Raw genomic sequence first — 72,089 nt, forward strand, 5'->3', positions numbered from 1 at the left:
ATGTATGTAATTAGACTCTCAAAGGTTGTCTTAAATTTATTACTTGGTTTTAATAGAATGATAGATTAACTTAATTTTATTACTTAAAAAAGCTACAAAATTCCCTCTACTTGAATGTATAAAATAATTTTACTATTAAATTTCTAGTTATTATTAAATTAGGGATAAATTATACTTAGTTATTATTAAATTAATATTTTTTTATAGATATTACTTGTGTTTATGAATATTGAAAATTATTTTTGGTTTAATTTATTAAACATAAATATTATAATTTTTGAAAACTATCTTTCAAATTTAGTTTTGATAATAAGTTAATCTTGAAAAGTAAAATTTTTTTATCTAACCACAAATTAAAAAAAAAATATATCTTTTATAAATTAATCGTGAAAAGAAAAAACTTTATCTATCTAATCAAGTGTTATTGATTAGTATCACTTTTTAAATTGATCATAGTTACACTCCTATCTCTTTTAATTTTTTCTATATGAAATGGAAAAATATTTCAGTCATTCTTTCTCAAATATCAAACCAATTATCTTCTATGTCTACATCCACTCCCATTTAATGGTAGATTAGTGAATCTAAGTATATATTATTTGCTTATATATCACTGATTATATCACTAATTATATTGCTCATAAAATTTATTGCCACATGAAATGTGTTTTTTAATTTTTTTCCTTCTGTAAATATATAAAGTATGTATTCCAACTTTTGAAAACAATAAAATGTAAACACCAAGACCTATTCATTCAAATCACTCCACCTCATCGATCATTTGATTCAAAACTTTTATTTTCTTAATAAGTAGCCATAAATTTTTATTTTTGTGATCAAATTAAAAGTTTTTTTGTAGCGACCCTCAATTTTAAAAAAATATAAATATAAATAAGTTATAATTTATTTTATAAAATTAGAATTTTTTATTTTTAAAAAATTATTTTTATTATCAGTAATTAAACTAATTTTATAATAATTTGAATTTAATCAAATCCATATCATTATCATTATCATTATCATTATCATTACATACAATTGTTATGAGTATTATATGTATTATAAATTTATATAGTTTTAAACCCTAATATTATGTATTTATTATTGTTATTATATTCACTACGTTATTATTATTATTATTACTATTATTACGTTTATTATTATTATTATTATTATTATTATTATTATTATTATTATTATTATTATTATTACATGATCATCATTGCTATTGCTAGTACTATTATTACTATTATTAATTATAAAAGATGGAAATCAAAGACGGTTTACATTTTGGATTAAGTTACCTATATATATTATCACTATTATTATGCATATATACATACATATAAATATATAATAATAATAATAAAGAAAGCTAAGGCGGCTTATATATAAGCCTTCATAAGTCATACGTATACATATATATATATATATATATAGATGAATATCGTAAGAAAGAAAAAAAAGAGAAAATAGCGTAACGAAGAGAAAAAAAAAAAGAAAAGAACGTAAATCCCTTCGAACTTCTGGCTTTGATTTCTTACAATATGTAACTCCAATAAAAAATCTAATCCAGTAAGAGTATTTGTAACCTCCTTCTCTACACGTTGGCACTATTTTTGATTAGTGGAAGTTGACAATAACGTAGTTCTTCTTTCCTTTTGGGTTTGGCCAACGAGAGTTTTAGGAGGCATAGACGATTCTGGACATTTTCTTCTTCGATAGCTCAGTCAGAAAGTTTCTCCGGAGCTTCGAATATTTTGATTCCGTACGAAGGTATGGTTTTGGTTTCTCATAGTTAATGTTTAATGTCACGTGAAAACTCAGGCTAGAAGACCTTAAGATAGGAATGAACTGAGTGAATAATTGATGGATTGTGTATATGGTATAAAATGTGAGGTTTAGCTGTTGTCAATAATTTGCTGTTGAAGTTGGTCGATTTAGAAAAAGATTTAATATTGGTATTTGTTTGATTATGAAATAATTTGTTACTGGAAATGATTTGAGTGACTGAGAGGTGTTTGGTTTGATAGTTGGGACCCTTGAAGGGTGGCAGAAATTTGAGTCTTAGAGGAGATATTGCCAAAATTTCTTTAAGAATTAGAGTTTGATTTGAGGTAATATTTTAAAAGGGAAAGAGATTATTATGTGGCTTGTATATTTGAGACTATTTGTTGACCCTCTGTTGCAAGATGTGACCGGGCACTTTAACTCCCCGGATTCCCCCATGGGCATGCATATAAATATGAATATTGAATATTATTGAGCTTGGAGTTTAACTCCATGGAATACTATACTATTGAGCTTGGAGTGTGACTCCATGGAATTATATTTGAGCTTGGAGTTTGACTCCATGGAATATTATTGAGCTTGGGGATGCGCGCACAGAGGGACTGTCCAATGGTTAACTACCAGGACTTGTCGGGTTGGCTGTATAACCGACAGATGAGACTCATCAGCCATAGGACAGGCATACATCATATGCATTTGTTTGTTTGCTTGAGTGTGCATTGTTTTGATTTGCTTAACTGTTTAATTCTGCTTATCCGCTACTTGTTCTACTTGTTGTAAATGCTTCTCTATCTGTGTTTTCCTTGTTTGAACTGTATGTGTATGTTTTCTTAGAAATTCCTCTTGACGAAGGTGTGAGGAGAGAGGGTTGTTCCACCAATGTCTCGGAGGATTGGAGGAGTCAGAAAGTGAAGTATTAAGTTAAAGTTAGATTCAGAACTAGAATACCTTAGATAGCTTACCTAACTTTTGGTTTAGTTTATTTTTCTTAAGAATGATTCTGAGTGTCGGAGTTATAGGAATGCCTCTGGCTTTCCCGAGACCTTTTATATTAACTATGCGGGCACCTTTACCATATTGAGAACCTCCGGTTCTCATTCCGTACTATGTTGTTGTTTTTCAGATGCAGGTCGAAAGGTATCTCATTAGGCGTCTGGACACCTAAAGCGAAGTGGTTACTGGGTTATTTTGGTGTGTAGTGATGTATATATGCGTACTTAGCTTTCTTTCCGCATAACTCATACTTTTTGATCCTCCTAGAGGTTTATGGAGAGGCAGGGTTTTGTTTATGTACATTTTGGGTTTTGGATATGTATATGTATATGTAAATATTCTCCGTCCAGCCTTGACTTCGCGGACTGAGTAAGGAGCTTGTTATTTTGTACCTTTGGCTTTCTATTCATACTTTTATTATCTTACGTTTGATAGTTATAGTTTGACTCACACGCAAGTTGTTCCATTTCCGGAGCGTAGCGCTTTTCATTTTGCGGTTTTGTTTTACCCATTTTTCAAGGCTCCTAGTCTATTATCTTCTTTCTACTACTATAAGTGCATGTTTGGGCGCCATTATTTTGTTAAAAAAAGATATTTTTTCAATGAAAAAAGATCTTTTTTTATTTTTTAACGTGTTTGGCAAATTTCTAGTAGTAAAAGTAAAAGCACTAGTAAAATCAAAAAAAGATCTTTTTTGAGAAGGTGTAATTTACATCTTTTTTTAAAAGATCTTTTTTCCTTAAAAAAAAGATGTTTTTCATGTAATAAATAAACAAAAAAGTACTTTTATATTGTTATACCCAAACATAATTGATAGATAAAAAGACCTTTTTATATGAGATATCCAAACATAAAATTACTTTTACTTCTTTATAAGATCTTTTAAAAAAAGATAACTCGAAAAAAGATCTTTTCTTATAAGCTCACCCAAACAAGCCCTAAGTATGTATTTTATTTTTTTTAGAAGTTGTAATACCTCGCCACCTCTATTTTACGACTTAAGCGTAAGACTCTGTGTGGTAGGGTTTTACATTTTTCCTTAACAATAATACGCCAATTCTGACTTGGATAAAATTAGTTAGTCAAAATCAAATTAGTTCTAATAAAGTTAAGAAGCCTCAGCCCAAAAAGTACAAATTTTATGATCTAATATTGAAATTAAGGCAAGACAATGAAGATCTACAGTACGCAAAATGTCAACAAATAAAAAAAGTCAGACTCGGACACTCGGTTAAGGTTAAGATGTGTGTATCTACAATTTCAACTTGTAACGAACTGATCCGTTAATTATGCCAAGATAACGAAGATGTGATTCTTTGAAAATCATAAACAAGAGTATCTAAATATTTTCATTCAAATAATGTTATCAAATTATTTCTCCCAAAAATTTAAGTTAATAAAAAAGAGTATCTAAATTATATTTTTAATATGTTTATTATAAAAAAAATTGCTTAAACTTTTGGTATAGACTTTTTTTTTTGTCTTTTCATTGCTAAAAGTTTTTTTTTTAGAATTTAATATTAATCAAATTCTAAACTTTTTAATTATAAATACGTTTATATCATATCATAAAATTATTTATTTCAAAAATAAGTATCCTTTCAATTCCTTGCCATACGAAACTCAAGCATATGGGGGTAGTAATTAAGAAGATTTTAATGTATAAGGATACGGTCATACATAATATAATTTAGGGTTTTGTTAATTTGTATCTTAAGGATAGAAATTAGATTTATCACAAAAAAAATATTTTATAAAAATTATTACAAAAATTTATTTTTTTATATTTTTAATATATTGAATACATAAAAAATATATTATAACAAAATAAAAAATATTAAAAAAAATTATTATTATATTTTTAAAATGTGCTCTTAATTAGGGCACAGATGAGTTAAATCATATTATAAAATTTAATTTAATCAGCTATTAGAAGATTACATGTGGTATCATATGTTAACTTATTGAAAAAGATTCAATACAATATTTATAGAGATAGAACATTGAGATAAAAATATAGAAATATAAAATTGTATTTGATAAAAAAGATATGAATAGAAATAATGTGTTTAGAGTATTAAATTAGTATATTTTTTATTTTTTTATTATTTTTGTTAATTTTTTATAATTATATTTTTCATCTTAAATTTTTTGAATGAAAAAAATAAGAATAAATTAGATTTTCATAATTTATTCTAATTTATCACCAAATAAAATACAAAAAAATAAAATTTTATGCCTTTATTTTTTATGTCTTGTTCTCAAAAGCAAACTAGCTAATATTCATTCCTTTTATTTCTACTTAGAATAATTCTTTTATATTTTTTGACAGCTAAATTCAAATTCGAATCTTAAGCATAAACAAAATTCAAGATTTTCTGTTTTTCTAATTCAAAGCTATGCAAAATGTTAGATGTAACAAGTTTGAAAAAAAAAAATGAAAACCTGACAGCTGTTATTTTCATTGTCAACCCTAACATTCTATTGGTGGCCAAATTTTGACAGGCAAAGATTCTCTTAAAGATATCGACCATTCATAAATAATCATTCACACACAAGGCATAATTTTGGGCTACTCAAACACCCTTTGCAATATAGCTTGCTATTTTACTATTATTATATAGTGGTTACTCTTACAAACATGTATTGTATTTTCGTAAAGATATAATAGTTAAACTGTGGATATATATTATATTAATTAATTTAATTAAATAACTAAAAGAATAAATACTCAAATTAGTTTTAAAAAATTTTAGATTAAATATTTTAGTTTTTTACAAAATTTTATGTATTAAAATCCTCGAGAATAATTTTCGTCGGATAGATTAATTTTTTCGTCGTTTTTAATCAAATTTATAATATATACATGTTGTATAAATAAGTCTCTAACAAATTTTATTATAAGTCAATTAAATTTCAAAAATATCATTATATATAAGATAAATAAGTCTTATTTAATTTTTAAATTATCTGTCTCTATCTTACAAGAATAATAATTCTTAAGAACCTATGAAAAATAAAAATTTATTAGAGACTAATTTGATTTAAAACTGTTTGAAAACTAATATGAATGTTTATTCTATATAAAACTATTTAACGATTCTTAAAGTTATCTTTACATAAAAAATATTTTAAAAAATAGTTACCTTATTATATACAATTAATAAATTAATCTTACTAATTAATGTGTGCATGCCCCTTAGAAATTTCCAATTACTCAAAAGCAATTTGAACACTATTATAAAAAAATGTAGTGCAGGAAGGGCCAGGATTCGGCTGCCAAAAATATTAGGTTAAATCAATTCATGTCCCTTGTACAACAGTGTTATATACGCCATCTTATTTATTTACTATTACTATATTATTCTTTTTTCAGTGAAAAGTGACTTTAATTTGTATTGCTCATCTTATATATTATATCTTAATTAATTAATTATTGCATGGTGGAGAGTATACAATTCCTTGAATCACCGTCCAATAGCTATCTTTATTAATTAATGTCTACTGTGTAATTTAAAAGTTTAGGAATTATTTTAGAACACTCATATGTTTATTATTATATATATACAAAGTGAGATTTGATGGTTTTAAATAATTGAATTTTTTATAAAGGTTTTCTTTTATTAATAATAATAAATCTTACTTGTAAGTTGGCATGGTATCCAACTAACAAAAAGTAAGTACAACAATTATTATTCTTTGAATAAATTACATTTTAATAATTTTGTCAAAATTTATTGTTTAATATATACGTTATTTATATCTTAGAATTGAATATCATCACATCATATATATTTCAGCCATAAAAAAATGTCATACTAATCCTATATAGTTTGTGAAAGATCAAAGCATAAATACATGTTTTAATTCCCAATCATTAACATAAATGTGAATACTCATATTATTTTTTTTTCGTATTTTTTTTCTTGTATTACTTTTTTTCTTTGCGTATTTTTTTGGTCATCATTCTTTTATTGTTATTATTATTACTGTATTTTTTTTCTTTTTTTTTCTTTTCGTTTTAGTAATTTTGTAACATTGATTTTTTTATTTTTAGTTTTATTTTTCTTAAGAGAATAAAATAAGAAGAATTATAAGAAAATAAAATAAGAAAAAGAAGATGAAAAAAAAAATAAGAAGCAGTAGAAAATGAAGAGAAAAAAGAAGAAGAGTTTTAAATTATCAGAATTTATCAGAACAAATAACACCAAAATATTTTACTAATAATATATAAATTTATTAATTTTTACACTAAAATTTTGCTACAAAAGGACAAAAATACTTCTTTAATGCTGTATTTTTTCTTTTTCTTTTATTTTTTTGTTACTCTTATTTCTTCTTTTAGAAGTATTACTTAACATATTAGATAATAAATTATTTTTTAATAAGGAGGATTAGAAATATGAATATTATATTAAATTAGGATAGAGCTCGTCGAAACGAGAATTTTGACACCAATTTCAAAAAAAACGGTCCAAGATTGGACCGAACAGGCCGAACCGGTTAAATCGGACCCAAATCGGACTATCGGTCCAACCGTGCCTTCTCCTTCATTTTCTGCCGCACAAAGCTGAAAGCTTCTCCAGGGAGGAGAGAAACGAAACACCCCGTAATTTTACGGTAAATTTCTAACTCTCGTAACTTCTCCGTCCGAGCTCCAATCGCCGCACCGTTTGTGGCCACGCATTCACTGTGTCGAGCTCTACGTTTCTACCAGAATAATTTCATAAATAACTCGTTATTTCACACTCAACATTTATTTCCCCCAATTTTTGAGTTTTGAGAAGGAATGTTGAATTTCTTTGATTTTCGATGTTTTAGGATCCAATTAGCTTGAGAAAAACGTTCACTCTTACTTATGTGAAGTTTAGGAAAGGTGAGGATATGATAATTCTATATTAATTTCATTGGATTTGAGCTTTGAGTATTAAATTGGGTATATATGTGTTATAAATGTGTATTAGGTTGTGAATAAATAATTGGAGCTTGAAATTGTGAATACTGGAACTTGGAGGAAGCTGATTAGTTGAGTTTTGAGAGGCTGCATTGGTTTTGAATAAATAGCTTTGGTCGTTACGTGAAAATCGGCTAAGGTATGGTTTAGGTTTCTTGCATTTAATATATAATGTTCTGTGAAAACTTAGGCTAGATGACCATATGATAAGTTGGAATGCATGTGTATGTTTAATGTTTAGTAATTTGTCGATGAATATATTTGGTTGAAGTTTACTGGATAATTAGTTATTAATTTTGGATGGTGAATGTTGTTATGTTAATTTGGAGAGAATTATGGTTGAATGTTATTGTTGATGAACATGGTTGGTTTGGTACTTGTTGATTAACTAATGATTTGGTAAATTATTGATTTGAGGTATAACTATTGTAGAGGTTGTTGTGATAATGAGGTATTTTGTATTAGAAGTCTAGGATTAGTGAACTATGATCCTTAGTTAAATTTTGGTTGTTGGGTTTGAATATTGTATGAGTATAATTGTTGATCTAAGGTACATTTATTATGGTGACTGTTATGATGATGAGGAAGAGTATGTTGAATTGAAAAGAAAGCAGGTTTGGACCCGAAAAGGGTGGCAAAGTCCGAGTATTAGAGGAGATGCTGGCAAAACTTTATAAAAATTAGAAATTTTGTTTATATGATTATTTAAAAAGATTTAGATTCAGAGGTTATATGGTTTGATTTAGAGTCATTAAGAAAATGAGCATGTTTGAAGTTTGATTCATTTAGAAAAGAATGAATTACGTTTTGAATTGGAACTATTAATGGACAGAATGGGAGGTGTGATAATGAAGGATAAGGATTGAATATGATTGACGTATAATAATGAATGAGATGCGATTGAGAATGATGTGGATGTTGATGAATTATAATTGAATTATTTATATGACTTATGAATTTGAATAATCTGAGATACAAGATTCCCTGGATCAAGTGCCGTAGCTTGCCACCACGTGTACCAGGTTGAAAACTCGATACTCTGTTGACCCTACGACGTAAGTGTGACCGGGCACTATATAAATTCCCGGGAATATTACCCCATTGAGCAATATTGATTATTTGAGAAAAAGCTATGCATAGACTCTTGGGGATGCACGTCGGGGGACAGTCTAAGGACAATTCAGACTTGTCGGGTTGGCTGGATAACCGACAGATGAGCCTCATCAGGCATAGGATAGACATGCATTATATGCATATTACTTAAATTACTTGCTTGTGCTTTAATTGGGTGTGCTTATGTATACTTGCCATGCTAAATGTGTATTTATTACCTGTAATAACTGTAACCTTCTTGTGTTTGCCTTATCTGTCTATTTATATGTGAAAATGCATGAAGGAGTTGGAGGTGGATGAATGGTAGTATGTGACTTAGATTTAAGGTTAAGTTAAGTTATGATTAAATATTTTTAGAAAATCACCTTTTATGGCTCTTGTTTAATACTTTAAGCTCTATAATCTGAGTGTCGGCGTTCTAGGATTGCCTCTGGCGTTCTAGGATTGCCTCTGGCATTCCCAGGACCTTATATATTATGTGTGTGACACCTTTACCATACTGAAAACCTCCAGTTCTCATTCCATACTATGTTGTTATTTTTCAGATGCAGGTCGAGAGACATCTCGTTAGGCGTCAGGACTCTTGAAGCGGAGTGGTTACTGGGTTATTTTGTCATGCTATGATGTATATATATGTACTTAGCTTTCTTTCTGCATAACTTGTTCTTTTTGACCCTCTTAGAGGTTTATAGAGAGGCATGATTATGCATATGCACTTTTGGGTTTTGGATATGCATGTATCTATGTGTAAATATTCTCCGGACGGTCTTGACTTCGCAAGCTGAGTTAGGAGCTTGTTATTTTGTATTTTTGGCACTCTATTCCTACTTCTGTTATCTTATGTTCAAAGTTATGGTTTTCTTAGCACGCAAGTTAACTCGTTCCTTGAGCGTTGCGCTTTTATTTTGCGATTTTATTTCCTCTATTCTTCAAGGCTCCTAGCATATTATAATTCTTCTGCTATTATATGTACTCATTTTATTTTAGAGGTCGTAATACCACACCACCTCTGTTTTACGACTTAAGCGTAAAGCTTAGTGTGGTAGGGTGTTACCGTGGTAGTGATGATAACGATAATAAAAGAGAAAGATAAAAAAAGAGAAGAAGAAGACAACGATAATGACAATAACGATAGCGATGTTGATATTGACGATGGTGATGAAAATGGAGAAGAATAAGGAGTAAAAAGAATGAGAAAAAGATATAGACCACATTGCACATGGTGGTTGAACAGGATATATGACTATATGATCCTTTTTTTTCTTTGTTCTATTTCTGATTTTATTTGATAAGAGACAAAATGAAATTGTCTCTTACATAATCAATCTAAGAGAAGTCAAAACATCTCAATTCACTAAAAGAAAAGGGTAAAGTACTAAATTGGTCCCCTATGTTTAGGCGCAATTCTGTTTTAGTCTCTAAGGTTTAAAGTGTCCTTTTTGAATTAAAAAAAAAAGTTTCATTTAGCTTCAATGTAGTCCCACCGTGAAGTCAAAGTTAAATAATTAACAAAATGTCCTACATGATAGCAGTACAAAAACATAGTCGATAATATGAAGAATAAGTACAAGCTCTAGAGGCACAAAATCAACCGTGGATGCATCAATACATTTATTCATTTTTTTTTACAATTTGAATGAAATATTTTCTATATAATTAAGGAGAATCATAAATAAATGTATTGATACATTTACGGTTGATTTTGTACCTCTGAAACTTATACTTATTCTCCATATTATCGACCTTGTTTATGTATTATTGTCATGTAGGACATTTCGTTAATTATTTAACTTTGACCTCATGGTGGGACTACATTGAAACTAAATGAAACTTTTTTGGATTCAAATAGGACACTTTAAACCTTAAGGACCAAAACAGGATTACGCCCAAACGTAGGGGACCAATTTAATACTTTACCCTAGCATGTTTGCTCTGTTCTTGTTTAATCATGAAAAGACAAAACAAAATTATCTCCTGTATTACCAACATTGCAGATTCAATATACAACCCTGAGATTCATCAAGTTTGAAGTAAAAGAACACAAATTTAAAAGAATAGGCGATAGATTCAACCCCTCATTCTCTAGGTTATAGAGAACTTTCAATACTTTTATATTATTATACCCAAATATAATTGTTAGATAAAAAATATTTTTATATTAGATATCTAAATATAAAATTATTTTTATTATTTAAAAAAATTTAAAAAAATTAGTAAAAATTCACCTAAATAGATCCCAATATTGTTGATGTTGAAAATTTTTTACATACTCGGACTAAATGAATACGCTTGCTCTATATCATTTGTTTTACTATTTTGATGTTAGTTTCTATTTTATATAAAAATTAATTAATTCATTAGCATAAGAGTTCCAATTTACTAGCTATTAAAATACCTAAAATTTTCTGGCTCACATTGATTACTAAAGCGCAATTGGTTCTCTGATTTTTTTTTTCAATATACTTTTTTTTTGAGTAATTATTTAATTCAGTCTTTAAGAATTTTAAAAATTGATATTTTAATATCCAAAAAAATTAATTATAGATTAGTTTTTATAATTTTTTTTCGTCAGACATATCAGTTTTCAGACTATTTTTCGACATGATTCATCAATAGAAATTATTGAGTTAACACGTTAACTCACACATGTAGCAGTTAAGTATCCACGTATACGAAGAGGACAACGTTAAATACTATATTACCGATTACTTTTTGCTTGATAGATCTTTCATGTGTTTATATACTTGTTGCCATTACTAGAAGAGAAGATATAGACCTGAAATATATGTACACTCACTGCTAAAGATTGGAGCAGCACTAACTATATATCAACACTGCATTCAACCAGTTAATTTGTAAAAATATTGGGAAAAGATAATATACATGAATCTAATTCCACCAAAGTTGAAGAGATCAATAGGCAGACAGTAAAGAAAAGGAGAAAGGACCCATTTGAGTTAGAAGCTAGTAAAACTAATAGCACCAAAATAAAGAAAATATTTAGGGTCACTTGTAGCAAGTGTGGAGAGATTGACCACAACTATAAGACCTGCAAAGGACCTCCAGCAACACTAATTGAAAAACCAACTAATCCAAATAGAAAAATAACATCGAAAGCTAATTCTAGTTCTGAAACTTCAAACCACAACGTAGATGAGATCACTGTCTCTCAATCAGCTCCACAAACACTGGTAAAATCAAACCCAACCAAAATTGTGTTTTTTAAACTTTCATAGTGACTAAATTGTCTTTTTTAAACTTTTATAGGGACTATATTGAGCTTTCTAATAAGTTATGGAGATTGCATTGGTATTTTTTTTTATTGAACTGCAATTTGAACTACTGTTTAATCTCTTGTAGAATGTGAATGTGAATGTTAATGCTCATCAGGTTCTTTCAGAAACAGCAAATTCGGATCTAATACCTAATGTGGTAAGTTAAAAAAAGCAGTAAATATATTGTTCTTCTAATACAAAAGTTTATATAATCTAATAAGTTGTTATTTGTTATATGCAGATAACTATGAGACCAAGGTCTCACCAATTTTTAAGCACCAATTTCATCTAGTGCTAGAGTTAAGCAACCTATTATCAGGTCACATCAACCACTCCCCATTCAGTTGAGCATTCCACTAACGATTTCACCATTTACAACAATTGGAGGAGTCTCAGTTGAAACAATGGCAGCTGCCAGTAAAAGTACTGCATTAAGGATGTTCCAGTTTATTCCAAATCCTCGTTTCAAGCATTCGAGGAAAAGCTTACTAATATTGTATGCTGAAGACATAACATTAGGCTTTTTAGTGTCTTAGTTTAAACTGTGTTTTGGTGTCTTAATGCTCTACTTTGCTATTATCATATTAGTTTTGGATGAGAGATTGTTGTGTAAAAAACTCTCAATTTGGTTGTCATTAGGTTTTATGCTGTTGTATGCATGAAGAGTTTGTGTTTTGACACTTCCTAATATCTTATTAGTTTGCTACTATAACATGAATAATTTTTTGGTTTAATTACTCTGTTAGTCCTTATAGTTTTTTGAAATTTTTAATTAGGTTCATATACTTTTTTTTTCATTTTAATTGAGTCCTTGCACTATTTTTTTTTAATTGAGTCCCTATGCTTTTTTTTTTCCTTTTATTTGGGTCTCTGCACCAATTTTTTTTTAGTTGGGTCCCTATAAAATTAAACCAATTACTGATAAGAGAGATCTAATTGAAAAAAAATTTTGGTGCAGAAACCCAATTAAAAGGAAAAAAAGTATAGGGACCTAATTAAAAATTTTATATAGAGACCAATAGAATAATTAAACCTAATTTTTTTGAAGACTTGTATGCTTAAGTTCTAAAATATATAATCTACTGTGATTTACTTATTAGTATTAAAAATAATGGTGTGTTATATTGTTTTTATTTATTTTTCTCATAATGTTTGTGATTGTATATTTAGCCCAACCAACACTGTTTTTTTCGTCCTTAGTCTCACTTGAATACCAAATCATTGCTCTTGATTCTAATAGCATCAACCAATTACTTGCTCTTGATTTTAATAAGCATACATATTGCAAAAACCCCCTTTAACTTACTACCATTTATTCCAAAAAAATTACAAATACATTTGCAATTTCATCAAAATATTATTTAAATATTGAACTAAAAGTAAACTTATATATAATATATGTCTAACTCTAAATTTCTTACAAGGCAATAATTATCAGTTATGGTCAAAACTAATAATGTCAGAACCATAAAAACAGACACTACATTAAAATATTTTTTTTTAAAGTCAATCTTTGGAGCTACATCTTGATGAACCTTTAATATATTAATTTTATTCTGTAAATCTATCAATTTCTGTTCTAAACCATCATCATCAGTCTCGCAAATGGATGGCACATTATCAACCAATTCTGCACTAGACATGGCCTCCATAGCACCATCATTAAAACTGATGTCAAAAATCTAGTCAACTCATGTAAAGAACTTGCAAAGAGAAAAATTTGTTCTGTCCATCCCACGGACAGATTATTCAACACAATTTTTTTTCTGATTTTAATTAATTAGAATGGCAACAATTATTTACCTTATACAGTGGGTATCCAAAAAATAATTTGATCGAATTTTTGTAAGTTCTTAAAATGGAGACTATTATATACAAACTGTATGAGCATTTTGGGTGTTACTCCTTTGTAATATCAATGTTCCTCAACTTGCTTACGTCACCATGTACAAGACCAGTATCACTGAAGTCACCGTGTCTCCTTCCACGGTAATTCGAAGAAGACAAACTTTCTCTACTTAGCATCATCAAAATTGAACTTGGATATGTCAATTCTGCATATGACGAACTAGGGTTTCATGAGGACGATCTTTAATGATGAAGAACGAGAAAGGAGGAGTATTAATATGATGCCATTTTTTCAAAAAAAATTTCAGTGACTATTTTGTCCTCCTCGCATACGTGAACACTTAACTGTCATGTGTGCAAGTTAATGTGCCAACTTAGTAATTTCTGTTGATGAGCCACACCAAAAAATAGCATGGGAATTGATATGTCTGACGGAAGAAAACTATGGGGACTGATATGTATATTAATTTTTTTTGGGGGCTAAAATGTCTACTTTTAAAATTTTTGGGGACTGAATTGGGTAATTACTCGATTTTTTTCACGGTATCTTTCAACCAGACAAGTTAAAGACTAATTCATCGCCTATTTAAACTTTATTTAAGGGTCTACCGTTGACCAATAGATTACTGCATACATAAGACGAGATTTAAACCATCCAACACTTGCTTAAGTGAATGAATAAGTTGACCACTCCACTAACTCAAATTAGTTATTTCTCTCCAATATCGTTGCTGGGTAATCATTTAAACTTTTTTATTATGTTTAGATGTTTTTTTTTTTTGATAATTTACTATATATGTTTAGATTTGTAAAAGAAAAACACAAATTTAATTACCTAAAAAAAATTAGATGTTTTTACCTTACAGGACTTTTTACATTATCCAAAATAAGAAAAAACTCTTTTTCCGCATAGCCAAAAAAACAAAGAAAATTCTCCTCTTAAAAGTTTCGATTTCTTTCTTTATTTTTCAACTCCAAATATGGTTAATATTGATACAAAAAATCTTTTTACCTTTTCATTAGCGAAGACAATTAAAGTTTAGATGCACAATCAATTATTGAAATAGGTACAAGTACCTAAGTATTATATATATATTATGTTTAAAATGAACGTACGTACTACGTAATAATCCTAAAAGTTTAAAAATTTTGGTTCAATTACTTTTTATAAAAGCTGGATTTGAGAGAAATTTTGCCTCAATTCAGGTCAAAGTTATAATGGATTATAGCCAGGTGAGTCAAGCTCTATCTGCAAATTAAACATTTGCTTCTGCGTTTCATATATATATATATATATTGGATTTAATTTTATTATTATTATTATCTATAACTCATTTACATATCTCATTCTATAGACTCATTGAAGTTGCGTGATTTTTGTATGCTTTTTACCGTGATTTTTGTTGTTATTAACAGTGACCCTGATGCTAGGCTCATATAGGGTCTATAGCTATGATTTTGCATGGACCTTTGGTTATTTTTATTTTATTTTTTTTTATATAATTCTATATATTCTCAATATTCCAAGCAGCGCGATATGATTGCGCTCATGGGTTGAATGTTTTACTTTCCCAGAACAAAAGTCAGTCAAAGTGATTATTTGTCAAAAATTGTAGAATGTGTCCATCAAACGTTACTACACACATATATTGTTGTTTATTTGCTTTTATAAAGCAGTTGCAAAATTTAAATAATGGACAAAATATATAATTCTATTTCTAATCCACATCATAAAGGTCCTTAGTGTCTCCTATTTTTTTTTTTATCTTTTTTATGTCATAATCTTGCTTTCTATTTGAGTTTTCCTCATACAATGTTTATTTATGTATATGTGATGAAAATTTTGGTCATATACAAGGTGTTTTATATACATAAGTAATTAAAAGCAATTCTATAACCAACAATTGTAAAAAATTAAAAAAATCAACAATTATAATAAAAAATGTGTAATAAAAGTCCAATAGCAAAACATTAAATTATTTTAGATTTTTTAAGGGTTTAGATATCAACATTGTTTATAATATAATATACAGAAGATATACTGTACAATTATTCTTAAAATCTCAATTTGAAAATCATTTTTGTTGTGTGGTGTGTAAGGGCCAAGGGCCACTTCTTATAAAAAGATATTAATTTTTTTAGTAATTTTTAAAAAACACACACTAACTTTTTTTTCTCCCTTAATTAGCGCTCTTGATTATTGCAATTAAGCCTTCTTTATACTTAAGATTTCTAATCTGATCCTCATATTAAGTTTGTCACTCAATCGATGAGGAGAGAAGAAAATAAAACAATCATTTAATTCTAGGTAAAAATATGAACTACTTTGGCAATGAAGAAACATAATCCATATAGTAGTTTATACCCAGCGTACAATTGCTGTATGCTTACATAAATGTAGCAAGCTAGAGCAAAAATGAAAAAAATAAAAAAAAAATTAAAAAGGCAATTAAAGTAGCTAATATCATGTATTATTGCAATAATCAATCTGAGTGTGTGTGAGTGAGAGAGAGAATTAGGTGATAACGAAGGAGGAGAGGGCTATGATTATTCTAAAACCTAAACAAAAAAGGTTATTACAAAGCTGTCCCATGACCGAAGTAGTAGTGTAATCAATTGCTAATAAAATATGATTACATAAAAAGCAAAATGAAAACCCCTTCCTTTAAATAAAACTAAAGTAGCTATAGAGTTTAACAAATAAAATAGGATTGCTTAAAATTTTGATTTCTTATTTAGAGTTTATTTGTTTAATGAAAAATGCTAAAAAAAATGAATGTAATCTTCTACAAAAATTAACTTGTTATTAAAAATATAAAAAGGAAAAACAAAAAAATATACTAAACAAAAAATTCTAAATTTTTTAAATTATAAATATTAAATATTAAATCTTAAATTTAAACTATTAATATAAAATATAATAAATATAGAGTTAAATTTATTTAATTAACAAGGAGTACAATATTTTTTGTTTATGTTAGTCTGGTAAAAATTTTTATTTTTAAAAATAGTTTATCAAAGTTGAATTTTAAAATATATATATTTTTAATTTTAACCTCTATATTTAATAAATCAAACTAAAAATAACTTTTAATAAATACAAATAATAATTATATTTGATAAAACAACTTTTTTTTTTAATTTAAATAGACCATAATAAAAGAATATATATAACATCACAAAATAACTTAAAAAAATGCATCTCTTGATATTTTCAAAAACATCCGTAATTTTTTAAAAATCACAAATAAAAACATATAAAATTTTATTTATCAAATATAAAATAAAGTATTTATGCAAACATCTCTTAAAAGAGTTTTACAGAATATCAAACCTTAGTAAAAAGCATTTAATGAAAACGAACCTTAGGTAAAAAAACTAAAAATTAAATTAAATTAGTAAAATTTGAAATAATAAAATATATAATTGCATGGAAAAATTAGGGGAACGAAAAGGAAAAGATAATAAGGAAAAAGGAAAGAGGGGAGTGATGGGGGGGAAGGAATTGAAAAGAGAGAAAAAGAAGACACATATTGGTAATACTTGATCTCCTTTATCCGCCTTTAGCTTTATTTTTATTTAAAGAAAGAGAGGAATCCATGTTGGTCCAAGCACTCTAAGACAAATTCATCTTCAGAGCAAGAAAAGAAAAGCACTCTTCAGAAAACGAGATTTCAACACCTTCAGGGCTAGCTTCGGAAATTGCATTCCTTATACTAACCCAACCCAACCCCATAACTCAATCATTTCTCTCTCTCTTTCCTCCTCTTCTATATTTAGTGCTTGGTGGAGCTTCAACCTTGCCCTCACCCTCCAACCATAACCCCACATATTCTTCTTCCTTTTCTCACTATTATTAGCCAAACCTTCTTCCTCCCTCCCTATCTTTAGCCCTTTGCTTTTCCTTCTTTTATTCAATAGGGTTTTCAATCAATTTAATTAAACCCCATTTTCATTATTGTCACCTACTTCTACTTCTAGATCTCAATTCCTATACCTCAGTATATATACCTCCTTCACTCTTGCTCTTTACTTCTAGTACTCTCTCTCTCTCTCTCTCTATGAGATAAGTTTTCTTATATCATACATATCAATTCCAGCTTCATATGTATTCCCATGATGAAGCTAAGAGAATTATAGTATTAATTAATTCTATATATATAGGTTTCATCATCATCATCATTATACCATGTTTTATCATATTATTCATGTATAGGTCTATAAATTAAGTTAGAGTATGTGTGTTATTACAACTTCCGCCAAAATAGCATTTGTCACATGTTTTTATTAGATGTGGATATGTATGTGTGCATCCTAACCTAGTATTAGTCATGGATACACATGATTTCAGGGTAAGTAGAGACTAAGTAGTTGTTATTGTTGTTGTTGATGTTACTATTGTTGGTAAGCTTTAATAAATGCAATTTAGACATGTGTGTTAAATTTGATGCATCTTAATTTCCTTTGTGTCACATCATGCATACATGTGTGTATGTGCCTGGCTCCCTGTATGCCATTTGTAGAGCTCATCGAAATATCGATGACCTCTGTAGATGGCGTATGAGGAGCCAAGCATATTCCATATACATACATGGAGAAATACAAACACAATTAGAATAAGTTTAATCATTATAAATTATCTTCACTAATTAAACATGTATTATTGCACTAACTATATATTAGAGGGCCATATATATAGGTCAATTATTCAACAAAGCAGGGCATTGTCATTTTCAAAGTCACAGGTAATGCTTCCTCATTGCTTAACAAAGGTACATATCTTCCTTTTTTCATCATTGCAAGAAAGAAACTTATTATTTTCTATGTAAAGAAGTTATTTATTTTAGGGTTGTTCTGGTATTGTTGATGATTCATAATATGTGTGACAGCTTATTGAGAAACATATATGTACTACTTATTAGATAGTATTTTTTTTTAAGGAGAGAATTTTATTTACACTTGAAACAAGGGCATGGGAAAACCACAAGAAAAACCAAGTTACTGTAAATTTTTAGAACCTGTTGCTGACAATTAACATGGAAGTTATAAAAATTAGTTGCTTCACTTTTTCTTCTTGCCATGCTTGTCTGTTCTCATGGACATTTCATATGACCTCTGATTATACCAACAAATATATATATAATGGCCTCAAAAGAAGATATACTGTGCCATATGTCTATACAGTTAAAATGTATTTATTTTAATCTAGGGAGAAAATTGGTCACGTGATCATTATGTTAGTCTAGAAAAGTTCAAATTCATAATGCAATAATGCAGTTATGATTCTAATAAACTCTTATTATACATTGACTCTTCTTACTGGTAGAAATTTTCTTCATATACCTAGGTTAACTAACAACATATAATGAAACAAATTAAAAAATATCATCATGTACGTACGTGGAATCATGTACATTTAAAAAAAAGGGTTTAGTTTTAATGTTATTCTTTAAGAATATATTTTTCAAAATATATTCATATATTATATACATGGGCTTTCATGGTTTTTTTATGATTGTGTAGGTGCATTGTTTTTGTTTTTGTAATTGTTTAGTATGAACTCTCATATGATATTTATTTTTCCCCATCTGATTTTGAGCATGATACTTTATTTATAAAAAAAATTCATGTGTTATATACTTTTCTTTTAACTTTAATATATTCTCTTAGTTGTGTTTGAATTTGATCCCTCAATTCCCCATAGGAATTTTAGGGATATGAAAAATATATGTCTTTAATTTATCATATTGTTATATATAGATAAATAGATCCACCACTAACCTTTGATGCTGAGGATGAGAATACAGTTTTATTATTAATGCCTAGCTAGTTATTATAAGAATAATCATCAAGTTTGTAGTTTCATATTGGAGTAATTATATACATAATGTTATTGTATGTATATACATTCTCTTAAAACATTGGTGGTTAATGAACCTTCTGGTTGAATATAAGAGCTAGCTAGAGAACTATATGTGTAGCAGTGGAACGTGAATGTTGATGAATTTGTTAATTATTAGAAGGGGGTGTGATATAGCATCTAGGTATATGCTATCCATGGGTCATGAGACAGTAAAAATATTCATTATTTAACCCATCAATTGCAATATATAGTGAAGAAAATATATAATCAGATTTATAGTGATAAAGGTGTCTATTCCATTGATTCTCAAGAGAAATAGAGAGTATATGCATATGTTTTTTTGTTTTAAATTAGGACACATATTGATGAGGTTATTTTTGGTAAATATTTTAACAAATTTTATTTTAATAAATTTTATTTTAATAAATTTTTGTTTTTTTAAAATAAATTTGATATTTTTTATAATTGATTATTTTAACCATATATTTTTTAGATATGATAAAACTTTAGTACAATACTTAGTTATTAGAATTAAAATATACAATACGTAGGCTATTGTCCGCTCTTAGAATTTTGAAAAAATATTGTAAGATATAATAACTGAATATTATTTATACCAAAATTTTATTAATATCTAAAAAAAATAAGTCAATTTTAACTTGTACTCTAAGAATATATATTTTGTTAAACCCTAAACTATTCCAATAATTTTCTAAACTACAACATACTAAAACCTAAAAGCTCACCAATAATTGCTATATATATTATTGCTCTTATTCATTAGGACATGTATATGCATATACATGTATAATGTGTAATAGTAAATTTGCTTTTAGGTATAGGAGTTAGGCCAACTCCCAAGTAGTAGAGCATATAGTTAGTGAAATATTTTGAATGGATTAAATGATTTAAAAAAGAATTTATAATTAGGAATTGGGGACAACACAGCACATACACACGCATGGGGTCTGGGCAGGGCTTGAAGAAAGTGAAGAAAAGATGTATATATCACGGGAAAAGCAAAAGCATGATTTGTATGTGTGGGAATAGGAGGAGGAGGATGAAGAAGAGAGGGGGATTATGATTATGATTATGGCCACTGGGGAATAGGAATCTCATGCAAAAAGGAGTTGGACCACTCTCTCTCTCTCTCTCTTGCTGAGAAGAGAATATGTTTTTACGGTCAAAGCAGGTCAAAAGTGGGACCACCCCTGGGGAACCCTGCCTGTCTCTCCTTTCTCTCTTCCTCTCTCCAAATTTGTTACATTCTATTATTTTCTAGTTCGACAATGGAATATTATTCTACTTATACATCATGGTTTTATTTTGTTAAGATCATATATATGTTATTAGGTTATTGTTTAAAAATATTAAATGTCTTGTAATTTTATTTTTTTAATTTTTAATTGATATTTCATTTGTTAGCAATAGAATGTGGTTTGTATAACAAGAAGTCAATGATTCTAATATTCTTCTAAAACTAGAAGATAAATTATTATTTTTTATATATTGCATATAATAAGTCTGATTGTACATTTGAATTAAATTCTAAATATTTGTATAATCTTAGTGTATTTTAAAAAAAAAACTTGCTTTTATTCTCATAGGTTAAATATATAAAAAAGAATAATTTATTCTCTAATTTCACAAAAATTAAAAAATAATTACTTTATAAGATTATTACTTGTTAAAACTAATAATATGTTTCCCTATAACAAGTAGTACTTTTATTTAGGTAATGATGGGTTTTTGGTTTTTCTTAAATGGTATCATCAATTGGATTATTATTAGTATCACAATAATCCAATTATGAAATAGATATATAGAGTTATAGCCTACTAATGCAGATGGATTATTAGTGAATATGATTGGTCAAAAAAAAAAATAAAAATAAAAGAATGAGAATGCAAAAGTGTGCAATGTTTTCTCAATGTTTGTTGAAGGCAACAGTGCTGATGCAAAGTAACCTGCAGTTTCTTTGTTCTTCACATATGAGAAAGAAAGAGAAAGAGAGAGAGAAAGAGAGAATAAAAATTATTAGAGTAATCATATGATGTAAGGTGCAGGCTAGGCCCGGTTCCTCAGTGTTTGATGCCACTGCTGGCAGATTAATTGTACTCTTCAACTCTGAGAAAAGTAGATTCTATACTATTCCTGTCTCACTTTGCTTATGGGAATCCATCAACCACTTCTTTCTCCATTTAATTCTCCTTTCTTTCTTTCTTTTTAATTTTTTTTTGAATAAATTATTATTTATATCCATAAAAGATTATATAAAAATAAAACGATAATTGTAATTACAGGAGATGGTCTCCGTATATCAAGAATACTCGAAATATTAATTACATAATTGGTCTATTAGAATATTTTTGGCACATGTAAGCCATCTTCCATAGTTATAATTGTCATTTTATTTTTATATGAGTATATTTGTCAGCGTATGTATTTTTTATGAATACAAATAATAATTTATTCATCTTTTATTCGTATCTTATAATGTTAATATTTATAAAAAAATAACAGAATATTTAAACTATTACTTCGTTTAAAAAATTGAGCAGAAATTAAGTGAATAAATTAAAAAATTATATATATATATATATGTGTGTGTGTTATATCTAGCTAGATGTAACAAATTTTATTTTGATGTTGATAAGATCTATGCATAATTACTTTTTTTTTTTAAAAGTGCATATTGCATATTATGAATTTTAACTATAGCATGCATTCTGATTTGTTGTCCTTTTAGATGGGTTCCGTGAATTGTTGGACTAGAAAATAAATTTGTGTCATGTTATAGATATATGAATTATATGATATGCTCAAAGCTTTATAGAAGAGATAAGGCAAATTCTGTAAGATTCTTCACTGCCATATGCAAACTGCGGTGTCCTCTACTCCTCTTGTCTAGTTGTGTGCAAGCTAAGTACGTGCCATTATATTTACATATATGATATAGGAAGAGTTTTAAGTGTACAGAAAATACTAGTGTTTTAAGTGTATGTGCCATTATAAAAAAAAAATATATAATATATATTAATTGAAATTAACGATTAAAATAACTGAAACATCCATGTTTCGGATACATTTGAAATCAACGGTTATAAGAGACGTTTGGAAGAGAAATTGAAATTGACTTGAGATAGAGAGATAGTAATTGAGTGATAGAGATTAAATTAAGTTTTTGTATTGTGTTTGATGTAAAATGTACTAGATTAAATTATGTCTCATTATTATATTTAATTTAAGATAAATATGAAAGTTAAAAAGTAAATTTGAAATTTAAAAAGTTAAATAAAAATATTTTTTAAAAAAATATTATTAAAATTTCAGTTTTTATGTCTCTACTTTCTTAAAATATTTAAAAAACTAAAGTTTTGTATTTTAGAATTAAAATTTTAGTTCTAATTTCTAATCATTAAACACAATTATTGAGTTTTAATTCCTCAGTTTTAATTCCAGTTTGTAAAACCAAACGCTACCTAAGATATTAAGAATAGTATATGTGAGTCTCTTTTCTTTTTTCGAGCAAGCAAATTAAAAGGGGAGAGGAAATAACAAACATAGGAGAAATTAAAATCACATTGGATAAGACATCAATGTAGAAAGAAGAGGAAATAAAAAAAATGAAACAAGATACACAAAACAATATTGAATTATTCATTCCTAATGGCAATGCCAAAGAGAGGGTATGGCATCATAACGTAGAAACCGATCAAATTGCAATGCTTTAACTCTATTTGTAATGAGGTAAAAATATTACTTATCATGTAATTTATTTAGATAGTTATAATTATTTTGTCAAAATTTTGGTTCATGTGCTATAAAACTCCACTTTCCTTTTTTTTAGCTTAATACTTACTTATAAGAAAACCCTAATTAGTAAACACTTGTGCATTAATTAAAGAGTTTTATTTTGATATATTAATAGTGTAAAGTATTTTATATAATCGTATAATTACATCTATTTTTTTGATAATCATTTACGTAATGAAATAAAAAATAGTTATTTTTATTAATGTGACAGTTATATATTTAAATATAAGTGTAAAGCTATTTTACATTTACATTAAAATTAAATTCTTAATTAAATTCATACAACACAACTTTTTAATTGTGTTTTGCCGAATATTTTGCTAGAAGCTAAGAAGTTATGATAATCTTCCCTTAATGAAGTGAGCAAAGTATACATGTATAACTAGCTAATATCACTGATTAATATAAGACTACGTGAAATAATCACCACCCAAGTCTATATATATATAATCAGGTTGTGACTAGCTTTTATTTCATAGCATAATAATATAATACTAATAATAATTCATCTTGAATAAGTCCTCCATGTTCCTTCTAAAAAAGACAAGGATTTACAATGAAATATAAAAAAATATTTTAAATAAATAAGTAAAATAAAAGATTAAAAAAAGAAGTTGCATTATTATAAAAGAAGAAATTGAGAAAAACAAAACACTCTTAATAATTGGATGGCGACTAGAGAGTCACAAGGTGGCTTTTTATCTTTTTTATTTTTTTTCTTTTCTGAAAAAAATAAAAAATGATCTTATGGTATCTCATCTCTGCTATTTGTAATTTGTCTTGTTTTAGGGAAGAGACATGGATCTGATGCACAAGGGGAGCCCCCTTATGGGCAAGTGTCACTTCATTCTTAGTTGTCATCTCTTACACATGTTTATACTCACTTATTTTAATTTTTAACTCTATAAATTAAATTACAAACACAATAATCACATTGTTAACAATCATCACGATTATTTTTTGCCAATTATTCTCAACTAAATAACATGGTAGGAATAAGTGAAGTAGCTGGAGAGAGGTTAATTAAGAGTCGTTTTCTAAAACACCTTTTCATTTTTGAAATTTCAATACTTCTTGCTAATATATTTTTTGTCAAATTATCACATGTAAAAGTAGATGAGTAAATAGTCAAAATTATTCCTAAAAGATTATTTATTCTCTAAATTGATTTTCGAAAGATTTTTTTAATCAAATTCGTCTTTCAAATATTTTAAGTTAGTCATATTAATTCTCCTGTCACTTTTGTTGCTGACAATATCAAAATTTGGTGATGTGACATATTAACTGATACCACATTGACTATAATACACACCTGACACTCCTAATTAGCTGTTAGTGTGATAAATTTATGCAATTAAATCAAATCAAGGCCAGATTGAGAAGGACCTCGAGACATTAAAATTTCTTAATTTAAAGTTGATTTAATCTAATTTCATAAATTAACCCTATAAATAGCCAATTAAGATTATCAGGTATGCACTATAATATAATTTAACATGTCATATTAGTAAATTCTAATATCATGAGCAATAGAAGTGACGGATGATTAAATGTGATTAATTTAAAGTATTTTAAAGGTCGAATTTGATTACAAAAATTTTTCGAAGACCAATTTAAAAAACAAGTGATCTTTCTAAGACGAATTTAACCATTTAATCCATTTTTTCATAGGCCAACTCAAAGAAAGAACTGTTGTGATCTAAGCAATGACATCATGGCTGAATATTGATATTACATGCTGGTCATAAATTGTTGCTGCCGTTGGAGTTTCATTTAAAAAAAAAAAAAAATACCTAAATCTTGTGACCTTACAACGATTCATGGTCCTTTGCCAAATGAGAACATTGAGGTGCTCCTACTAAATCATTGCACTAATCAAGCAATTTATGAATTAATGACTAGTGAGGGTATTAAGATTATTGTAAACATTTAAACATCCAAGTCAACAACACCGCATATCAAATTGCCTTCTCACATTTTCTGAAAGTAAAATGATCCTTCACAATAATAAAATTAAGGCAACAATAATAAACCACTCTCATTCCAAATAAACATCTTTCTAATAGTAAATGATTTTATTATTATTCATGTAGCAGCAACATAGTAGCATAAACAGTATGAGGCAAAGGTGAGTATATTATATATATGAATAAAATTGTCACCAAACTGCAATGTAATAATTCATGTATACAAGAAACTGGGGAAATTACAGTATACAGAAACCTATAGTACAATGCAGCCATTGCTACAACAGAATAACAAGACACTCTTCAGATTGAAAGGAAAACCAATTGAATTCTAACCCCAAAACAATTGAATCTAGTACCTATACCAAAATACTCTTTAATATTCCTTCTATGTAAAGATTAAATAATTAGTGGGATGATATGAAATAAATGCTTTGATTTAAGTTTGTTGGGGGAAGTTGTTGTGTGACATCTCAAAACTATTCAAAATCTATCACTGCCTTTGCTGGGGCTTTTGTTTTCAGGATCATCTCTTTGTACTCGTCTTCGGGGTTCGACAACGAAACAATGGCACCTCCAGCTCCTATTGAAGCTTCACCATCATGTATAATCACCGTTCTTATAACAATATTAAGATCAAATGTCTGGTTATACGAAAAGAATCCGATACAACCGGAGTATATACCTCGAGAACAACTTTCAATGGAATCAAGAAGTTCCATCGATCTCAACTTCGGAGCACCAGTCATCGAACCACCTGGGAATGCAGCTCTTACGCAATCTACTGCACTGGCGTCAGACCTCTTCTTCCCACGAATCGTGCTCACCATTGTGTGAACAGTTGCATACGACTCCACATCCATGAGACGTGGCACATGGACAGATCCTGGATCACAGACCCGACCGAGATCATTCCTTAGAAGGTCCACAATCATCAGATTTTCAGCTTGATCCTTTTCACTGAAAGAGAGAGCAAGCCAGTTAGTTCATAACATATTCACCCATCTTCGTCTTAAACTACTAGCATGTTAAGATTTCGGATTCTGTTAATTTAAGAGTTTAATTTTCTTGGACAGCACATGTCTATAGATAAAATATTCTGAACTACATACACAACTTCATTTGCAACCAAGCATAGGTCATCACACATTTCAAAGAGTCTTGATAGTTTTTCAAATCACAGAGGCATCAGCTAAACTCTGAGAATCAATATATCACATGATAAAACAACTTTCGAGAAAGTGAGAAACCATAGTTTAAGCTGTAGTAGCAATATTTCAGGATATGATGATGAAAAGACCTAAATAGTACCCAGAGAAAAGTGGATCACCTGAGTTGCAATTTCAATTTGAGTTGCTCATCTTCCTCGGCGGTAGCACCACGAGCTATTGTACCCTTAATGGGCTTAGCTTCTAGGATATTATTTCTATCCAACTGCAAGAACCTCTCAGGGGAAGAGCAGCAAATACACAAGTTTTCCTTCGGAAAATTAAGCCACGCAGCATAAGGTGCTGGATTCCTTTCTCTCAAATGAAGATAAAGTCCAAGAGAGTCTAAATTCTCGATCGGTTTCCTCATCTGAGTTGTGAGGCACAACTCATAGCTTTCTCCATCTTTAATGTATTCCAGGCACTTCTTTACATCCTCAATGTACTGCTCTCTAGATTTTTCAGCTGCAAAACCGGCCCTTTGTGAGGAACAAGTTAGAGGATGAAGATACTGCTTTTCTGACCCCATTATCTCAGAGCCATTTAAGTTCAGAAGCTTCTCCTCAGCATCATCCAACCACTGTGTCATGCTTGAGCTTTCTTCATGTATAGCCAATATATAAACATTGTCATTTTTGTGGTCAACAGCTACAAGGCTGTCGACAAAGAAAAAACAAGCATCTGGAGTTTTGGATTTGTGACGATTAGATGCGACGCCACATTCAGTTTTGAGGTTATACCTGCATCAGAGGAAATTCATAGATGAGAAAGAAAAGGTGATCGCATGCACAAAATAAAGAGATCACAATTAGAAAGGCACAACTTGAAAGAAAACAATGCTATTGCTTGAACTAAGCATTTAGTTACTCAGTGTAGACATACAATAGCTTTGAGTTTACCACCTACCCGATGTAACCAACATATCCACCATGAAAGTCAAATGGGAGACCTTCGTAATCTTTTTCATCATAGTGATATGATTGAAGCTCCTGCCAAATGAAGAAGGCAATATATTTACATGAGAAGAAAAAAGAACATATTGGATTATGATAATTAAATAAATGAATATAGACCTGTTAATATTGGGAAGATACAAGTTTGTACAAAGAAAAATACAAAGTACACAAATGAAGGCTGTTCAAAGAAAAATTATACTTTTTTGTCTCTGCTCAGTTTACTTTATCCTGCATCCTACATACCCCTTTCTTCATTTCTAATCAGAAGAGCAAAATTCAAAGCCATATATGGCATTTTATTGGTCTAAACCACAATCATGCACATTAAGGATCTTTATTATATATGTCATATCTACATATTTCTTGTTTATTAATTGGGATATACACATTCTCTCCGGAGAAAGAAATTTCATTGGAGAAAAAGGGGACAACATTGCAAAGGAAGGGCAAAATATCCTCGAAAAACCAAACCAAAGAAACTAAACATGACAAGTGTCAAGGACCAACTATCTTGAAATCTTAAGTTGTTGGGCAGGAGCCATTGAGCCAATACTGATTTTATATCTCTAGTTCTCTACCCTCTAGCACTCTCCTTCAGACTATAACTTTTTGGCATTGAAAGATAGGCGTGTGGGCCCATTTTACCTTCTGCTTAAATTCGACGTAATTATGGTACATGGAGATGATAAGGATAGTATTCCTAATGAAGACTCTGATCCCATGTCAAGATCCTATGTTCTAGGAACCTTATGCAAATAGAAAAGGATTAGGCATAGCCCTATATCTCTTAAGGTACAATAAAGAAGTTGATCGGTTCCAAGGTACATCTACAAACCTTGTTCAAAAAATCAAAGAAACCTTCTTCCAAGAATCTTGTTTCAGTGGAACCTTGACAACTTTCCATTGACAAGTAGCCACCACCTTTCGAACACCCATCACTGGAAAAATAATGAAATATACATTATTCATCTAAGAATGTACCGAAGAGTAAAAGGTATGACCATTGTAATGGTAAATAGAAAGGTTTTTTCATGTCAATGCATCAATGCAGATAACTATGACAATGCATGATGCATAAACTGAAACACAATGCATGATGATGATGACGATGATAGAGAAAAATAATCTATAATAATGAAGAGAATCGATGAAAAGAGAAGAGATAATTACAAAGTAATTTAATAGTAAAGAGTATAAATTTCAAACCTTTGATCAGATAATCTGAAAGTCAATTGCTTCCAAAGTGGTCCACCTTTTCCTCCCATGAATGAGAAGCGTGCTCTTCCCTAATTAGGATGGCAAGAATAATGTTAAATATAGAACAGTAAGTTGCGGTGGAAGACGTGGCATATAGATTAGCACAGATGATGAGATGCAAGTTGTATAAAAATTAAGAGTTTCATGATCCAAGTGAGAAAAGATCTACCATGTGGAAGATGATTAGAATAAGAGCTTTCTGTTACTTATCCAAAATCACTGAAAAGGAAAGGAGGAGAAAGAAAAACAAGGAATTCATATAAAAAATACCTTCTCTGTGGAAGAACTATCCAACCAGAAAGTGTTTTCAGGTTCACGTCCAAACAACCCACAAAATATACCTTTCGCACCACCGACTTGACTAGCCAGGTGAGTGTATTTCCTCCATTTCAACTTCAAACATTTTCGATCAGTTCTTGCATGATGAACATTTGCAACGTTGAACTTTTCTAAACGAGTCATCTCAGCATTATCATCTACCATATGTCGATGACCATTAACTACCTTATTTAGCTGATCAACTTTACTGTTCTCTGAATTAATACTTCTATACGAATCTCCACAATGTCTACTAGCACTTGAAACCTGCATGTGTGCTAAAGAAAGTTTACTGCTCAAGTAAATTACATGGAACTCAATGGTAATAAAAATAATAGTAAAAACATGGAAACCATGTTACAAAGATTTGAGTCACTTTGGCATGACCGACATACTGGTTAATATTTGTAGCACACCATGCAAGAGGAGTGGCCACACAAAAATAATTTGATAAGCACACGTGTCAGAATGAATTTGCATTTACATACAAAAAGTTCTTCGGTTTACCGTAAGAATGAACACATTTTTCTCTGCTTTGTGATGATCTGTATCTCAGCCAATACTCATTTGTAATATCTCTGAAATTCTTGAATATTTGACTTCCATGGAAGGTTGCAACACTCTCTGGATGAAACTGAAGGTCAAAAGTGTTGAGTTGAACATAGTTCATAAAAAAGATTAAACCAATAAAAACAAAGACCGACATTATAATTAAACAATGTCTGTACATAACACCTGCACGCCATAGTGCGGTCTTGTGCAATGCTTGATCCCCATAAGAACTCTTGGACTTCTCGTTGTTCCATTTTCTGCTTTAGGTGAAAAAGAATCAACGAAGACATTTTTATCTGTTTGTGTTCCAAGAGCATTGGAGATGTTATGATCCTTCGGCCCAACAAATGGATGTGTGCTTGAGGAAGACGTCCAAGCTATTGGAATGAGCACTTCAGGAAGTGATTTAGAATCTATAACCAATGAATGATATCGAACCACCTGAAATATGGGATAAAGAAGTATTACTACTGCTGGTGGTAGATTAGATAGATCTTGTTTAACTTTTGACAAGAATAAAATGAATTAACCATAAATTGCAAGGGACTAATTTACGTTAATAATCCAATCATGGTGCACCATACATAATATTCTGATATTATCAACAAATTATCTAACTGCAGAGCCATTTTTTCACCCTGAAATCCAAATTATCATAATGAACTACAATATGGGGCATTTGGTTTGTGAAATGTTCTAGAGTTTCTAAATGCAACAATCTTTGGTTAATATTGAATAACTTTTATGTCTCAATTATGAATATGATAACTTCAGGATTGAATACTACGTGAATATTTGAATTCTTTAAAATGTTTGAGGATTCAAATTCATTATCTTTAGGCTATAGTGGCAAACATACCTTGAAACCTGAATTCCTGCCAGATGGTATGCCATGAAAAAGCTGGCAGCCGCCATGCTCAACTTCACTACATGGTAGAAAGAGATAAAATGCAAGAAGTAAGGAATAAATATTATAATATTATACCTATAAATGACATTTTAATTTACGTGAATTCATCTTCCTGATGATAATAAGTACATAATAATACTGAAAAATCAGCATACAAGTTTCTGAATTTTTGGGTCATACCTCAAACGCCCATGGATTGGTTCGGGCGCATGGACAATGTGAGCTCCATGAACATATCCCAATGCCTACCAAATCATATCATCAAAAAGATGAGTAACAATATTAACTTTAAGATACTATGTAGCAGTAGGTAACATGTGAAAACACGCCAGGATTTTACAAGAGAAATTGGTGAATAACTCCATAGCCAATATCAATTATTTGTGGACAAGGATTAGTTTACCATATTATCAAACAATAGACCATTATATTGGTCCCGGGGAAAGAGGGGAAGGGAGAGCGTAATCAATGCATAAAGTAGGAGAAAATACCTGGTGTCCGAGGCAAACACCCAAAACAGGTATATCCCAGCATTTATGCAGTAGTTGAAGACAAATACCTGACGCATACAAAATCATTTCCTATTAAGATAAAGAATCTCGACACCTCATAACACAAAGATCAACACACATACTACATTAAAATTATAAGATTAAACTATGAAAATTATATCTTTTAAAAACACATATAGGCATAGTTATGCCGACAATCCATTCTTTTGAGGATATTTCACTTATATGGTTAGAAAAAGGAGGAGTTGAATCTGCGAATTGGGACTTTGGAGGGGAGGGGAAGAGGAGGAAGGGTTTGTAGCATAAAAATTCATAATTTGACACCACAAACCTTTTCTTTCCTTCCAGAACCCCAACTCACAAACAATCCCCTAAAAAAAATAGAAAAGTCAAAAGTGTATCTGTGGGAAAAACTGAAGTAGCATCCAATGACAATATACAAATACTCGTCTAAGATGATGAAGTCATGCATAAAGACCATCAATCAACAAGTTTACCAACTTATTTTTCGGTTGCATCTTCCAGAGAAGTAAATAAATGCATAATGGGAACTCCACAAAGACATCCATGTTCTCACCTATATCTTGTGGGCATGCTGGAGAACCAGGTCCAGGCGATATTACAATGTTATCAAATGCATTTTCTTCATACAAGTAATGGCTAAGTTCTTCCCATATCCAATCATCATTTTGGATTACCACAGGAGGGACTGGCAAAATTTAAAACAAAACCAGCTATTTATTTTGATTCTTAATTACAAGATAATTCATTTCTAAACAAGTGGGAAGCTAATTATTCACTCCAGATATATATATTTGAATCTTTTGAATCTATATATAAAACAGCAATTCTAAGGAGAGAATCTAATGATTGACCATTACAACACTACCATTCTGCAGATCTTCAACTTTAAATCACATCCACCTTCAAAGGAAAGATAAAAATGGCATACCTCCATTAACAACAGATAACTCCTGATATATGTTATATGTGTAGCTGTCATAGTTGTCAATCAACAATGTTCTCACAAAATCTGGCTTCTGTAAAGGCAAAGGCACCTGTAGCCTTTTTTTTCTTTTAAATGACTCTTCTAACTGACTATGCATCAATTGGCAAGATATAGTCACATTCTTTCTATCATAGTTCGATGGCTGCACATCATCTTTCTTAATAAAACAAGAGACTCTCACCGACGGTTTGAACAAAAGAAAGTTCACATTTGCATATTGAATATTTTCACTTGTTGGACAAGTGAGCTCAGAAGGCAGCAACCGCAGAGCAAGGTTCATTTTTCGTATCGAAAAAGTGTCCGAAAAACTGGATTGGATCTGAGCAAGAAGCTGCAGCCTCCACACCACTGCCAACACCACCTTCTGCAGATGAAATATGCATGCAAAATTCTCAGTCTATGATCTAAGCTCTGAGCTCTGTGCTGTGTGCTCTATTTTTTTATGTCTTCTAAACTCATAAAATGTCACAAACTAAGTGTTAAGCTCATGTCAGTGTACATCTGTCAATTTAACGAGCAATTATATGCAAAAACCAGTTTTAATCACATTATAGCAACTAATAAAACATGTGAACCTCTAAATAAAGTGAACATATGGAGAAAAAAATGAAGTTTGAATGGGGAAAAAAGTGATTTTGAAAACAGCCCAGAATGCATTTCAACATGAAAAAATGAAGAACAAAGAAACAGAGACACATATGTAGTTGTTGATAACTAACACAAACACAATTTTGTTCCTGCTATTTTGGATTTTATGGAATAGAAGTTGCAGATTCAAGAGATCACAAAGGGATGCAAAACTCAATGAGCCAGATCACGTAAGAGAAAGAAAAAGATGAAAAGAAACAGAAGATGAAGAAGCTGAAAGTAACAAATTGGATTTAGAAACAATAAGCAAGCAAAGAGAGAGACGAAATGAAAGAAAGGAAAGTGTGGATACCAAAAGGCGAAAAGGAAGAAGGAGGAGAAGGAGATAGATACCGCAGTTTACGGAAGAAGCATGGTTGAAAGAGATGGTGGCGAATGGTGACGAAGGCGGTGAGGATTCGGAGCGGATGGTGCAGATACATGAAGAAGAATCAAATCACCTCACTTTATTCTATGGCGAAAACTCAAATGCCTCCCATAAAGTTGATAATTGAAAATAGTTAAATAATTTGACTAATTTGACAATGACTTTTAAATATCAATTTCACGTCAAATCAATTCTGCAACTAAATTTTTACCATATTCTAATATTGTGACCATGCCACTCAAAATGTTTTTTTATTTTTTCGATCATAGCATTTTTTTTCTTATTCGTGAATAAATAATTCATTATTTTATCGCTCAATATTTGTTGGTACAAACATTTTCATTTATCGGTGCTTTTGTCAAAAACATGAAGGACAGTAACCTATTATTTCTAGTATGAAAATTTTAAATATTGATAAATTTATTTATAAAAAAAATAGGATAAAGTATTAAATTAATTTTTTAATTTTTATATTTGGTTGTAATTTTATTTTAGTGTTTAAGATTTAAAGTGTCTTGAATTTAAAAAAGTTTTATTTAGTATTTTAGTTTTAAAGTTAAATAATTAATGAAATATCTTACATGATGCAGTACAAGAACAAAGTCAATAATTTAGTTAACATATTTTATTTAAATTGTAAGATAAATGATAAATAAATGTATTGATGTATTTATAGTTAATTTTGTATCTTTGGAGCTTGTACTTGTTTTCTAAATTATCGATATTGTTCTTATACTGTTGTCATGTAGGATATTCCATTAATTATTTAACTTTAACCTGACAGTGAAATTACATTAAAACTAAATGAATTTTTTTTAATTCAAATAAAGACACTTTAAACCTTAAGAACTAAAACAAGATTATATCTAAACGAAAAGGACCAATTTATTACTTTACCCAAAAAATTATAATTATATTTATGAAAAATAAATTTTATATGACATAATTATTCCTATACTAAAAAATTACTTAAAATTTTTAAATTATTTTTTTAAACTCTAATTTCAATACTTCTTTTTTAAATCTCAACTTTTTTTTTTATTTTTTTCATAAATTTCATCATTTTTATCATCAATATTACCACCACGGTCACTACTAACCATCATCTTCACCTTCTTTCTTTTTTATTGTCATAACAATACCATTATTACCACTAAACTGCACTATGTTCTATGCAAGTAAGAACACACCTGGATTCTTATATAATTTCACTCGGCATGCTAATTTATTTCGAGTCTCTCTTTTGCTAATGACACACTTAAGCACTCCTGAATTTCACATTATCTATCTCCATGTTGCTACTTGTTACGGTGGGTAACCGGAGATTAATAAGATGGATGACGTTTGATGGCCCAAGTGTATGAAGGAGGAGAACTCCGGGTGTGTCTGCAACTCGGGAGGCTCCGTCCAACTTGCTCGCGTGCAGGAATGGGGGGTGGTACCTGCAAAGACACTCCGATGCCTAAGTTAGCAAGGGTGTGAGCAGGTCTAGAGAGTATTGGGCCTAGAAATACCTGATTGGTGTCAGTGTACTTATAGTGGTGAGCCAATAACCACCGTTGGTGTAGTGCCATATCTTTAGGGTGTTAACTATCCCATTATCTTGGGGAGGTTAAGATATGGCTTTATGAAGTGGTTAGAGAAATTTTCGGGGCGGTTACTCATTTGAATGAGTGTTTATCTGCCAGCTAATCTCATAACCGACTTCTTCATACTAAGTCGTGGTTGGCACCGACTTCTTAAGTGGAAGTCGGTGCTTCGCTAGGCTTAACCTATTGGATCAGGCCTTTTGGTTGGACCTGGGCCCTTAGCATTGGGCCAGGGTATGAACAGTGCCCCTACTTGAGCCCAAGATCCTTTTAAGGCTTGGGTGCAAGTATTCAACTCGGGTTTGTAGCCGACTTTCACGGGTTTTGAAACCGACGTGATTTTCGCGACTTTTTGTTTCTGACAGTTACGTCAATTCAAGCGTCGTGTCTGTTGAGGGATCATTTAGGGATTGAGGGCTTTGGTAACGGTGCAATCTCATTAGTGACTGCCTCGTTTTTACCATTATGCCCCTTAGCCTATTTATAAATACTTTCCCTCTTCTTTCGTTTTTCCGTTTCTGCAATCTTTCAAACTTTTCTTTTTCCCTGCTCGTGCTGCATTCTTGTGTTCGAAGATTTCCGTTCTTTCCAACCTTCGTTTCTTTGGATAAAGGTTAGTTTTGTTTCTTCTATGTCATGCTTCGCATTTGCATGTTTTGTTTTGTGAGTAGATAGGTCGACCTGTAGATTCTGGCTTCGCATCTCTCCTCTTAGGGGCCGTGTTTTTTTTTTTTCTTTTCTTTTGTAGGTTTCTGCCACTTTTCTTTGTATAAAAAAATGGCTTCCGTAGATGTTCTTTCTTTGTGGGTTGATGACACTGTTCTTGGGGAGGAACCCCTGGTCGATGCTGAGTTATCACTCATCTTCGTACTCATCACCGGCTCTGTACTTCGGAGGAGGACGAGCCAAAATATGAATTGATCACCCGGGTCCTGAAGACCGGGTCTGTTTTGGGAGGGTTAATGAGGCAGTTCCTCATTTTTTCTTCATGTATGAATGTATGATCACCCGCTTGGGGTTTTCCTTCCTTTCTCGGATTTTGAGATATTTTGCACCACTGTAAAGTTGCCCCTACTCAACTTCACCCCAATTCTTGGGGTTTTTGAAGATCTACCAGTTTATTAGCCATGCTGGACTTTCCGACCTCTTTGAGGATTTTCTTCTTTCTTTTCCATATGACCAAGCCCTTTAGTGGGCTAAACAACAAACAGCAGTGGGTATCCTTCCGAGCCATACAAGGTCGGAGGATTTTCACCCTTTTTGACGAATCTTTTCATGACTTCAAAAACTATTTTTTCAAAGTTCAAGCCGTAGAGGGTCACCATCCCTTTTTCCTGGATGAACATTCCTCCCCTCGCTTTCCCCTTTATTGGTTGCCGGCCTCCCCTTGTGAAAAGTATGGTCCAGATGACCTAGACGAGGTGGAGGCGGCTATTGTGGGGTTTTTCCGAGAAGCGTGGGGAAGGTCCCCATACTTGGATACCAGAAAAATCCTTCAAGGAACGCCGACCTTTGTTCAAACTCAATTAGGTAGTGCATGCATTCTTGATTTCCGAGTTGTTTCTACCGACTTTGAACATTACCGACTTATGACTGTTGGTCGTTTTTCTTGTAGATATGGCAAAGAAGAATGCTCAAGAGGCTTACCAAAGGGTCCAGGAGGCTAAGGCGAAGTCCCGGGCTAGATCGGGAGGTGCCAGGGCGATCACCTCTCCTCCTCCTCCTCCTCCTACAAATACTGGGACTCCCTCTCAACCTATTGTTATTTCTTCCTCAAGTTTGTCTCGACCACCCCCTTCTGCCCAAATTCTCTCCGAGCCAGAGAAGAAGAAACGCAAGACTTCAGAGTCTGGCCCCTTCTTCTTTTGATGGTGGGGTTAAGGCGGATGCTTTGGCATTCGTCCGAAAGAACATCTATCCTTTTATAAATATGGATGATGTTTCTGTTCGAAACCACCTCACCACCATGGCCGAGGAGAGTTTTAGGACAGCGGGTGTTTGCGACAAACTTTTGGACATTTTCGAGAAGACTCCCCTCAGCTCTTTGGGGGCATCCTCGAAGGTTGAGGAGTTGGAGGGGAGGATTCTTCTTTACGAAAAACATGAGAAGGAGTTGAAGGAGGAGAGAGATAAGTTGAAGAAGGAGAGGGATCACCTTAAGGAGGAGGAGGGTAAGCTGCGGGCTCAATGCACTTTGGAGGCGAATTTGAGGAAGACGGCACAAGACAGCTATCACAGTTTATTTCAAGATATTGTGGCCGTGAGGAAGGACTTACTGAATTCTCGGAACGCATACGCCGAGTTGGAGGACTCTATTGCCGATGGTGCCGAGGAGTCTTAGAGAATTTTCTTGGAACAAGTCAGAGTTATCGCTCCCGACTTGGATCTTTCTCCTCTACATCCTGACAAGGTAGTTATTGATGGCGCCATCGTGTATCCTCCTGTCCCCGAGGTTGTCTCTGAGTCAGATTTGAAGACTCGGGGGCAGAGGATTATTGAGTCTCCTCCTCGAGATCCTCCGAGTTCGTCCTCCGTTCCTCCGACTTCCTCTTCAGCTCCCCCTCCTGGTCCTGGTGGTGGTGGTTCCTCTACTCCTTTGAAGAAGTGATTTTTATTTCTATGGCTATATGGGGGCCCGGCCTGTGGGTCCCCCCTTTTTTAAACTCATTTATTGTTGTTGGTTTGTGTGAACAATTTTTGGCCTTTTAAGGCCGTAAACAAAATGTTCTGTTCGGTGCCCTTTTTTTGGATAAGGGCTCTTTCAAACAAAGGTGAATGCCCCTTTTTTTGGATAAGGGTTTTAAGTTACCTTTTTCGTGTATGCTTTTCTGGTTTTCCTGAATTCCCCTTAGCTTTTTCTTTGAAAACCTTTTGTTTTTCGTTGAGGACTTTTTAGGCGTCCTTGAAACTTCTCCTTAGGTTTTCCTATCTCTTTTTGTTATTCCTCATGCTCAGCTTTTGTTTTAGCGAGTTCTCATGACTTAGGTTATTTTTGCGATGCGTTTTTCCTCTACTCGGTTTTACACTTCGATCTATGGATCGAAGTATTTCCAAGTTTTCATACTCAGGATCTCGTTCCGACTTATGAGTCGGATTGTTTCCCGAGTTTTTATGATCAACTCATATAACCTCTTTACACCGACCTGTACCTCGTCGTTTTATCCTGACGACCATCTAGGTCGATTCATGGGATTTTCACGTTTTGTCGAGCTTAAGTCGGCGCGTTTCGTAGAAAGACTTAGAAAAATAAAGGAGGATATTTGTAAGAGATATTATAAATGAAAAAGATCTTTATTGATTGGGGAGGTACCTTCTTTCGCTACTAAGGGTTTTGATAGTCTGTTCCCTTAGTCTCTACTATGATGCGTCGTTAAAAATCCTTCTCCAGAAAAAACCCTTTTGGGAAAAAAATCATGAAGTTGGGAAAAGAGTACATCAGGGAGTAGAGTTCGCTTTTAACTATAGTACCTTTTTAAATTACAAGCATGCCACGACCTTGGTAGCTCAGTGCCATTTAGGTCGGTTATTTTATAATAACCTTTCCCTAACACTTCCTTGATCTTGTATGGCCCCTTCCAATTTGCGGCGAGCTTTCCTTCTCCTGATTTGTTGACTCCGATGTCGTTCCTGATTAGGACCAAGTCGTCTAGGGCAAATGTTCTTCGAATGACTTTCTTGTTGTACCTGGCAGTCATCCTTTGTTTTAATGCCGCTTCTTTTATTTGGGCCCCTTCTCGGACTTCGGGGAGCAAGTCGAGCTCCTCTTTGTGCCCCTATATGTTTCCGACCTCGTCATGGAGAATTACCCTTGGGCTTTGCTCATTGATTTCTATTGGAATCATGGCTTCCACGCCGTAGACTAGTCGGAAGGGTGTTTCTCCCGTGGCGGATTGGGGAGTTGTCCTATAAGCCCATAGCACCTGAGGGAGCTCTTCAGCCCAAGCTCCCTTTGCTTCCTGTAGCCTCTTCTTGAGTCCTGCCAGTATGACCTTGTTAGCTGCCTCGGCTTGCCCATTGGCTTGTGGGTGCTCCACCGAGGTGAACTGGTGCTTGATTTTCAGACTGGCTACTAGATTTCTGAAGGTGGCATCGGTGAATTGGGTTCCATTGTCTGTGGTGATGGAATAAGGTATTCCATACCTTGTGATGATGTTTTTGTAGAGGAACCTGCGACTTCTTTAAGCGGTGATGGTGGCTAGTGGTTCGGCTTCTATCCACTTTGTGAAGTAGTCTATTCCTACGATTAAGTATTTGACTTGCCCTGGTGCTTGGGGAAAAGGACCTAGCAAATCCATTCCCCATTTTGCAAAGGGCCAGGGGGAAGTGATACTGATGAGCTCTTCTGGTGGAGCTACGTGGAAATTTGCATGCATCTGGCATGGCTGGCACTTTTTCACAAAGTCTGTGGCATCCTTTTGCAAGGTCGGCCAATAGAATCCTGCTTGGATTACTTTCCTGGCGAGTGACCTTGCTCCTAGATGGTTTCCGCAGATCCCACTATGTACCTCCTCCAACACCTCGGTGGTCCTTGAGGTCGGTACGCACTTTAATAATGGCGTTGATATCCCTCTTCTGTAAAGGACATTTCTCACCAGGGTATAGTGTTGTGCTTCCCTTCGGATCTTTTTGGCTTCTTTTTCCTCTTTAGGGAGGATGTCGAATTTCAGGTATTCGACTAAGGGATTCATCCATCCGAGGTTTAAACCGACTACCTCAAGTGTCTCTTGTTTATCTTCTGTTTTTGCTACCGAGGGTTCTTGAAGGGTTTCTTGAATCAGGCTTCTGTTGTTTCCTCCTGGTTTGGTACTTGCTAATTTGGAGAGGGCGTCCGCTCTACTATTTAGATCCCGAGTTATGTGTTTGACCTCGGTTTCTGCGAAGCGCCCGAGGTGCTCCAAGGTTTTTTCCAAGTACCTTTTCATATTGGGGTCCTTTGCCTGATACTCTCCGCTTATTTGGGAGGTCACCACCTGTGAGTCGCTGTAGATTGCTACCTTTGTGGCACCAACTTCCTCTGCTAGTTTTAACCCGGCAATCAAGGCCTCATATTCTGCCTGATTGTTCGAGGCCGGGAATTCAAATTTTAAGGAGACCTCTATTTGGGTTCCTTTTTCATCTACCAATATTATGCCTGCGCCGCTCCCTGTTTTGTTGGAAGATCCGTCTACATAGAGTTCCCATGTAGTCGGTTTTTCTTCTTGTTCTCCTGCATATTCTGCAACGAAGTCGGCGAGGCATTGGGCTTTAATTGCTGTCCGAGTTTCATATCTCAGATCGAACTCGGAGAGTTCTATCGCCCATTGAACCATTCTCCCTGCAACATCCGTCTTTTGGAGGATTTGCTTCATGGGTTGGTTTGTGCGGACTCTTATTGTGTGAGCCTGGAAGTAAGGTCGCAACCTTCGCGAGGCTATCACTAAGGAGTAGGCAAACTTCTCAAGTTTGTGATACCTTAGTTCGGGGCCTTGTAGTACCTTACTGATGAAATAGACCGGGTGTTGTCCGACCTCGTCTTCTCTGATCAGGGCTGATGAGACAGCTCTGTTTGCTACGGATAGGTATAGAACGAGGTCCTTTCCCGGTATTGGTCGAGTTAAAATGGGAGGTTGGCTTAAGAATTTTTTGAACTCTTGGAACGCCTCCTCGCATTCCGGAGTCCATTCAAATTGGCATCCCTTCCTTAATAAGGAAAACAATGGAAGGGATTTTAGTGCCGATCCAGCCAAAAATCTGGAGAGGGCTGCAAGTCGGCCATTGAGCTGTTGAACCTCTCTCAAGCAAGTCGGGCTTTTCATTTCTAGGATAGCTCTGCATTTATCGGGATTGGCCTCAATCCCCCTCTGTGTTAGCATGAATCCTAGAAATTTCCCTGCCTCGACTGCGAAGGCGCACTTTGCAGGATTTAGTCTCATCCCATGCAACCTTATAGTGTTGAAGACTTGTGAGAGATCGGTTAAGAGGTCGTTTTCTTGCTTGGTTTTTACTAACATGTCGTCGACGTATACCTCCATTAGGCTCCCTAGATGGGGGGAAAACACTTTGTTCATCAGCCTTTGATACGTGGCTCCTGCATTCTTTAGTCCGAATGGCATGACCACGTAGCAATAGTTGGCTTTTGGTGTGATGAACGATGTTTTCTCCTGGTCGGGTTCATGCATCGGGATTTGGTTATATCCCGAGTAGGCATCCATGAATGACAGGTATTGGTACCCCGAGCTGGAGTCCACCAGGGTATCAATACTCGGTAGAGGATAAGGGTCCTTAGGACATGCCTTATTCAAGTCGGTATAGTCGACGCACATTCTCCATTTGCCATTCTGTTTCTTGACTAGCACTACATTGGCTAGCCACGTTGGGTATTTGACCTCTCTAATAAAGTCGGCTTCCAAGAGCGCCTGTACTTGTTCTTCTACTATTGAGGCTCGTTCTGGGCCGAGCTTGCGTCTTCTTTGCTGTACAGGTCGGGACCCTGGGAAAACCGAGAGCTTGTGGGACATGAGCTCGGGATCAATCTCGGGCATGTCGGAAGCCTTCCATGCGAAGAGGTCGGAATTAGCTCTTAGGAGTTCTCCCAACCTTTGTTTTAGGGTTTCCCCTAGGTTGGCTCCTATGTAAGTATTTTTCCTTCCTCCCCACCGACTTGTATCTCCTCGGTTTTTCCTCCCGGCTGGGGTCGCAGCTCTTCTCTGGCCCTCGTGCCTCCGAGCTCTATGGTGTGGACTTCTTTGCCCTTTCCTCTCAGATTTAGGCTCTCATTGTAACATTTTCTTGCCAATTTTTGATCTCCCTTCACCGTTGCTATTCCTCCTGGGGTTGGGAATTTCATGCAAAGGTGGGGAGTAGATACCACTGCTCCGAGGCGATTAAGGGTAGTCCTGCCGATTAAGGCATTGTAGGCTGACCCTTCATCTATGACTATGAAGTCTATGCTCAGAGTCCTTGATTTTTCCCCTTTTCCAAAAGTGGTGTGAAGCGGTAAGAATCCCAGTGGTTTTATTGGCGTATCCCCCAATCCGTATAGGGTGTCGGGGTAGGCTCTCAACTCTTTTTCATCTAACCCTAGCTTGTCGAAGGCGGGCTTAAAAAGGATGTCCGCCGAGCTTCCTTGGTCTACTAGGGTTCTGTGGAGATGGGCGTTGGCTAGGATCATAGTTATCACCACGGGATCATCATGCCCGGGGATTATCCCTTGCCCATCTTCTTTTGTGAATGAGATGGTGGGGAAGTCGGGTGTCTCTTCCTCGACTTGGTAGACCCTTTTTAGATGTCTTTTGCGAGAGAATTTAGTGAGGCCCCCTCCCGCAAATCCTCCTGAGATCATATGGATATGTCTCTCTGGAGTCTGCGGTGGTGGGTCTCTTCTATCCATGTCATCTCGCTTCCTCTTTCCATGGGTGTCCGACCTTTCCATGAGATATCTATCGAGCCGACCTTCTCTGGCCAGCTTTTCTATCACATTTTTAAGGTCGTAACAGTCGTTGGTGGAGTGACCATATATTTTATGGTACTCACAGTAGTCGCTGCGGCTTTCCCCTTTTTTTGTTTTTAATAGGTCTAGGGGGTGGCAGCCTTTCAGTGTGGTAAATCTCTCTGTATACATCCACTATAGAGGTTTTGAGAGGAGTATAAGAGTGATATTTTCTGGGCCTTTCGAGACCGAGTTCTTCCTTCTTCTTGACTTCCCTTTCCCTTTCTTTAGATGAGGGAGGGGGTCCAGGTCGCCAGCTCAGGTCTCTTAATTTTGCATTCTCTTCCATGTTGATGTACTTTTCGGCCCTTTCTTGTACATCGCTTAGAGAAACGGGGTGCCTTTTAGATATGGACTGTAAGAAGGGACCTTCTCTGAGCCCGTTGACTAGCCCCATTATGACTGCCTCTGTGGGCAGGTCTTGGATCTCCAAACATGCCTTATTGAACCTTTCCATATAGGCTCGCAAAGACTCTCCGACCTCCTGTTTTACTCCCAGGAGGCTCGGTGCATATTTTACCTTATCTTTCTGAATTGAAAACCTCATCAAAAACTTCCTTGAGAGGTCTTCAAAGCTGGTGATTGATCTTGGTGGGAGGCTATCGAACCACTTCATTGCCGCTTTCGATAAAGTGGTCGGGAACGCTTTGCATCTCGTAGCGTCGGAGGCATCAGCTAAATACATCCGACTTTTGAAGTTGCTTAGATGATGCTTTGGGTCTGTGGTCCCATCATAGAGGTTCATATCGGGGCTTTTAAAGTTTCTTGGAACTTTTGCCCTCATTATGTCCTCGCTGAAGGGATCCTCTCCACCCGGGAATTGATCTTCTTGGTCGTCGCGGGAGTTGTGACCCTTGAGGGAGGATTCTAGTTGTAAGAGTTTTCTTTCTAACTCTTTTCGCTGTTCCATCTCCTCTTTGAGGTACCTTTCAGTTTCTTTTTGCTTCTCCCGTTCTTGCTCCAATTGTTCTAAGCGACTGAGGACTAACCCCATTAATTCAGTTATGTGGGATGGTCCACCTTTTCCCGATTCTCGCTCGTCTGAGGGGTTAGCCTTCGGGTTTTTTACCCCGGAGGTGCCCTCTCTATTCTGATCATTAACTTCCTGGTGGAGAGTTACATCCGCATTGTCGTTACCTGCGTTCAGATTCTCTTCTTCGGAATCCGTTTCCGCATGTACTTCCTCGTGGGATCTATCCGCCATCGATGGATGATCTCTCGGGTCCCCGGCAACGGCGCCAATGTTACGGTGGGTAACCGGAGATTAATAAGATGGATGACGTTTGATGGCCCAAGTGTATGAAGGAGGAGAACTCCGGGTGTGTCTGCAACTCGGGAGGCTCCGTCCGACTTGCTCGCGTGCAGGAATGGGGGGTGGTACCTGCAAAGACACTTTGATGCCTAAGTTAGCAAGGGTGTGAGCAGGTCTAGAGAGTATTGGGCCTAGAAATACCTGATTGGTGTTAGTGTACTTATAGTGGTGAGCCAATAACCACCGTTGGTGTAGTGCCGTATCTTTAGGGTGCTAACCGTCCCATTATCTTGGGGAGGTTAAGATATGGCTTTATGAAGTGGTTAGAGAGATTTTCGGGGCGGTTACTCATTTGAATGAGTGTTTATCTGCCAGCTAATCTCATAACCGACTTCTTCATACTAAGTCGTGGTTGGCACCGACTTCTTAAGTGGAAGTCGGTGCTTCGCTAGGCTTAACCTATTGGATCAGGCCTTTTGGTTGGACCTGGGCCCTTAGCATTGGGCCAGGGTATGAACACTACTGTTCTGTAATCTTTCTCCAATGCGACTGGAATATCTATACTCATAATCAACTCACGTTTTGGAAAAAAAAATATTATTGCAGAACAAGATAAAGAAAAAGAAGAAGGACAAGTGAAATAGACGCTATTTGCTGTTATTATGTTCGATCATCATTATCGTTGTTGTTGTAATAGTAAAAAGGAAGAAGGTGAGACTGATGGTTAGTGGCGGCAGTAATGGTGGTGTTAATGAAGAAGGTGGTAAAATTTATTGAAAAGAATAAAAAAAAAGTTAAAATTTGAAAGATGGGTGTTGAGATTAACATTACAAAACGGTAATTTAGAGTTTTTAGGTGATTTTTTAGTATTTGATTAATTTTGTCATACATAACCCATCTTTCATAGATACACTTGTAATTTATTTTTTCGTGGATAGATATGTTAGCGTTTAAATTTTTTGTGGATAAAAAAAATAATTTACTTTATGAATTGAAGTATTTATGTACAAAGAAGGTGAAAGTATTAATATAATTTATTATTTTTAACTAACAGTTAATTTTATATTTAAAAATATAAATAAAAGTTATATTGTTAGATTATTAAACTACAAGAATTGAATAGAAGAAATATTATAGTATTTAATTTAACCGAAGGAATGTTAATGTCTTTTCAAAAAAATAAAATAGAAGTGTTTGAAAATTAATTTGTTATTAAAATATTTTTAAATTTTACATTTTAAATGTAAATTATTAATATAAAATATAATAAATAAATAAATAATTAAAATTTAGTTAATTAACAAATGAGGTAACTTTCCTTACTTAATAAAAATATTTAAAAATAAGTCATTTTTTATTGTTTTGCTTGTACAAATTAATATCTAAACATATTTTGTGAAATATCCTAATATATGAATGTGTAAAATATATTAGATTTAAATTTAAAAATCTTCAGTCATTTGTTATTATTTTAATTAATATAAAAAATTCAAGAATTCTATTTGTACAAAAAAATTAATCATTAAATAATTATTAGTATAAAAAAAATAAAATATGAATATATATTAAAAATAGATAATTTATACACAATATATTACAATTATTTTGTGATTAATTTTTTGAGTGCACCTAACATCTTTAAAAAAATATTTTTACTAATCTAATAATATAGGTCGAACCCCTATTAAAGGATAAAAAAGTTACAAGGCTCAACTTTGATGATAAAAGTTTCAACTTTCATATTCTACTTTATTAACAAAATTTTCTATTGAAAAGATCAATAATTTAAAATTATTATTTTTAGAACATTGATTGAAACAATAAATATAAAAATTACAAAAAGAATATTATTAAAATTTTATAAACATAATTTTTTTAACTACTTTCTTATAAATAAGAAATAAGAAAAAACATTTTCAGTTCCTCCAAAAGTCCAGTGATTCAGTAAAATCAAATATTTCAATTAATCTATATATAACCTATAATTGTAATTGTGTCTCTTGGATGTTTCAATAATTACTCATTATTATTATTATAAAAATCAGAATTTCTATGGCTACATTTGGCAAATGTTGGAGCAAATGAACCACTTTATCGTTATCTTAAAAAATGTACGGACTAAGCAAATGGTATATAAACTCCGCCTATGTTGCATTTGCAGTACATAGTTGGTCCCAAACCCGGATAAAGAAAAAAAATTGTGTTAGATTTTCGACAACTAACATAAAAATATAGTTAAATCCCCATGACATGAATCAAAGATATTATTGCGCTAAAACTAGGTCGTTGTCCGAAAGCAACGCGCTGTATGACTCGAGTACGGTGTGAAATGAGCAAGAGCCGTTGCATCGGTGTCCGGATGTAGTATTAAATGAGCAAGGGTTCTCGCGTTTTCGTGAACGGACGAGGGTAAATAAGCTAGTTCACAAAGTTGAAGATAAAAGTCGGAGCGATAGAAGGTTGAGATTTGGGACATTGAACATAGGCACTATAACAGGAAAGTTTATGGAGGTGGTGGACACCATGACAAGAAGGAAGATTAACATTATGTGCCTACAAGAAATAAAATGGGTTGGTGCGAAGGCTAGCAAATTGGATACTTCTAGTTTCGAATTTTGGTATACAGGAAATGTGAAGAATAGGAATGGGGTTGGAATTATTGTGGATAAGTAGTGGAAGAAGGACGTAGTGGATGTCAAGAGGGTGAGAGATCGGATCATCTCTATCAAACTTGTGGTGGAGGGAGGTGCTTTCCATGTGATTAGTGCCTATGCACCGCAAGTAGGTTCAGACAAACAACACAAGATAAGGTTTTGGGAGGATCTAGAGAGTTTGCTTTAAGACATACCTTTGGGAGATAAGATTTTTTTAGGAGGAAATTTAAATGGCCATGTTGAAAGAGAAGTGACTGGGTATGAGAGTATTCACGGAAGCCATGGTTTTGAGGTGATCAATGTCGAAGATAAAACTATTTTAAACTTTTCCTCAACCTTTGATCTTCTCATCGCAAATACATGTTTTAAAAAGAGAGACGAACATCTTATAACCTATAAGAGTGGCATGACAAGCTCTCAAATCGACTTCTTATTGCTGAGGAGAGTCGACCGGAAATTTTGCATTAATTGTAAAATTATTCCAGGAGAGAGTTTGACAACACAACATTGGGTGCTCGTCATGGATTTTCGGGTTGAGAAAAAGTTGAGGAAAAGACATCATACGAAAAACTCAAGGACGAGGTGGTGGCGGATGAAAGGTAAGGAACAAAAAAGCTTCCTAAAACGGGTAGGAGAAGAGGCAAAATGGGATGGGAATGGAAGCGCAGAAGAGATGTGGAGGGAGATGGCAGAAGTTATTAGAAGAACAGCAAAAGAAAGCTTTGGTGAATCTGAAGGAATAGGACCGAGAGACAAGGAGTCTTGGTGGTGACATGCGAATGTATAAGAAAAGATAAAGATAAAAAGGGAGTGTTTTAAAGAGTGGTCTTTATGCTGCAACGCAGATAACTGGGAAAGGTATAAGTCGGCTAAGAAAGAGACAAAAGTGGCTATAAGTGAAGCAAGAATAAGAGAATATGAGGGTCTCTACCAATCTTTGGGCACGAAAGAAGGAGAAAAATGTATATATAGAATCGCAAAGAGTCGTGAAAGAAGAACGAAAGATTTGGATCAGGTTAAGTGCATAAAGGATAAGGATGGAGAGGTGTTGGCTCAAGAGGAGAAGATTAATGAAAGGTGGAAGAGCTACTTCTACGAGTTATTTAATGAGGGACAGAAGACTCTTTTAAGCCTTGGTCGGTTATCCACAAGAGAAGAAGATCAAAACTTTGACTACTATCGAAAGATTTGAGACTTCGAGGTAAAAGAGGCTCTAAAGAAGATGAAAAATGGTAGGGCAGTAGGACCTGATAATATCCCGATTAAGGTTTGAAAGGGTCTTGGAGAAAAAGGCATCAACTGGTTAACCAAGCTTTTTAATGAAATTTTAAGGTCAAAGAAGATGCCTGATAAGTGGAGAAAGAGCACCTTGGTACCTATCTACAAGAATAAGGGGGATATACAAAGTTACGAAAACTATAGAGAGATCAAGCTCATGAGTCATACCATGAAGTTTTGGGAAAGGGTGATAGAACGAAAGTTGAGAAAAGAGACACAAGTAACAGAGAACCAATTTGGATTTATGTCAGACAGATCTACCACTGAAGCGATATACCTATTAAGAAGGATGATAGAGAGGTATCGTAATAATAAAAGGGATCTATATATAGTGTTTATTGATTTGGAAAAAGCGTATGATAGGGTGTTAAGGGAGGTCTTATGGAAGGTTTTAGAAAAGAGGAGAGTAAGGATCACATATATTCGTGCAATTAAAGACATGTATGATGGGGCCACAACTAGTGTGCAGACTCAAGGTGGTGTGACAAAGGAATTTCCTATTGGTATAGGATTATACCAGGGATCATCCTTAAGTCCATACATTTTCACATTAGTCTTGGATATACTCACAGAGCACATCCAAGAGCCTATGCCATAGTGCATTCTTTTTGCCGATGATATCGTCCTTATGGGAGAGTCAAGAGAATACCTAAATAAGAAGTTTGACTTATGGAGAGAAGCTCTAGAAGGGTATGGTCTGTGCATAAGCCGTAGCAAGACAGAATATATGGAATGTAAGTTTAGTCTGAGAAGGAAAAACCCTAATATAGAGGTGAAGATTTGAGAAAACATCCTACGAGAAGTTAAAAGTTTTAAATATCTTGGGTGCATCATACAGGATAATGGAGAAATTGAACAGGATGTAAATCATAGGATCCAAGCATGTTGGTCAAAATGGCGGAGTGCATATGGTTTTATATGCGACAAAAATGTGCTTTTAAAACTTAAAGGTAAATTTTATCGCACCGCTATAAGACCGGCTATGCTTTGTGGTACGAAATGTTGAGCGGCCAAAGGGGAGCACGAACATAAGCTAAGTGTGGCAGAGATGAAGATATTGAAATGGATGAGTGGTCATATGCGATTGGATAAAATAAGGGATGAAGATATAAGGGAGAGAGTTGGAGTAGCACCTATTGTAGAAAAGATGGTTGAATCACGTCTCATGTGATTTGGACATATGAGAAGAAGACCGATAGAACACCCAGTTAAAAGGGTGGATGAGATGGAAGATGGATAAGAAGCGAAAGACAGAGGAAGATCTAAGAAGACCATCCAGAAGGTGGTCAAACGAGATATACATGTAAAGAAGCCAAAGACTTTCATCCGTTAGAGAAGGGTGAAAATGAGTCCAGAATTTTGTTGGTGTCCAATATAATTTGTCATGTGATAAGTTATTTTTAAAATAAATAATTATATTAAATTATAATTAATATTAGTTAAATAATTATTAAATATTATATATATTGTTATATTAAATTATAATTAATTAAATTTGTTTATTTACAAAAATAAATTTAATTTTTATACATTTCAAAATAATTTTGGTTAAATTATTTATTTTTATTTATAAAATTTAAAAATGCTAACCACAATCTAAAATTAGTGGTTACAAATTTAAAAATGTTAATTATATTATAAATTTTTATATTAATATTTTTTAATAATAAATTATTTTTAAATTCATAAATTTAAATAATATTATTGTAAAAAAATAGTAATTAATATAGTTTTAATTATTTTAATTAATTAATTAAGTAAAATTATAATAAAAATTAAAATTAGTTTTACTAATAAAGAAGAGAGATATTTTAAATTTTTATTTATTATTTATAATATAAAAGTTTATTTGAAATTATATTTTATGATAAGTAGAACATAAATAAGAATTAAAATGAATTTTTTATTAAAAATGGTCATTAATAAAATCACCATATATCTTATAATTATAGTTGTCAGAATTAGATAGAATGAGCTTGTTCCACCCAAAAATTGATCACAATGCCATTCAATTTGAAGGATGTAATCATAGAAAGAAAAGAAACTAATTCGGACTGATTTGGACTAGCCAATTTTAATAAAAATTGATACATTGGCAATTTGAAAAGTAAAAGTATTAAAAAATTAGGATAGGCAAGTCCAACAACATCTTCAATGTTATTATCATGGTTGCATTTATTTATAACTATGAAACACTAAAATAAAAATATAGACACACAAATTTAATAAATAAGATATAAATAAAAATATTATGTCTAAAAATAATAAATTATTATAGTTTATATTCATGAAAGATATAAAAATATTAATAAAAAACATAATTTATTTTTTTATTTTTTTTTATTTTTATTAATTTTTTATAATGATATCTTTTTTTATTATTTTTTTTCTAAACTTTTTGAACGAAGATAATAAGAATAAATTTGACACCAAAGTAAAATATAAAAATATTAATTTATATTTTTGTTATTTATATTTTATTTTTAATGTCTTGTATTATTATATTCTTAGAATAAAATATTATCATACTGATATTCATAAAGAAGTTGAACAAAATATTAATTTTTTTAAATCTTGTTAATATATGTTCTTGAAACACGTATTATAAAATATTATTAAAAATATTTTATTAAAATTATTTTAAAAATAAGATTTTTATATTATTAATAAATATATATATATGTAAACAATTGAAAATTTTATATTATTATATTATTAAAACGTGTGCTAAAGATAGCTAAACCCTTTTTTTCCCTTATACATTAGATTTTTATGGAATAAGACTCCGGGAGGAATCCACCCTTTAGCCGTTACCAACCCTTGAGAGTTGACAAACACGTGCTGTCAAACATACCAAACGTGGATTAATGTCAAAGAGAACATACGCGGCACCAGCCCCAAGTCCCCAACAACAAATAATACACCCTTATTTGTAAAAAAAAAAAAATATGCATCAAGATTCAATTACCTTTTATTATATAAATTTAATTTTCATCATTTTCATACAGATTTTTACATAATTATTTAAAGTATACTAAAAATCAAGGTAGAGAAAATCGAGATTTTACGTGAAATCGGAAAAGTAAATAAAAAACGTAAAACGTAAAATCTTAACAAGATTTAAATCGTAAAATCGTCAGACTTAGTACAAATTTTGTAAAATCGATAAACTCATTTAAAATCGTAATATCGGAAGATTTTAAGAGTTAAATCGAGATTCTAGCTACTATGCTAAAAATTAATTACTAAATAAATTATTTATATAAATTATATATTAAAAAATATAAAAATATATATTTATATATAAATATATAATAATTAATTTTCCTTTACACATATCATTTTAGTATTTAATCATATACTATTTAAACATATAAATTTAATTGAACCACAATATTTACCTAGTAAGTGCATTTGCTTAAATGAAGAAAAGAGAAAAATAAAATAAATAAACGGGGAAGGAGGGAGGCGGGGAGGGAGGGTAGGTGAAGGAGGAGGGGGTTGGGAAGGTGGGCAGAAATTTGAATATAATTACAGAAATTGCCACCACTGAGACTACCAACACCACCAACAACCCCTTTCTTTTGTATCTCAAGTTTCAACCACCAAACCTCAACCGCTCCCTCCTTGTTACTCATTTCAATTCAATTCACCAATTTTCTTCTTCCACCTGTGTTTTATTTTCAATGGCTTCTTCTTCTACCTCTCTCTCTTCGAAGCCATTCCTCGGCGGTTCCATCTCTCCCAATTCCAACGTCCGATCCCTCTCCTCCGCCTACCTTCAAGTCTCCCTCCGTTCTCGCACTCCCAAAAACCTCCGTCAGTTCTCTCTCTCCTTCCATCTCTTCGTTTTTTTCTTCATCGCATAATAATATATAAATTTCTCTTCCAGTTATTATTGTTAGTTGATTTTCAGATCATCAGCTTATTCTTGTAAATTCGTGTTTTCTATTGCGTTTATTTATTTGCTTTTTTGTGAATGCATCTTTTCCAGCTTAATGATTTTGAATACTGAATCTGTTGCTGTATTTTAACGTTTTTAAGTTCGATATAGCATGAAATTTGCTGTAATGTGCTCATTGTAATTGGTGAATTCGTTTTTAGTTCATGTAAGAACTCCTCGGAGGGGGATTACATACATGTTTCATCTTATGTGAAATTGATTCTTAATTTGATTTATTTATTTATTTCCTGAAACTTTCTACCTAAGTACCTATTAGGATTTTAGATTTTAAGCTTCCTAGATGATGTATACTTAGTTCGAACTGCTTCTAACTTAGGTCTGAGTGTTTCTTAAATGATAATGAAATTAAAAGAACTGGTTGGTTTGTAGTCTAATGCCAGTTATGCATTTAAGAGGTCATAGTTAATGATATTGAGATGGACATTGTTTTGAGTTTCTGAAGTCATTGGTGAATTACAGAGATACGGGCGGCCGGGAGTACCTATGGAAATCACTTCCGTGTGACAACATATGGAGAGTCTCATGGAGGAGGTGTTGGTTGTGTCATTGATGGGTGTCCTCCTCGCATCCCTCTCTCCGAGTCTGACATGCAAGTTGATCTTGACAGAAGGTACTGCACAGTGGAAAACACTTAACAAGCTAAAGATGAATATCTTTTAAGATAGCTTTTCATTGTTGTAAGTTGTAACTATGAATGATAGGAAATGCTTGTTTTTTATGCATCACAAAATGTCTCTAAAGAGTAACATTGTACAGTTTTTGTGTATAGGAGGCCAGGCCAAAGCCGAATTACAACTCCTAGAAAGGAGACTGATACGTGTAAAATATTTTCAGGAGTCTCCGAAGGTTGATATTTCTTCTATATATTAGTTGGGAAGCTGTATATTTATTGCAAAAAAAAAAAGAAACACTGAAGTATAATTTGTTAATTGCAGGACTTACTACTGGAACTCCAATCCATGTATTTGTACCTAATACTGATCAAAGAGGACATGTGAGTATCTAATGATAGAGCTTATATTTATGTACAGAAGAGTTAATAAAAAACAAGCAACACTTATTGTTTATTCTAAACTTGCTGTTATAATGTTTAACTAAAGGGAGATCCCCCCCCCCCCCCCCCAACCCCCCAAAATTTTCTTTTTCTTCTCTTTGCACGTGTGTGTGTTTGGGGACTATTTATTATTCGGAACTTGCACTTAAAACCTGCCATATATTTTTTGTGTACTTACTTTGAATTGGTCATGCTAAGACTGACGTTAGATGGGTGTTTTCTTGGATGACACATTTGTGCTTGAGAGGACTCTCGGCTCTCCTATTACCTTCCTACTAAGTGTTAATCTCCCTAACTCTCTTTTCCACCCAACTTTTATACTAATTCTTAACTGATTCAAGGTCCAATAGCCTTGATTCCTGTCATACTCAATCTTTTGGTACATCTATCATTCTTATTTGGCAATTGGTTAGATGAAGTAAATAACTTGTTAGTTGTGAGTCTTGATAATAATAATTGCTTATGATTTATGACTGACTCACAAGTTCATATTTGGTATTCTTTAGTTGATTCTGTAATGCTTATAGCTTTGTTCATTACATTTTCTGGGTTTCAGGACTATAGTGAGATGTCATTAGCTTATAGGCCTTCCCATGCGGATGCAACCTACGACATGAAGTATGGTGTCAGATCAGTTCAGGTATCAACTTTTATGATTTCATGAGTTTGGCATTTTCTTTTAATCAGACAGGCATTAAACTTATGCATCAGGGCTCTTATTTTTAAGGGTGGTGGTAGATCTTCTGCAAGAGAAACCATTGGAAGGGTTGCTTCTGGTGCTGTTGCTAAAAAAATCCTTAAGGATTTTGCAGGAACTGAGGTGTGTACTTGTCTTGTGGTTTAGGCTAGAGTTTTCTGCCTGTTTTACACAATGAAGTTTTTGTCCCTTTTTTAGTGGTCCATTGCTTATTCTTAGAAGAAACTGTAAAATTGTACCAATAGATATTAATATGGGATAAAAATATTTCGAATCTAATTATCCCCCTTTTTCCATTGTATGTCACGTTTTCTGTTATTCTTCTATCAGTTTCCACCTTCGAAAATATATGCAGAGAGTACATATTTTCTTCTTCTTGATAGGCAAAAAGTTTTTAAACGAGAAAAGAGGAAAGTACAACAAGGGAGAGGATAAGAGATCCTCTAAAACAAGAAAAGAAACATGGAACTTTACCCAGTAAAGACATCAGCAAAGTTGTCCAGCATCGATTATTTCTATATGTCTATTCATAGTTGGTGTATATTTATGTGCATGTATCATGTTTTTATATGCCAATTCCTTCACGATATCATTTGCTAAAGGTCTCTTACTTTTCAGATTCTTGCATATGTGTCTCAAGTTCACAAGGTTGTTCTGCCAGAGGATTTAATTGATAATGAGACTGTGACACTTGATCAGGTATTTTAAAGTGAATATTCACATATGTTTATTGGTGCCTTCTGTAAAATTGAGCCAAACAAAAGAGTTTAAAGGAGATTTATTGTATCCTATACATAGAGAATTGAAGATGACTATTTGTTTTAACTTTTAATATTTTTAAATGGATTTTGAATGGTACTAAATTATCAGGTTGACATCTTCTCAACACTCATCTAAAGGATTGTCTTTGCATATCATGTGTATGCTTTTCTTTACAATTTTGTGTTAGGAAAATAAAAATGGCATTTGTAGATAAAAAGGCCAATGCCATAATGTTTTACTGACTGCGGTAAGCCAAATTGGTGGATATTCTCTCTAACTTGCTTTCATAATTGGTTATTACTCTGTTACATTATTGCAATTCTGAAGCTGAAATCTTGCTTTGGTATATATTCTATGAAAACTTTCCAGATTGAGAGCAACATTGTTCGATGTCCTGACCCTGAATATGCAGAGAAGATGATAGCTGCTATTGATGCTGTCCGAGTTAGAGGTGATTCTGTTGGTGGTGTTGTGACATGCATAGTGAGGAACTGTCCACGTGTAAGTTTTCTACCTTTTTCTGTCTGCATAAAATTACTGCGCAAGTTAGCAGTTACAATTTAGGGTACAAGTAAACTTGTAAAATTGATTAAATATATAACACAACGGTTTTATGGGTGAGTGTAAGGTACTCGGTAGTTGGTACCCATGGATAATAATAGTACTAGTAATAACAAACACTGAAGAGAATTTCTGGATTTAACATTGAATTGCAAGAATACAAGGGGTATGGCATTTCAAGAGGCCAAAACTCTCATTGTTGAATGGTTGTTGATTCTAAAATTAATCTAATGAAGGCATGACTTGAATCTTCTATAAAATCTAGAAAACACTGGAAGGCCTTAGTTGAACTCAAACAAGCTGTGCTAGTCATCCTTGGGAGGTTTAAGAGCTTGCTTTCATGTGTAGCATGTATCCATGATAAATTTGTATCCCATCAATGTCAAGAGTGCTCTTTTGATCCTGCTATTGGTACTTTAATAATTAGCACGCAGAACAGAAGGAAGACTGCTTTAACTTATTCTAGTGCTGTATTATTTGATTTTCAATATACTTTCCACCTAAGAGTATAATTGAATCTATTGTATATCAGGGGCTTGGTTCACCAGTATTTGACAAACTTGAAGCTGAACTGGCTAAAGCTGCTATGTCATTGCCTGCAACCAAGGGCTTTCAATTTGGTAGTGGGTTTGCAGGTATTTCGATTGTTTATGTTTATTGACTCTGATTGAATGTGTTACAATATGTCCTGATTATGGCAGAATTGTTTTAAAAATGCTATTTTCGTCAATTACTTTTGTCTGATGATGGCTTGATGAAATCATTACAGGTACCTTTTTGACTGGGAGTGAACACAATGATGAGTTCTATATAGATGAACATGGAAGGACAAGGACAAGAACAAATCGTTCTGGTGGGATACAGGTATCAATTTCCATTCTATTATTACTACTTAGCTGTCTCTAGATGTGCAGTATGATGGTCACGTGTCTATAAATGTTTTACTTACTATTGTCTGTATTGATAATCAGGGTGGAATTTCTAATGGAGAAATCATAAACATGAGAATAGCTTTTAAGCCGACATCAACTATTGGTGTAAGTCCATTCTCTCTCTCTCACACACACATTTTTGTGTGGGAAAGTTAATCAGTAATTGAGGTAGTTTACTATATGTTCACTAGATGTTTAGCTGATCAGGCGGTCTTTCTCATGACAATTTGACTTTGTGTTTACTTAAGTATTTTATCCGAAGTGAACATGGTGTTATGCTTGTGCAGAAGAAGCAAAATACAGTGACCCGAGATAAAAAAGAAACAGAGCTGATCGCTCGTGGTCGTCATGATCCTTGTGTTGTCCCAAGAGGTTAGAAACTCGGCCTTTTGCCTTCCTCATTTCTTCTTCTTGGAAAGAGATTATGCTTCATATATTAACTCATTTAAGTACATTAGAATTAACTGAAACTAAGATCAGATAGTTCGTTGTGTGATGAAACATTTTCATGTGTGTTATACTGTTATCTTCAATTACAAAATATAAACATTTTGTTTGCCTGCACATCCATGAGTGGAAAAATGTGTGAAATCATTGCTTGGACTGTTGTTGCAGCTGTACCCATGGTAGAGGCCATGGTAGCTTTGGTGCTTGTGGACCAGTTGATGGCGCAGTATGCGCAGTGTAATCTGTTTCCTGTAAACTCAGATTTGCAAGAGCCTTTGTTGCCCGTATTAGAGCCAGAAGAAGTACCCTTTTGAATGATATAATGTATTTTTTTGTGAGTGCAGTGTATCCTCCTGTATTATCATAAGGTTTTAGTTTTTATTTTTTTTCCCCCTTACATTTTGCCTGTGAGGATTGTAGAACGCTTAGCTGCAAAAGCGGCAAGATAGATCTATATTCTTATATTGAATTGGACCGTATCCGTATGACTTTTTCCTGTAAGAAATGTAACAGATTTTGGAGATCTTATTATCTTATCAATAAATGATGCTTTGGCAAGCTTGCATGTTCATATTGTAAACTGCTGGTAGTTCTGGTTTCTGGGTATACACCTTTTGTTTTGGAGGTCGATCTAGGTATACACTTCTTATTTTATTTGGGTCTTGATCTAGGTATACACTTCAGAAAACTTAGTTGATTGTGGGCCGGGATTGTTGTTTGTTTTTGGTGTTCAACTGTGGGCCTTCTTGGTTGTTACTGTTAAGGATTCCTCAGTGTCATGGCCCAAAGCCCACATCAAACTGTCTCTTAAACCTCTGCAGAACAAGACCAAAAAAAAAATTTTCTGGAGAAACACAATCAGACGAAATAAAAATACCTTAGAAAGAATCAATTTGGGTTGGTCTTAATAGTTAGTATGCAGTATACTAGTATGTTTAAATTGGAAGTTTGAATTTCACGCATGCAGTAACTTATTAATCGGTGACAAACTCTTAAATGCAGTAAGCTGTGGGGACGGGAGATACGGGGAGAAACTAAAAAAAACGCAGAAAAATCAATAAATAAAGGTCATATTTGGTTAAACATTACTCAAAATTCAAACATGTCAGCCAATCTAATAAACCTAGGTTGTTGAGGTATCATAGTTGGGTTATCTCGGATTAGGTTACGTAATAACCGAAGCTTTTATACAAAGGAAAAAACCAATTATTTATTATATACCATTCGCTAAGAAATTATTGTAAATTATTTACAAAGTCTCAGTTTCTATCTATCATATTCAAGACAATAACTAATAACGTTTAGCAGAAGGAATTGTCGAAAAAAAAAATATGTGAAAGTGAAATGTCGTTAGTGCGCATGGTGGTATTCAATTTTGTAGTGTACTAGTAGTTGTTAATGCTTATTTATCCATAATAATGACTCTTTAAGAATTGACATCATAACAATACAAATACCCTAAATCATAATTATGTTTTTTTGAGCTAATTAATAACATGTCAAAATTAAAATCATTTTCGTCGAAACAGTCGCTAAATAGTGATCCACTTTTTGTATGGTTATGAACTTATGATCACCATAAAACCTTTAACTTTGAAGCTTATCAAATTTATCATCCACTAAAGCTCCGCATGGGAATGTTTGAAGTGATCAAAGTCAATTCATAAGCCATTCACAGCAATAAAAAAAAAAAGGTGAATCATTAAAAAGGTGAAAACTTATGTGCAGCCGACTTCATTATTAACTTCACATGAAGTCGCCTGAGTTTCCACCATTAAAAATGTTCTTAAAAAAAATTAGGCACAGGTAAAAATATTAGAATAATAAAAATATTCTAAAATATTTAAAACATGACAAAAATAATAAAAAAATTATTTTTATAACGAATAATTTTTGTATTTAACAAATTATTCTTATGTATTTAATTCGAATTTTGGGTAAACATTTCAATAACCATTTAAAAGATACATGTAAAAAAGGGGAAAAAACTCAATCTTTTAAACTTCTTTTTTATTTTTTTAAAATTCAGCCAGATTGAATTATGATTAATCAAATTTAATAATAAAATACTCTCATATTTTAATCATACTCGTAAACAACTATATTTGATTCTTAAAATTAATTTTGTAAATATATATATATATATATATATATATATATATATATATATATGTATGTATGTATATATATCCAACTTATTTTTTTAGAAAAAAAATCCTGAAAAAAATATAAAAATCCTCTAAAGAAAATTCACAGGTACTATTTAAAATTGACACCTACTTTTAGGTGTCCCCGATAAATAATGCCTAGAAGCTATGGATGTACAAATAATAGTATCACCATATATGAATTCTCCACGCCTTTCCATTTAGTAAATTATATTCACAATTTCACCATGCAGATCCTTTAATTTCATAGGTTCCTTGTTCATCAGTCCTTGTCTTCCCAAAATTTATCGAAAATTATGCACACTTTATTATGAACCAACTAATAGTCCACGTTTCATGCCATTTATTATCTCAATAGTGCATGTGAAAGCGAAATATCAGTCCACTATATTTTCAAATCTTCGGAAATTGTTATTATTAGTATCAACACAAATGCAATTCCTGCTAAAATGGGACTCTCTTAACTACTAAACAACAATAAGAAGTTTATGAGAGCACGCCTCCTAACTATATGGACTTAACTTTTAATTAGTATTTGCATTATTGTTATATGTATATTCTCATTGTTTGGTGTCTATTTTTCAGTTAGCGACCCTTCTAAATTATTATTCCATAACTTTGAACCGTATGTGACTGCCTTTAATTTCATTATCATCATTTGAGCTCATATTAGATGCTGATTGAAGAGAGAAAGATAGAGATTGCAAAAATTATTGACATAATAATAATAATAATAATAATAATAATAATAATAATAATAATAATAATAATAATAATAATATATTAAAATTAATTATTATATATTTGTTTATAAATATATGTATAATTTTAATTTATTTTTAATATATATTTTATATTTTAATATATATTTTAAATTAATAATTAATTTTGATGAATTTTAATATATATTTAATATGGTTATAATAATAATAAGTGGAATAGTTTTAGGTTTTGAGTAGTAAAGAACCCTTAAAACGGTACCTTTCTTTATTTTCGTTATCATCATTATATTGTCGTTATTAGTATATAATCCAATTTAATTGAGTTTAGTAGGACGTCACATTTGGGACCTATGAGCATTTCAATCAATCAAAATAATAATGATATATAAATTAAATATAATGGATGGTTCATTGGGATCATTGAAGATAGCAAAATTGGCCACCAATGGTGTAATATAAGGATAAGGCAATAATTTTAATTTGATTAAGAAACTAAAAAGGAGAGATTCCATTATGATAAAGTTTGGTCATCCAATAAGGCTATGGAACAGTATCTTTTATAGGGTGCATGAAAATGGAGGGTGAGGGTGGTGCCGTATGGCCAAATTAAAGATAATGAGCATTGTGGAAAATAATAATAATAAGGTAGGCTAATAATAATAAAAGACTACTTAAGACTTTGGAAGAAAAAGATGAATAGAGCTAAAGAACATGACAAAAAGGAACGCACCGACTGTTATTGTTTTTCAAATAAGGACTTGACACCAGCTAGAGCTAGCTACCTACAATAACTTTATAAGCTACTAATTTATGAAGAGATAGATTGTGCTAATATATAGTATAGGAAAGTTTTTAAATATAACGTTATCAGTATTTTAGTAATTTTTAACTGTTAATTTTAATTATACATTATATTACATTTTTTATAATTAAAATTAATAATTAAAAATTATTAAAATATTAATATATAATTAATTTTCAGGTTCATATTATTATATTTTTGTTATTATCTTTACTGATCACAAATCACAATATATCTTAGTTTATAAGTTGTAGTTTTTTAAGATTAGCTTAGGATAAAATATAGATATAAAAAATCAAGATTCTCAATAAAATTGATAAGGTGACGTTTATTAAATCTATTTTGAATAGTTTTTTTATTTATTATTTGAATTTGTATAAAATATCAAAAGTTGTTATAAAGAAACTGATTTCTTTATAAAAAAGATTGCTATGGAGTAAGGAGGATAATAGGAATGGTATGATTATGGTCAAGTAGGAGGTAGTACAAGCTCCCAAAAAATTTGGTAGATTAGACATCGGCGATATTATGGTGCATAACATAGTCATTCTTTTTAAGTGGTGGTGGTGTTTTTTGAAAGAGGATTGTCCCTTATGGAAGAAGGTGGTGTGCTCTTATAACAATCTGAATCCCAATGTGATGCTATCATCCCAGGCGACAGGCGCTACCTACTCGAGAGGCGCTATGGAAAGATATATGCCATATACAGTTCAAGGATCAACAAGTAAGATAGAAGATGATTAATGGATTGTCGATATTGGCGATGGGAGAAGGATTCGTTCTGGGATGATGTATGGCTGCGTGGCGGTTCTTTAAAAGACCTTTTTTCGAGACTTTTCTCAGTTTTAAACCAAAGAGAATCCGTTATAAGGGATTGTGGGTTCTGAAACGGGTTAAAGTGGAGATGGAACTTTCAATGGAGGCGAGAACTTTTCCAATGAGAGTTGAATTTAGTGAATCAGTTGCATGAAACTTTAAAACTGGTCAAACTTGCACATGACAGAGAGGATAGAGTTGTGTGAAAATTTGATAAACAAAGTGTATTCTCTACTAACTCTTTTATGCAGGTGTTGTAGGTGGAAATGATGCCGGAAGAGATAGCGAGTTACGCTTTACTAAGTCAGTTTGGAAAGGTCTATCTCACCAAGAATTGAGTTATTTGTCTGGTTTGTCTTGACTGGGAGGGTCAATAAGAAAGAGAGACTGAGTCGGTTGGGAGTGGTTAATAAAAAAGATGTTGTATGTGTATTATGTAATAAAGATGTTGAATATGGTCACTACTTGTTTTTTGGTTGTGATTTTTCGTGGCAGGTTTAGTGTGCATGGCTGTCATTTGTTGGAAGACAATAGTCGTACCCAGGGACGCTAAAGGAACATTTTTAAAGTTGGATTGAGCTATCAACTAGTAAACAGGAGCGCAAGAGGTGGATGGTATGCTTCTGTTCGATTATCTGAAACATTTGGTTAAAAAAGAATTTCGATTTTTTAGAATAAAGAAAAAGGGATCGACGATATTATTCATCAGTCCTTCATGAACTATAAAGAATGATTAAGTATGAATCCCTTCTGTTGTTGATGATAATATCGAAGAAGACAAAGAATATTAATTAATACCCTTTGCATAATTTATTTCTTTGACTGATTGTTATTTCTGTTTTTGTTTTGCTTACTCCACATATTATGTTAAGTTTTTTCTTTTAAAAAAATTATGCTCTTTAAGGATTTAAATTTGTTTGGATGGTTGTTATTAATAAAATATTTTTGTTCATGTATATGTTCTAAGAGTTATTATTAAAAAATTTTAAATATTTATAGAATATTAATATTTTAGCCATTTTAATAATTGATTTTAATTAATATATTATATATTTTTTATAATTAAAATTAACAGTTAAAACTATTAAAATATCAGTATTTTAGAACTTTTAAAATTCCTCCTTTATTATTATTGGTATTTTTGTTTACCTAAAATATATACATAGGATATTAGCAAGGATGGATAGAGAATTTTTTTAGTTCTACTATTTCAATGCTTTTGTATTGTGTTTTGGGACATTGAGGTAGCATTTAGATAGTGTATTAGCCATAGAGACTATAATGATAAATAAATAAAATTGTTATTTTTTTGTGTTATTATTCTATTTCAACATTTTAAAAGTATTTTCATCTCAAAATCACATTTTCTTTGTCTCTATTTCTCATTCAAATCAATTATATTTTTCAAATAGAATGTTATCTTGTCAAATGAATGAGGCCATAAGAATATAAATTCAAACACTCCTCCATTCTCGTTGCATTAAAATTATTTTAAAAATATTATATACATACAAAAAATAATCATTTTATTTATAATTTAACTTATTTTTATATATATTTTATATTTTAATTTATATTTTATATAAATAACTAATTTTTATGTATATTTATTATAGTTGAATTTTTTAGTAGATATATCAGTATTGAATTTCATCCAACTTTAACTAAATAGAATAATATATTCAATAAGATATTCAATTTCTGTTGGTGTCAACCGTTGAGAGCTTTCGACAATTGGAGAGACTTCGAAAAAAAATTAAATGTCTATCATCTTATAAATTTTTTTTTCTTTTTTACCTTTTTTGATGTAAAATTAACTTTAACACTCCTCACCTTTATAACATTAACAATTCCCTCTTATAATTTTTCCTCAAAAAATGAAGAAAATTTTGTTTCGCTTTCTAAACAAGAAAACAGGAAAGTAAGGGGCTTCTCTTCTAATAACGATAGCTTGTATCTTTGTACCTTCCCCTATACTGCTACCATTGTCACTTGCCTTTCACATAGCTTCACCGACTGATCAGATGGCGACATTTTTGTTTCATTTATGAACATTTTTTTTAATATTTGAATGTTCTTTTAATTTCTTTTTTCAAGTTACATGTTAGGGCTTATCTCAATTAATAAAAACTATAAGGTTGTATATAGAAGAGAGATTAAGACAGAAAGATAAAAATTGAAAGATAAAGTAAAGGTTGTAGTAGGCTTAGAGAAGGGGGTTTAAATTTATGTTTTTTTTTAAGTTGCTGTTATAATCTTTTTAAATCAAAACTTTTAATTTTAATTCTGTTTATACTCAGCAGTAAAAATTTATGAGACAATTTATTTTTGTTTCATGAATATCAGAAAACAAAACACATCAGAGAAGAAAAAAGCTAACACCAGCATATATTCTGGTTTGGTTGCCTTGTGCTATCCAACCTACGTCCAGTCTCCTCCACAACAATGGAGGAATTTCCACTATAGTTAAAAGTATTACATACACCAATTTCACACTCAAGTTCTAATCTAACTTGACATTGGCTATGCTAACACCTAACTATTCACTCTTAGTGCTAACCCAACTAAGAAAGGGATACCTAACAAGTACAAGATACAAGACACTTAACCAACATCAAGAAATCAGAAAATAACTCTAGGCTTTTTTCTCAAGTGTATCACTCAACCTTTTTCCACTTATGGCTTTTACTTGAGCTTTCTCACAATGCCTTTTCTCACAAGAAATTAGAGAAAGATAAACATAGAAAAGCACATTACATTCAGTAAAATATGAAGGAGATTGACTTCATCAACAGCCTTTGTGCTATGCGAAAAACCATATTAGTAAGCCTCTGATTCAGTTCTTCATAGTGGCGGAATGCACCTTTGATTAGGTTACACTGTCCGGTTAGTTGAACTTTTTCAAAGAACACTTCTCAGAACAAAACCTCAATACTCTGGTTATATCTCCTTGGTTTCTGAATGAACAGCAAACCTCTTTTATCTCTTTGTATGTTGCTGGGTTCTTCTTCCAAGGTCAACATCTTGAGCCTTGAGTTTCACCAACCCACAGATTCACTTTTTCTCATTAAACCTTATAGTAGAAACTTTACTTCTGACTCTTTCATCTTGGCCGAAAGCCATAAAGCAGCAACCACAAAAGTCTTCTAGTGGTCAACTTAATCTGAATCCTTGAAAATCAACTTGGTCCCCAAGACAAGTTTGAGACCGTAGATACACAACAGAGAAGAACGGAAAACAACTTCCCTTTGTATCCCATTTCGGACTGAGCAGAGAGTTGGGAAGAAGAGAAAAAACTGAGTTGCATGTATGAGGAAATGATTTACCTTTGATCTTTTCTTAAGCTTGATTTGTCTTGAACTTGTTAATTTGATATTCTGTCTTTCAAGCTTAAACCTTCTCTCTCTTGCTTCTTTGGTTACTAGCTTAGGGAAGAAGCTCTTTTTTTCTTTCTTACTTTTCTGAGTTTCTGACCAACTCTTCAGAAGTGAACGTTGCTTTTGGTAAGACAAAAGAGAGGGATTTGCTTGCTGAAATAAAATTGGACTTGGATCGAGTAGTGATATGCTTGGCCCGTTATGATTTCTTCAGCTTTGATTCCTTGGGCTTTGTTTATTTTATTGACCCATCACTTTTTGTTTTATTTTCCATTCCATTTGGGCTGCTTAAATTTAATTATGGCCTGCAACATATAGTAAATAATTAGCAACATATACTTATTAATTTATTAATACTAATTATTTATTTTGCCAAAAATAATGTTTGTCATCACTAATTAATTTAGTTAATTTCTTAACTCAATACAAAGATTAGAAGATAAAAATTAAATTAAGTCAAATATATTAAATTGAGTTGTATTTCAGTATCACGTTTGATTTAAGATAAATATGAAAATTAAGGAATAGTTTTGGAATTTTAAAAAGTTAAATAAGAGTATTTTTGTAAAAAAAATATAAAAATTTTAGTATCTGTCTATTTTGTCAATTTTTAGCAAATTGATAGTAGTTGGATTCTAATGGTCTAAGAACGAAACCAACTCCTTTTTTGCAAATATCAATTTTTCTAAAAGTACATGAAAGACCTTCGACAAATTTTTAAATAAATTTTAATCTACAATAAATTAATCTATTAATCAGACTAAGAGATAGCACAAAAAAAATGCGATCAAAACATGCAAAGATGTCAAAAAGCAACAATTGACAACAAATAAAATGTCTTCTTGTGCTAGTTAATTAAGAGAGAGTACGTAAAGTGCTATTTAATTAGGTGGGAAAAAGGAACAAAGAATAGTTTACGTGAATATTTTTATATACAATTATTACTCGAAATCCACAATGGAAATGGATTGTTGACATATTTAAACACTACTTTAATTAACTTTTCCAGTGGAATAGTATAACATAATTCATGTCTTTTTCTTGCATGTGAAAAGTTGGTAGGGTCATCGTGTAATATGCATGGTTTATTTAGCCTTAGTTTTAATTTACAACTTGGTTACTCTCATTGATATTAATATTATTTTTCCTAATTCAGTCTTATTGGTTCGATTTACTATCTTATACTATATTACTAGCTTTGTTTGAATTAATTTAATTGATGTTATATTCGATGTTTATGAATTACATCCGATTCATATATTTACAATATTTATTCAAATTCGATCTGAAAATTGTAGATAAAAATCTGATCCGCATCTGAAGAGAATTTACACTATCCATTTACACCGCAAAATTATTGGATTGGATTAGATCAGATTCGCACACTAATAGGATTGAATTGCAGATTTTGTGTAGGTATTTACATATCCGATCCGCATATTCGCATATTCGCAAAAATAAATAAATATTTTTTTATATTTTATTTCAACTAATAATTATCATATATGTTGTATTATTTAAATTTATTGTTTAAAAAGTATATTTAAAATTATTTTAAGAGTAAACATACTTAAAAGAATAGAAAAAATAAATTTTATTGATATTTTTTAATAAAAATAATTTTTTAAAAATATTTTTGTGTTTTACGTATATATCCGATATCTGATATTTGCGGATCGGATCGGATCCAAACTTAAAAACCGCGAATATTGGATCCAAACCGATAGTTTTAGTGCAGATTAAATCGAAATTTTGGTCATATCCAATCCAATCCGATCCGTGTTCACACATGGGCGTCTAATTATTTTTGTGTCCCTATTAATAATTTAATGACATCTCCCAAATGGAGAGCACAATTTAAAAATGGAGCAATGCAAGCGATGAATGGAGCTTAACAGAACTTCAGAAATACCTACCTGAAGATATCATCAAAAAGATCTTAGCACACCTCCCACCAAAAATTGCGAATGGAGAAGACAAACTAGGTTGGATTCATTCGGAGGATAATGAATTCTCCACTAGTGCGACCTTTAAGGCACTGGCAGGCCAGGGTGGTCAAAACCATACTGATCGAGTTCGATGACCATATGGGATTGGAGGGGGCCGCAAAAAACAAAGGTTTTTACTTGAAAGATGTGTCATAATAGACTGCACACCAATGTCAGAAAAGCCAGAATGTATAGAGGACAAGAAGATTTCTCCTTTTGTGTCGAAAAATAAGAAGATGTGCTCCATGCTTTAAGGAACTGCACCAAAGTTACACATATTTTGGTGAATTTTTTAAACCCAAAAGAAATACCTAAATTCTTTGCCTTCAATTTTAAATATTGGACACAATTCAACTTATTCAACCAATTGAATATAAACCCTAACCTTAAGTGGAAAGACATCTTCATCGTTGCCATCTGGAAGATTTAGAGCTGGAGAAATCGGGAGGTCCACGAGCAGAACTATTGGAGGCTGCCCCACCCTCACCTGCAAATTCTGAAGGAAGCAGAAGAGATTAGGGAAGCTTTTGACAAATTGGCGAGAAAATTTTTTCCGCTCTTATTTTAGCTACAGAACTCAATTTGCGAGAAACAAACTTACTCGTAAATCTCTTACTAATTAGTCGTTATTCTCAAGTTCGGATATTTTGTGACCATTCATTAAGTTTGTCGTTAGTGTGTCGCTAATTTCTCGCTAGTTAGTGATGAATTAGTGACAAAAAATTTTCTCGCAAAAATCTATCCCTAATCTGTTAAATTCTTGTAGTGAAAGAAGAATTCACAGAAGATTCAGAGAAGAACAACTCATCAGATGACATCCTTCTCCTTCTGATTGGATCACTCTCAACACTGATGGGTCTATGAATGGGTTCACCAAAAAGACTGGTTGCGGGAATTTATTAAAAAACGAGAATAGTAAATGGATAGAAAAATTTTTGTTCAACATAGGTAGCTGCACTGTCTTCAAAGCAGAATTGTAGGGAATAGACCAGGGTCTCAAATTGACTTGGACTATGAATTTAAGAAAAGTTAGAGTGGAATGTGACTCAAAGGCTGTCATAGAGAGCATTAACAGTCCCAAAAACAGAAAAAATCATCCAAATGTCTTGATAAAAAATATTCACAATTGAAATAACAGAAAATAGAACATTCTTTTTGTAAATATTTACAGAAAAGACAATAAACGTGCTAATTGTCTGGCGCGTAAAAATTTAGAAATACTCCTTTAAATGAGATAGTAACTTTTTTATCTGATGATAAACAAAGAATAGCTTTGTTCCACTTCTCTTTTTTAGATTTTTTTATCCCGTTTCTTAAAAAAATGACATCTCCCAAATTTTGGTTGATATTAATTCGATATTTATGTATTTGATAGTATGTGATATATATATATATATATATATATATATATATATATATATATAGTGTGAAAAAATTTTAAGTGTACTAAGAATATTGGTATTCTAGCTATTTTAATCATTGATCTAAATTATAAAAAATATATATAAAATAAATATTAATTAAAAATCAACAATTAAAATAATTAATACACTTAAAACTCTTCTTATATATATTATTTCTGGCTTAGGGTTCAGAATGGAACAGGTGAACATACACTGAGGATTGCATATCAAACAAAATATTTAATTTATTTGTTTGTGAATGAAAAGCTAAGGGTATTAAAATTTTGGGTGATGTAGTGTTGTAGGGTACTACATAATATTTCTTAATATTATGTGTGGGTCGTCGCGTCTAAGCCATTATTAAAGGTTTACAATTATAGCCTGACTTTAGAATGAGAAAATTTTCCTAATCTGGAAAAAAGAAAGGGACTGAAAAAGGAGCTAATATATATATTATGATAAAGCAAATTTAATTTATCTTATACAAAAAGATATATATGGTCAACAAATTAAAGTCCCTAATTAAAAAACTCATAAATAAACGTTACAATAATCAATCAATGGTGCTTTACTCTCCCCATCAATTACAGATAATAGTTTTTTTCATAAAGAAATAAGTTAGACACAGAAATCTAAATTATTAAAATTTAATAAACTGATAAATAGAATGATTTTGTTTTTTAAGAAAAGAGTTTTATAATTTGAATCCTCTAACTTTATATGAGTAAATTTAACCTAAATTTTCTTTAAATAAATCATATTAGACATATAATACAGAGAATGATGAAATTGTAATATACTTAATTTGGAGTTTATTACCTCACAAAGTCTTGAATGCTAAGAAAGCTACATCAGTCACTTTTAATTCACAGGATTGAAAATGGAACGAAGTAGAAATATAAAGAAACAAATCATCCACTTTTTGCTTTTGTGATGAATGCATTATTATAGTTTATTACCCTTCTTTGTTTGCGTATATAGTAGCTTTTGACTTTTGAGGACGGAAAGAAATGTTAAAATCCAAGGTTGCAACTTGCAAGAATGTATATATATGGAAGGATTTCATAGCTAGAAGCTCATTGCCATGTGTTTACTATTATGGAATCATGCATGATTCATGTGAATTAATAAAATAAATATGATATATTTGATAAAATTGTGAAAGAATAAGAAAAGAAAAAAATGTAAATTTTTTTTGATTGTTGACTAATTGAATTGAATTTGTATATTCTTTTGGGTTGAATTTATAAGTCACGAGACTTCTTTATTGTTGTCATGGAATAAGGTGGAAAAGTAATTTAATAATATTTATACATGTTTGTATATGAGAAGAAATTTATATTTTTATTCCTAAAACATGTCTCGTTTCCACGTGTTGCAAATAAAATAAGTAATGCAAAATTCTCATTTATCTCATTTGCGAATAAGAAAAGTGCCTATAAATATTTTTAAGTATTTTATTTGCACACAAGATAAATAACTAAAAATTATTATTTATTTTGATGGCAGTGTAAATGAGATAAAATTGAATGATACCTGTTTATATTGTTGTTGGAATTTAAATTGTATTCATTTGATTTTATTTTATTTTTCCATCCAATTCAAATAGTTCAAACTATTACTTGATATAACACATTGTTATTAGTTGTATTTATATACATGAAGTGTAAATAGAATTAGTTAGTTTTCTCATGTTAGATAGTGCTATATATATATATATATATATATATATATATATATATTTTAATATAGTAGGTTAAGAATTAATTTATTGTGAATCTGAGCTTTATTTTAAAAATTTGTTATTGGTTAATGAGTTGCTATATTTATAAGTTGGAATTCAAACTTTCGATATTTGCTTAATTAAGCAGATAAGTGAGTTAACTATTAAATCAAGTCGGTAGTATTACAGTTTTATATGCTATCTTTTTTAATTGAGTAAAGTGACAACTAGGTTCTTGAAGATTTTGACTTCGTTAATTGATCCTCCACGATATTAAATGATAGACACGTTATGTCATTTTTCTATCAATTTATCACGTAAAATTTAAGATGGTATTTAGATGTACCATTAATTACTGTAACGTGTTTATTTATGAAAATGTTATTTTTAGAACAAAACTTTATCTGTTTTAATAATATTCGTGATAAATAAAAATCAATTGATAAAGGTATATAGAAACTCAAAAAACAATAAATGTTTAATTATCTAAAATTTTATCATTTTCAGACAGCAACAAAATACATATCATTATAGGTAACGAAATATATTAGCAATTCTATTTCATTTCGCATTATTCATCATTAACAGAAGGACATATATGTATGTCTACTATTTTCTATCATAAAAAACTTAATTTGTACTTTTTTTTCAAAAACTAATTAATTAATCTTAAGTTAAAATTTTCGAAGATCTAATCGTCATTTTACTTTTTTAATTACAACATAAAAGTTCAATTGTTGAAGAAATTAAAGGTAGTTGTAGTTGGTACAAGTCAAAAGATAGATGAGTTGAATTTCTTGAGAGAGTATAGCACCCACACCAAATGAAGACATGAAAGGTCTCATTCTGTAGTTGCATGCGTATGCACTACATACTGTGCATGGACCACGTACGTTGAATTTTTCATCCTTAACCACTCACTCATTTGCCAATTGCCAACGCTCCAATTTCACTTTTAGTTATATATAGTTACAAGAAAAATTAACATGACTCTCTTTCAAAGGACACATATGATGGAGCACCGAAAATAACGGATACTTGTCTAATATATAATTGGAATTTAATATCACTGCTTTATTATTTATACAGTTATCTAATGTTCTTTTCTTTTTTTTCTTTTTTTTGTGGGGTGGGTACAGTAAATGATGTTATTAGCTAGGTACTGCGTCTGTTTCTGAGAACAGAACAGAATAAGATATTGAGAACAGGATAGGATAAGACACTGATAGACAGAGATACAAAATTTTGTGTTCTGTTTGGTAATAAACTAGAACAAATTATGAAAATTTAATTTATTTTCATTTTTTTATTTAAAAAATTTGAGATGAAAAATATAATAATAAAAATATATAATTATAAAAAATTAACAAAAATAATGAAAAAAAAAGAATGAAAAATAAGTTGTATCTCTTGTTAATATCTCTGTGTCCTTCCTGTCAGGATGGACACAAAATACACTAATTCAGTGTCTCTGGATACACTATCTATATCCATGTCTCTTCTGCCAAACATGATTTTGTGTCTCTGTGTCCATATTTTAGCCTGTCTCTATAAATAAACGCAGCTTAAGGTGTTTAATGTTCGATTAAAACCTTGATTATATAAGACTAAACAATTAGTTACCAGTTAAGAATGTTCGTTTTTGTCATTAACTATTACATTTAAGTTACCATTTAAGTCATTTAGGTCTTTTTAGTTTTGGTACAACTTTTATAGGTCTTTCCTTTAATAACATAATGATATTTGACTACTATCCTCTATCACCCAACATCCAATCTCTTGCAGAATATTGTCTTGGCCTTCAAATGTGCGACAAATTAAAATTTTTAATCAATTAAGGTTGACCAGTTTTACTGTTTTATCACAAATTAAATTACACATGAGACGCTTACATTTCTTTCACTCATCAGTTTGCATTGTATACTATAGTTTCTTCTCCATCTCTCTTTTCTAATTGTTATGGATAATAAATCCAAAATATTTAAATAATAATGTAATTTGTACTACAATATTTTCCGTGACTCACTTCTAGATTTCCAATAAGTGAATAGTTCGTGTCATGTACAATCAAATAGAACTTTCATAATTTGACTTCAATTTTTATTTTAAATTTTTATTTCATAATTTTTTATTTTTATTTTAATTATAGCATCATTCAACTCATATATAATTATTGATAATAGAAGAAAAATTATTTTTAGTGGCATTTATTTTATCTTTAGTGACAATAAAAATAGTTGCTAATAAGTGTTAGCACAAAAAATCGGCAGTACAGATAGTTCGACTGGACTATGATCGTTTGACCTAACAGTGAGTCGACAATATTTAAGTCGAAATATCAAAGCATGTGGGTTGTTCTTCGAGAATGTAGGTTGAAGTATCACAAACAAGAGTTTGACTTATCCTAGAAGGAGTCAAGACGGTAATTTCTAAAAATCGAAATGAGATAATTGCATTAATTAAGGCATCATCTAGAAGCACTTTATAGAATATGGGGTTTGAAGACCAAGGTAAGAGAAGACGTGGTATGTTAAACTTAGGAGTTAAGATTCTTCATGATCAAGGCAGTATCGTGTCTTGAGAAATAGGAGGAAGCTAGATAATGAAAAAAGAAAATTAAAATAGTGTGCAAATCTATCCTTGTGGCGATCTATAAATAGAAGAAAAACAAAAGTGAAAAGGGGACTTCAATTTGAACACTACAACATCACACAAAACTATACAAAATTCAAAGTCACACCGACATTAAGAAAATTTATAGAGTGCAAGTGCATGTGAGTATTTAGAGTTAATTTTCTTTTTATTCATTTTATCTTCATTATTTTAACTTTCTCTTTTATTTTATTTTATCATTTTTAATTTCTTTTCAGATATTTTAATTTATTTTGTTCATTTATTTTAAACTTCAATATGTTTATTATTTTAGTTACAGTTTTTATTTATCCCATTTGTTTCCTTCTTGTTATTCTGCTTTATGTTGTTTATTTTTATTATTTTTTTCAAGTATTTTATTTTTAGGCTTTTACTTCGCTTTATTTATTTTCTTATTTTATGCAATTTATTACAAATTTTGAC

General features: G+C 31.8%; 2 protein-coding genes across 3 annotated transcripts; one reads left to right on the top strand and one right to left on the bottom strand.

Annotated features, from left to right (window-relative positions):
- Positions 1-25,771: 25,771 nt before the first annotated feature.
- LOC130950492 (aminodeoxychorismate synthase, chloroplastic-like) lies at positions 25,772-33,439 on the bottom strand. Of its 2 annotated transcripts, XM_057879004.1 has the most exons (14): positions 33,324-33,439; positions 32,286-32,706; positions 31,911-32,042; positions 31,313-31,380; positions 31,002-31,066; positions 30,771-30,837; positions 30,095-30,352; positions 29,867-29,993; positions 29,312-29,637; positions 28,991-29,070; positions 28,620-28,722; positions 27,735-27,817; positions 26,951-27,568; positions 25,772-26,580 (listed from the first exon to the last, which is right to left on the bottom strand). In XM_057879004.1, the coding sequence occupies exons 2-14, from the start codon at positions 32,620-32,622 to the stop codon at positions 26,100-26,102; spliced, it is 2,745 nt and encodes a 914-aa protein (XP_057734987.1). In that variant the 5' UTR covers positions 32,623-32,706; positions 33,324-33,439; the 3' UTR covers positions 25,772-26,099. The 2 variants fall into 2 exon arrangements, with proteins under 2 accessions (XP_057734987.1, XP_057734988.1); XM_057879005.1 differs by lacking the exon at positions 31,911-32,042.
- A 17,665-nt stretch (positions 33,440-51,104) lies between these two features.
- LOC130950642 (chorismate synthase, chloroplastic-like) lies at positions 51,105-56,573 on the top strand. Its single transcript, XM_057879195.1, has 13 exons — positions 51,105-51,417; positions 52,022-52,172; positions 52,332-52,408; positions 52,498-52,556; positions 53,173-53,256; positions 53,344-53,436; positions 53,932-54,012; positions 54,445-54,576; positions 55,169-55,271; positions 55,406-55,500; positions 55,608-55,673; positions 55,856-55,940; positions 56,184-56,573. Exons 1-13 carry the CDS (start codon positions 51,285-51,287, stop codon positions 56,327-56,329), a joined length of 1,305 nt encoding a protein of 434 aa, XP_057735178.1. The 5' UTR covers positions 51,105-51,284; the 3' UTR covers positions 56,330-56,573.
- Positions 56,574-72,089: the final 15,516 nt, after the last annotated feature.

Source organism: Arachis stenosperma, chromosome 9 (assembly GCF_014773155.1).
Source record: "Arachis stenosperma cultivar V10309 chromosome 9, arast.V10309.gnm1.PFL2, whole genome shotgun sequence".
Taxonomy (NCBI): Eukaryota; Viridiplantae; Streptophyta; class Magnoliopsida; order Fabales; family Fabaceae; genus Arachis; species Arachis stenosperma.

Coding starts and splice junctions, on each gene's coding strand:
- LOC130950492 (XM_057879004.1), bottom strand. CDS start 32,622: ATGAACCTTGCTCTGCGGTTGCTGCCTTCTGAGCTCACTTGTCCAACA. Junction 28,723..28,990: donor TTCAGATTATCTGATCAAAG/GTTTGAAATTTA, acceptor TTATTTTTCCAG/TGATGGGTGTTCGAAAGGTG. Junction 26,581..26,950: donor AAATTGAAATTGCAACTCAG/GTGATCCACTTT, acceptor TCTCTCTTTCAG/TGAAAAGGATCAAGCTGAAA.
- LOC130950642 (XM_057879195.1), top strand. CDS start 51,285: ATGGCTTCTTCTTCTACCTCTCTCTCTTCGAAGCCATTCCTCGGCGGT. Junction 53,257..53,343: donor ATGGTGTCAGATCAGTTCAG/GTATCAACTTTT, acceptor CTTATTTTTAAG/GGTGGTGGTAGATCTTCTGC. Junction 55,941..56,183: donor TCCTTGTGTTGTCCCAAGAG/GTTAGAAACTCG, acceptor CTGTTGTTGCAG/CTGTACCCATGGTAGAGGCC.